The sequence below is a fragment of the Brassica napus genome, chromosome C5 (assembly GCF_020379485.1).
Source record: "Brassica napus cultivar Da-Ae chromosome C5, Da-Ae, whole genome shotgun sequence".
Lineage (NCBI taxonomy): Eukaryota > Viridiplantae > Streptophyta > Magnoliopsida > Brassicales > Brassicaceae > Brassica > Brassica napus.
Genome location: NC_063448.1, coordinates 55,569,060 through 55,628,503, shown reverse-complemented (window position 1 = coordinate 55,628,503; position 59,444 = coordinate 55,569,060). Strand labels below are relative to the sequence as shown.

Here is a 59,444-nt window from a genome sequence, read left to right as displayed (position 1 = left end):
AATGTTTTAAAATCTTTATTATCATTTATACATTGTTTTAAATTGATATAAGCCTTTAAAACTAATTTATAAATTTTAATAAATTCCTTTGTAACCAATCAATAAAGCTATATAAATATTTTAATACATTAACATATGATTAATACTATTTCACAACGATTTTATAAGTTTTTACAATTTCTGCTATTTGTTAGGATAAAATAATCTAACATTATTCGTAATACTACTTAAACATAAAGTAATGCAATAAATCAAGAATAATATATCAAATATATTATTTTATTGATCAAGAAAACCAAAATATAACGTATTTTTTCAGAAATAAATGAGAATAAAAAATAATCATATATTATTTTTGGAGAATAGGGAGAAAGTATGAGCCAAAGGACGGAAATCATAAAAATAGGAAAAAATGCGTCGTACTCTAAATAGAAAGATTGACTTTATAGATAAATTATCCTTGACACTACTTAAGACTTAATATAATTTAGAAACTTTAATTTATTTGATATTTGACAATGACGATGTAAACACACAAATCTTCTTATATCACTATTGTCAAATATCAGATAATTTAATATTTTTAAGTTGTAAATCGTGCTGAAAATTATTAATTTAGAATGTATAATTTAATTTCATAATAAATTAATGTATTAAAATTTATAAATTATTTTAAGGGCTTATAAATCAATCTAAAACAAGGGAACAATGTATAAATGATAATAAAGACTTTAAAATATTTAATGATTTTTAGTGATAAAACCCTTCGACTATTTTTGAATCGTAAAAAAATCTCTCAACTAAATTTTCAACATTATAAACCGTTGTGAAATAGTATTAATCATATGTTAATGTATTAAAATATTTATATAGCTTTATTGATTGGTTACAAAGGAATTTATTAAAATTTATAAATTAGTTTTAAAGGCTTATATCAATCTAAAACAATGTATAAATGATAATAAAATACTTTAAAATATTTTATGATTTTTAGTGATAAAACCCTTCGACTATTTTTGAATCGTAAAAAACTTTCAACTAAATTTTCAACATTATAAACCGTTAACGTATGTCACCATTTTTTAGATGGAGCGTAACATATGTTAACAGAATTAAAACTGAGAGTTTTTTTTAATTGAGAGTTTTTTCTTACTAAATTGAGAGTTTCTTTCATATGATTTTTAGTTGGGATTTTTTTACGATTCATCTTTAGTTGAAGGATTTAATTACTAAAAACCATATATTAAAATGATTTATTATTTATTATTGTGTTCAGTTTTTTCATTCATCTAATGATCACCAATTAAAGTCGAAGAGTACAAATTAGGTAAAATCATAAATTAGTTAGCTAAAATGATTCATTTATTTCAACCAACTGAGAACGAACGAAAAATTTATTAGCCTTTTGCGAAGCATTACAGTTTGTAGAAAAAAGGAAAAAAAAAACATATGTAACATTTTCTTTGACAAACATAACATACAATATATGATGCATAGGAAACATCTACTATAGTAGTAAAATTACTCGAATCTCAAGAGAGTGGTCTTGAAATCATATGGGAATGGAACGGGTGACTTTGGGATAGACGTGGGTGGCCGGATGACCCATGATGCGTCAACCTTTGGCGTGTTTAAAGATATAAACCAATGCTCCCACCAGCCATTCTACTACTACGGCTGCTGCAAACGCTACCACTTTGCATCTACATGGGTTTCTCATTCACGAAACATGAAAAACATCAACACTTTAAAAAATATTCCCATTCACGAATCTAAATATTATCAAACATAATTAGTGGGGGGAAATGTCTTTCACACTTTATCAAAATGGTTTTAACTTCTAAGCGAGTGAAAATAAGATAATTCAGCAAAGTGCCACAAAGACTCTGGTGTTGACTTTTGTATAATTGACATTAGGCATGCAAATTCTCCCTCCACTACCAAATTAACAAGTCATATAAACTATGTTTAAGTTTCTAATCTTTTCATTTTCTTATATAAACAAAGTCCAAATATAACAATTGGAGGAATCCGTCCGAGGAGGGGCTCGTATAGATTTAAATATTAGCATGCTGATTGGTTAAAATTGAAGGAAACATAAATATATCATTTAAATTTTATGTAAGAAATATAAAACTATCATGAAAGGCAAGATTATCATCATCAGATTTCATTTCCTCCAATTCTTTGACATCTTTTAGAGAGAAACTAAAATCAATTACTCATAACAAACAATGAGGCTTTGTTTAACCAAATCAAACTTGATCAACCAGCTTTACAGAATCCACTTCTCGAAAACCATATGTTTCAAGTATTTAAAGGGATCCTGACTGATGCCAAGGCGTTTCAATACCATCCCAAACCTACCATATCGACTCTACTCACGGACATTAGGTATTTAGTAAAACTTCATTATATAATCAAATGAAATATAAGTTTAAACCTTATTATATAATTACATGAAATATAAGTTTATTGTAAAACTATATTTTATAATTTTATCATTATAGACTTAAATAAAACAAACATAATAATAACAAGATAAATAAACTTTTATATTAAGTGTTATGAACTACTTGCATAACTTACATTAGATTGTTGCTTTTTATTTTATATTTTTCTTATGCTTTACTCATTTTTAATTTGTATTTTGCTTATAATTTTTTGTTAATAATATTAAAATGGAAAAATCAATGTTATATCAAAAGTAAGTAATATAACTTTGAATTTAACTTGTATATAATTTTGAATATCTAACATTTTTTCAATCAACATTTTAGTTTTAAATACGTTTTACTAAATTTGATTTGGTTTAACAAAATATCACCTGTTTGTTACGAGTAATCCACTGGAAAAATGTTTTCACACTTTATCAAAATAGTTTTAACTTTTAAGCGGAGTGAAAAAAAAAATTCAGCAAAGTTCCATAAACTCCAAAGTCTTGTTTATTTAAAATAAAACAAAGACTCTGGTGTTGACTTTTGTGTAATTGGCATTAGACATGCAAATTCTCCACTACCAAATTAACGAGTCATATAAACTATGTTTAAGTTTCTAATCTTTCCATTTTCTCATAGATACAAAGTTAAAATATAACAATTAGATTTTTAAGCCTTCAAAAAAAATTAATAATTAGAGATTTAAATGTTAGCACGCTGATTGGTTAAAAAATGAAAACCTTAGATATATAATTTAAATTCTATGTAAGAAACATAAGGAAAGATTATCATCATCAGATTTCATTTCCTCCAAACTCTTTGACATCCTTAAGAGAGAAGAGAACCGATCCGAAAACCCTAAACCCATTCCCGCTGAGCTAACACGCAGCCCCCAAATGGGAGATTCGCTGGAGATGTTGGGATCAGAGGCATCAATGGCGACGGAAACTGGCATCAAATCCGACTTCTGCTTAGAGATCGATCCTCCCTTGAGAGAAACCGTCGCCACCGCCGAAGACTGGCGCCGCGCTCTCGACAAAGTAGTTCCCGCCGTCGTCGTGCTCCGCACAACGGCCTGCCGCGCTTTCGACACCGAATCCGCCAGTGCTAGCTACGCCACTGGGTTTATCGTCGATAAGAGGCGTGGGATCATCCTCACCAATCGCCACGTGGTTAAGCCAGGTGCGCTCTTAATCTATTTCCGTTGATTTGTTTATCGAAATATCTTCGAGAGATGAGCTTAGGTGGCAGCTAATTTAGCGGCGATGATGGTTCTTCGAAATTGGCTTTAGGATTTTGCGATGATTAGATCGTCGCTTAGAGAGGCAATGTTCTGATTCTATATTCTAGGTCGATCCTTTTGTGTTGAAGAAGTATACTGAGAATCTATTTAGTATCCAGTGATTAACCTTTATATCGATTAACCTCTGTTTTGTATTGGCTTTAGGGTATTGCGATTCCGTAGCTATTACCTGTTTGATTAGGTCGTCGCTTACGAAGACAATGTTCTGATTCTATATTCTAGGCCAATGCTTCTGTGTTGAAGAAGTATACTGAGAATCAATTTAGTATCCAGTGATTAACTTTTGTATCCTTATCTTCTTGTTCAGGCCCGGTAGTTGCTGAGGCAACGTTTGTAAACCGAGAAGAAATCCCGATCTATCCTGTTTATAGGGATCCGGTAAGTGTCTCTCTCATTCAAATCCCTAGATTAGATTTCAGTTTTCCTTTTTTAAGTATGAGCGAAATGGTTTCACTTTGTGCATCTTTTTTCTGTTACGAATTCATATGCGAAGACGGCGCTATGATGATTATCTTCTAATATACTTTGCTCTGTAATCTTTGCTGACACTGTGTTTTTTTTTTCAGGTCCATGACTTTGGCTTCTTTTCTTATGATCCAAGTGCAGTACAGTTTCTGAGTTATGAAGAAATCCCCCTTGCCCCAGAGGCGGCTTCTGTTGGACTCGAGATTAGGGTTGTTGGCAATGACAGCGGAGAAAAGGTAACGTAAATAGGTTCCTCTTTATTAATCATGGTACGCCTGCATTATCTGTAGTGTTTTTGTTTAGTGTTTAGACGGAGGAGGTAATGCTTCTGGTTAATGGTGTGGATTTGCAGGTTTCTATACTGGCTGGTACTATTGCTCGGTTGGATAGGGATGCTCCACATTATAAAAAGTATTATCTGTTTCGCCGTCATGCTTTTATAGTTCTGCTTATTTCTTAACATAAATGTTAGGCTACTTGTTCTCTAAAAATTATTTGTTTTTTTTTGATGCAGAGATGGTTATAACGACTTCAACACGTTTTACATGCAAGTAAGTGATTATCCGTCTTTACTCTTAAGTATTTATTACTTTCATTTAGTCACCAACTTATTGGAACATCATTGCATGTTATCTCTCTTTTGTGGAACCTTGTTTTCATCTTTTTCTAATCTTGTCGTGCTTGTGATTATTTCCCATCTCCACTACAAATGCACTCATATTTTCATTTATACACACCTACTAGGGTTAAAACTTCTTCTTTGTAGCTTATCATGCAATGCTCAACTATTTTATGCTACTGTTATTTGAGCGTAACCCTATCACATATGCCGATGCTAGTGTTTGCTAATATGTTCACTTCTGTGTTTATAGGCAGCGTCAGGTACTAAAGGTGGATCAAGTGGTTCTCCAGTCATTGATTGGCAAGGCAGGGCGGTAGCCTTGAATGCAGGCAGCAAGACCTCTAGTGCATCAGCCTTCTTCCTACCACTTCAACGAGTAAGCAATCTATTTTTCATACTCATATTCATGGTTCAGCTAAGACTAAAAACCTCCATCTAAAGGTTGTTCAGTGTGCTTGTTCTTCTGAAAATGGTTCATATTATGAACTGGAAGTTAGTACAATTTTACAAATAAACTGCACGTATATTTGAGTTCCCTTCTTTTCCAGTATGGCCCTGAGTATCCAGTAGGAGACAATGAGAGAGTTAGACATGATTCCTGGTCTCATGTTTAGTGTTGCTTGCTTCATATCATTTCATAACTTATAATCAAGTATGGTTTTATTTTTGCAAGGTTGTCAGGGCGTTGAGTTTCCTTCAGAAAAGTATCGACTTGTGCACAGATAAGCCAAAAGCAGTTCATATTCCCCGTGGTACGCTTCAGGTTTGTTTTCCACCTGTCTGAATTTGAGACTCTTCATAGTGAAGTTAAGAACATTCCCATGAATATCAGTCTTGACTTTTTTTAAAGTGGCTGGGTTCAACTTGTCCGGAAAATTATCCATACTATTACATGGTCTGTCAATTGAATGCATATGTGATTCCACGACTTATATGCCTGGAGAACATTTAGACTACTGTTTTAGTTTGGTTCTGATAATCATAATTTATGTATGATCGATTTCAACAAATGTTATGCTCAAATCATAGAGAGAATTGCGTTCCTTTTAAATCCTATAAGGATTTCTGTCATGCTAGATATATGAATGGAACTTTGATACCGTGACTGACACTTGAAACGTTATCCTTGGGATGTGATTTAGTTAGGGCTTTTGTTAGGAATACGTCTCCTGTTAAATTTCTATCCATTTTCCCACGACTGCCAGATTCTTGGAGATACAGAGGAAGCTCAATCTCTATAGTCCGATGTGAGCTCTGGGGTTACTTATGTAAGGTTTCATCTGTTTGCTTTTGTATTTAGATGACATTTGTTCACAAAGGCTTCGACGAGATACGGCGACTTGGTCTCAGAACCGGAACTGAACAGGTACAAGATTTTCCTTCTTACCATCGTGGATGGATCAGCCTTCCTTGTGCTACACAGTAACACCTTAAGCTTGCTATATCTTGGCCATGCAGGTGGTTCGGCATGCATCTCCACCTGGGGAAACCGGAATGCTTGTTGTCGACTCTGTTGTGAGTGCTTCGGTTCATTATAACATACAGTACAATAATTATTTTTAAAGAAAATGGATACTGTTTAAGCGGTGCCTAAACTTGAAATTTTCATTTTATATAATATGTCTTGACTTGTGTAGGTGCCAAGAGGCCCTGCTGATAAACAGTTAGAGTCGGGAGATGTTCTTGTTCGTGTGAACGGCACAGTAAGTCATCTCGATTACATCAAGTGAAGTTTTTTTTTGGTTTTCCTCAAGCAATCTAGAATTGTGATATTTTTGTTGCCACATGAGTATGAAACACACTTTTTAAAGATGAGTTATTTCATGACCATATAACCTATTAATCAGTGTACTTTCAGTCTCTAGTTCTTTATGTTCCTCGTTTTGCTAAATCTCTCTCTCTCTCTCTCTCTCTCTCTCTCTCTCTCTCTCTCTCTCTCTCTCTCTGTGCATTTCATTATCATCACAGGTACTTACACAATTTCTAAACTTGGAGAATCTGATTGATGACGGTGTTGGCCAGATAGTTGAATTAGAAATCGAAAGGGGTGGACAGCCACTAACTGTTAATGTGTCGGTGAGTTCCATTCTTCTATTTCTAACTTCGATTTTTGTATGCACGCGGCAGTCTTCTAGGATTTTTTTACCGGCTAAAAAAAGTAGTAGCAAAGAGTAGATGTAAGATGCACATGTAGCCGTCTATTCTCTTTTCTGTTGAACATTAAATTCGTTCTTGCCGACCTTTTCCTTTTCCCTGAGAAATCCTGGATAAATTAGATGTAGGATTTCATAATCAGCTTAAATGTGATTGATACTTACTGTCTTTCATAAAGATCTTAATCCTTGTGTTAATGTATTTCCTGACACAGGTTCAGGATCTACACTCAATCACTCCAGATCATTTCCTGGAAGTAAGTGGTGCTATAATTCATCCGTTGTCTTATCAGCAGGTAACTATGACGAAAATATATATCTGATTCTTTTTTGCTTCTGTGCATGTATGCATGATATTCTTGTGTCCTATAGGTGAATTGTTGTCTTTTTGGGTTAGTCTTTAGGTTAGGGTCTATCTGTCATGAATTTGCATATTGATATACCGAATTGATGATTTAAAGCACTTTCTTGTTTCCAAAGTAAGATATTAAGCTGAAATGTTAGTTGGTTCATAATATATATCTTCAGAGGTGATGCTCTTTGTGAATATAGTAATTCTAACTGTATAATCCTGGAATTTGTCAATGTGCTATCAGTTGGAAATTGTTCCAGATTGCTACTTATTCTATTCGTAACCTGTGTTATACTTACTGACTCTCTCATGGGCATAAGCTGATCTTAAATTTTTTTGATCTATCAGGCTCGTAACTTTCGTTTTCCTTGTGGCTTGGCGTACGTCGCGGATCCTGGGTAAGACTCTCAAGTTCCTTCATTAAAAGTTTCACATTTTCTTGATCCATGTGCAATTCGCTCATAGAGCGAGTCCAACAGAAAATAATCTTTCCTTATATGTTCTTTTAATTCTAAAAATTATTTATCTGCATACTCGGTACAAGTGGTCAGCTGTAACTTCTTCTTAGACCCCATTTAGTCTTGAAAATGCACTTTTTTTCTCTTCATCAGAGATCTTAAGATAGTTCACGTTTCAGCATCTAGTCTGTCTGTTACCTTATTCGTAAATTTTCGTTACTGACGTATCAATATTTTTACATGTGAGCTATTGTGAATGCAAATGATTGCACTTTCAGAAATTATATTTACTTGGATGAACTATTTTATGCAGATACATGCTGTTTAGAGCTGGGGTCCCACGACATGCTATCATAAAGAAGGTTGCTAACGAGGATATTTCATGTCTAGCGGATTTAGTATCCGTCCTTTCAAAGCTCTCTAGGGGTGCTCGTGTTCCCTTGGAATATATGTCTCACACCGACCGTCATCGCAAGAAGGTGATATACGTTGTTTAAAAATTATTCTAGTTAGACGTCCTAACTCACTATAACTTTATGCTTGTTAAACATTGATGGTAGCATTTATATATGATAATTTGTTAGTCTACTCTCGTTTGGCATCTGAATTCTTGCATGCAATCTGTTGATTCTGTGACAATATTACCTCTCTTCTCTATTTTTTTTTTTTTGCTATTGTGATACTGATAGATCACTATGATCACTGTCTATAGAAAATATATATCTCTAAAGTTATGATTCCGCAATGGGTCGTTTTGTCTTAACAGTGTTCTTGTCATTAGCATGGTTATTTATGTTTCTTATTGATTTTTATAATATTTACTCAAATGAGAAAGTACTTATTTTCGGGTTTCATTTCCTGCAGTCTGTGTTAGTCACAATCGACCGTCATGAATGGTACGCTCCTCCACAGTTGTATACCCGTAATGACAGTACTGGCTTATGGGATGGGAAACCTGCTATCGAACTTGCTGCTGTTTCACCACCTATTGGTATTAATGGTTTGCCTATAAGCCAAAATATTCCTCTCTGCCATCACGATACAGACCCCATGCATGAATTTCGTGGGGTTACTGATACTGCGGCTACTATGGGAGCCTCTACTGGCGATGGTTATCAGAATGATTTTGGCTCAGAAGCAAAGAAACAAAGAGTGGAAGATGATTCTTCAGATGGAACTGTTGCAAACGCTTCCTTATATGGGAGTGAATTAAAATCTGATGATGCAATGGAGACAGATAATACGGTATTAAGAGACTACGAAGGTGCAACAGCATTTTCTGCTAATGCTTCATTGGCTGAACGTGCTATTGAGCCTGCTCTTGTCATGTTTGAGGTAAATATTAAGAACTTTCTCAAATTTGGGTGTCGCAGTGGATTCTGGCTTTGTGGCTGAACTTGAATGAAATAGTATACAAAACTGAATTCAAGGTTCGGAGTTCCTACTCTCCAAAGCTATGAAGTATTACTTTAAATTATGTCACCAGAACATGTTAGATTTGGTAACGATTTCTACAAGTCTTAAAAATGATAATCTATGGATGCTAAACCATTGAAGTACAACCTGGTGATTGAAATTACTGTCTGGGCTAAATATGTTTCTGGTATTTGTGATTGTAGTTCTTGTTGTGATTAAAGGCAACTTGCATCTGCTGAAACTATGTTCTCTTATACAGGTTCATGTGCCACCATCGTGCAGTCTTGATGGTGTACATTCCCAACATTTCTTTGGTACCGGCATCATTATTTATCATTCTTCGAGCATGGGACTTGCTGTGGTGGACAAAAACACTGTTGCCATTTCTGCATCTGATGTTATGTTGTCCTTTGCTGCTTTTCCAGTCGAGATTCCTGGAGAGGTTAGATTTCACTGAGACTCTTATAGTTCATGGAAGGAAGCTTAGTATTGATCTTACTTAACTGAAATGCAGGTGGTATTTCTTCATCCTGTTCACAACTATGCTCTGATAGCCTATAATCCATTAGCAATGGGTCCTGCCGCTGCTTCAGCCATTCGTGCAGCTGAGCTACTACCTGGTATGTCGATACGAATCTGTACAAAAGCACCTTTGGGTTCAAATTATATGCTGGTTGGATGATGGGGCTAGCATTGGGCTATTGCTTTGTTGTTGTTAAACCTTTTGGAAGTTTCACAATTGCTGTGTTTGGTATCGCTATATAACATATGATTGTCCTTTTGTTAAAAGGTGGCTTGTTAAATTGATGTGTATGTTTTATATAGCTTTCAATTGCATGTCGTTTAACCTTTCCTTTTTCTAGTCAAATTAATGGGACGAGTTCATGTTGCAATGTCTTTTTCTAAACAGAACCTGCACTGCAACGTGGAGATTCAGTCTATCTTGTTGGATTGAGTAGAAACCTTCAAGCCACGTCAAGAAAATCTATTGTAACCAATCCATGTGCAGCGTTAAACATTGGGTCTGCTGATTCTCCCCGCTATAGAGCTACTAATATGGAAGTAATCGAGCTTGATACTGGTAAGGAATTTAGAACCTCTGGTATTAAATATAGTTACTTTAGACTTGTTCAAATACCATATCTTTTTCTTTCTTTGCAGATTTTGGTAGCTCATTTTCAGGAGCGCTGACTGATGAGCAGGGGAGGATTCGGGCCATTTGGGGAAGCTTTTCGACTCAGGTTCATCTTCCCACTTTGCAATTTACACATTTTTTTTGGTGTGTGTGTGTGTTTTTCTAACATGATGCTTTCATGTGAATTGATCACAGATTAAATATAGTTCCACTACGTCAGAAGACCATCAGTTTGTCAGAGGTATCCCGGTATATGCGATCAGTCAAGTCCTTGAAAAAATCATAACCGGTGGAAATGGACCAGCTCTTCTCATAAATGGTATCAAAAGGCCAATGCCACTTGTTCGAATTTTGGAAGTTGAGTTGTATCCTACTTTGCTCTCAAAAGCCCGGAGTTTTGGTCTGAGTGATGAATGGGTCCAAGTAAGCCTTTTCTTGTTTATATCTTATGTAGAATTTATACCTTATGTATTCTCAAATCCATATACTACATTGATTGTTCTTACAGATCCTAGTCAAGAAGGATCCTGTTAGACGACAAGTTCTACGTGTTAAAGGCTGCCTGGCAGGGTCAAAAGCTGAAAATCTTCTAGAACAAGGCGACATGGTTCTGGCAGTCGATAAGATGCCAGTTACATGCTACAATGACATTGAAGCCGCTTGCCTAACATTGGATAAGGGTACCCACAGCGATGAGAATCTCAATCTAACAATCCTTCGACAGGTGACACCATTAACTCCTGGCTCTCGAGACTTCTTACTATACATTTGTTTCTCCGTTATCATCTTAGTCCTTGTGTCGATTGATCACACTACCTGTTACAATAGTTCCTATCATTTTCCTGAGTTTACAAACAATCGTAATTTAAGTGAAGAAAAAAAGGTTCACTAGTTGATACTCAAGACTCTTGGTTGTTTGTCAGGGCCGAGAAATGGAGCTCGTAGTTGGAACTGATAAAAGAGATGGAAATGGAACTACAAGAGTGATAAACTGGTGCGGGTGCGTTGTTCAAGATCCTCACCCTGCGGTTCGCTCTCTTGGATTCCTTCCTGAGGAAGGTCATGGTGTCTATGTTACAAGGTACTAGTTCTGACATTTGGTTCAACAAAGAACCTGGTTCTTCTTAACCGACTAGAAATCATTTCATCAGTTGCTTGGATTTGATCTGAAAAAAATTGTTCTCAGATGGTGTCACGGGAGTCCCGCAAACCGATATGGCCTCTATGCACTTCAATGGATCGTGGAAGTTAACGGGAAGAAGACTCCTGATCTAAACGCATTTGCAGATGCCACCAAGGTTTTGACTCACTCCTTACAGAACTCACATTTACAATTTTTACTTTGGCCCTGAAGCGATTATGTCGTTTGAAGTTTAATCTTAGATTGTTTCTTTGCGAACAGGAGCTAGAACACGGGCAGTTTGTGCGTATAAGGACCGTTCATCTTAACGGCAAGCCACGAGTGTTGACTCTAAAACAAGATCTCCATTATTGGCCAACTTGGGAGCTGAGGTTCGACCCAGAGACTGCTCTTTGGCGGAGAAACATATTGCAAGCCTTGAAATAAAAGACCTTTTAGGTGCCATATCATATTTGCATGATCCAACTGTTGTATTTCTATCGATATTTTAATTCAAAATATTCATTGTAACATTACTCGAAGAACTGTCACTACAATTTACAGGGAGAAAAAAATTAAGAAGGATGTTACATCCAATAAAAATTGATCAAATTAAAAAAAAAAAGATCATCTCGTAATTTATGTCTATGATTTTACTATCATTTTTGTTTTGAAATTAAAAAGTTTTTATTGATCGTGTAAATTTAGCATAGAATACTGAGCCATCAAACTAGGTCTCTTCTTCTTTTAGAGCCCTGGTTATAAACTAAGCAAGGAAGAAACATCAAACTATATAACTAATAGCTCTTTTAGATATTCGAAGCAAATTTAGCGTAAATTACTGAGTGTAGATTACTAAGAGCATCTCCAATGGAGTAAAAATGCTCTAACCATACTTACTTTTACTCTAAAATGGAAAAAAAAAATAGTGTTGAATTGGAGATACCCTAATAATTACAAATTAGGCCTCTTCTTCCTTTTCTTCCTTTAGATATTTGAAAATTTGAATCATACATATTCAGTGATAGAACTAAGAAAAAACATCAAACTATATTACTTCCACAACTGAATATATCATTTGTAAGCCCACCCTTCTTACATAATATAATAGATAACATAGATTATAGATATATGCTTAATTATCACTCTTTCTTAGAAGTCACTAAACAACAAAGCCTTAAACTCTTCATAATTCAAACAACCATCACTATCTGTATCAGCAATTCGAATCTGCTCGGCACAGACTTCGTTGGTGTGTGGTTTTCCGATAATAGTCTTCATCACCAAATGCAACTCTCCGGCCGTTATCTTTCCGTCACCATCAACGTCACATACATCAAACGATATCTTCAATATCTTCTCAAACCACAAAACAAACTCATTGGCATTGATTTGACCATTACCATTAATATCAATTTCTTTAAATCGCCTTTCGATATCCTCTTGAGAAAATCCGGGAAAAAATTTAAGAACGGCATTAGAAAACTCACCCAACGAAATTGTACCATCATTGTTCTTGTCAAAACGCTTGAAGATCTTCTCTAGAGACATTTTTATTATAGGTATATATATGATTTATTTTTATATTCCTGAGACTTGTGGGAAATATGACACATTATGTTCTTGTATTTATAGGATTTTAAAATCCTACATAAAATCTAATAAGTTGATAGCCCAATTAATGATTAACCAAACAGAAATGTATTAAGTAAGTGATCTGAATATAAAGGATTTACATTTGCACACAAAAAAAAGAATACAAAGGATTTACATTTGATGTTATCTTGTGATTTGGATATGTTTAAATGCATTGTTAATGTATTGAGCATTGGATGACATAATTAACATATACTAATATTTACAAGAAAAGAAGAAAATATTTTACTTTAACACATGTTAAGCATATAAAATATAAAATATTAAAAAATGAAACATTAATAAATAGTTTCAGGAGAAAGATAACATAGCAAAAATGTAGATTGTCAATTTAAAAAATGTAAAATAAATTTTATAAAAAATAAATAATTCCTTCCAAAATTTCTAGAATTTATTAAATTTTTCTGCATTTACTCTATGATTTGAATATGAGAAAAATAAGGAAACATATGATGAAAAATCTCTTTCCATATTTTCTACATATATACTAATTATTATTTTGATGAAAAACTCATAATTATTTGGGTATATATGTATACAACTTTATATTCAGCTAAAAATAGGATTATCAGTTGTTCACTGTGTTGGGTTTGGATCAGCACGGCCCTTTAGCTGTGAACCCTCTTTAAAATACTCATAGCCCATTATCAGCTTAATCTTTTTAAACCGGATCATGTCCGGTCTGATACGGTGGTTTTGCAAACCGAATCAAATAAAACTGTCGACAGGTATCCCCATTTAACTGTGCAGTGACTGATGCTAATGTAATTTACACATATACCCTTCTTCTCCTTCCTTCTCTCCGTCTGTCCATCGATCTCAAGCCGCCACGACTCTCCGGCTCCGAGGAACTCTACCGCCGATTAAGCAGAAATGGAAGATGCAGCCTCTCCTAATTCAGGTTCCGATTTGAACCTCGGAGGGAACCGCGGTAGATCCATCGAAGAATGCCAGGGCATGATTCAACGAAGCTTTCGAAGTATATAAGCCTCTCGTTCTCGTTTCAGCTTCTCAAAATCTTAGATCCATTGGTTGTTTGATTAGATCAATCTTAGGGTTTAGGGTTTTAGAATCACTCAAGAGTCTAAAGGCTCTATGAACATCTTCATTTGATGATGATAATGATAATGATGATGATGCATTGAAATAGATCCGATCGTGAAGTTTCTGATGGAGCAGATGGAGAAGTCTGGGTGCAGAGTTGGTGATAACTTCGTCAAGGCGGTTGTGTGTACTGGTCCTGTAGCTGGTGGCTACACCAAAGGCAGAGGGGTAGTAAAGACTTTCTTTGTTTTTTTTTTTTAATGTTTTTTTTGATTCTCAGTTTTTTTTGTTTATCTATGTTTGTTTGAAGATCACTGTGTGCAGTAACTACCTGACTATTCAAGATGAAGTGAACCAAGTGGTTATACATGAGTTGATCCATGCTTATGACGAGTGCCGCGCCAAGAATCTGGATTGGACTAATTGCGCTCACCATGCTTGCAGCGAGGTTGTTACGCTGTTACCTAAAAGCTTTTTAAACGTGTACTTTTTGTTTGAGGTTGTTAATGTGTGTTCTTTAAAACAGATACGTGCAGGTCATCTAAGTGGAGATTGCCATTTCAAGAGAGAACTTTTGAGGGGTTTCATTAAATTAAGAGGGCATGAACAAGTAAGTCACTATTAGTTAGTTAGTTCATTACAAACGCTTGTGGATGGTTCTTGTTGATATGAACCTGGTTGTTGTTTTTTTTTTTTCCGAAAGGAATGTATAAAAAGAAGAGTGCTGAAATCTCTTCGTGGCAACCCGTATTGCTCTGAAGTAGCAGCGAAAGATGCTATGGAAGCAGTGTGGGATACTTGTTACAAGGACACTAAGCCTTTCGACAGAGCTCCTTGAAGGTTATACATCTCTTTATACTCCCTAGAGACTTTTGTTTCTATGACTTCACTTTGAAGATGGAGATAAAGCCAAAAAAAAACTGTGGATCAGTCATTCATTTTGGTTTTTTCCCTATTTATTTCTCACTATGGATGAATAGTTTGCTATGATACTAACATTACGAAATAAAGCTTAAAATGACAGAAGATTTGTCTAAATTGTTGTGTTTTTAACAAAATAAAACTGTTTTGAAATGACTGTTAATTGAGGACCGAGTCACATTCTAATTTTAGTAACTTCAGTTTCCTCCCTAGACTTGCCTAACTTAAAGCATAGCCTCAGCTTATTCACATTCAAATCTCTTTATATAACTTTTATGTTCTCATCTAATTCCTTTGATACCAAAAGAAGAAAACTGATTAACAATGGCTGACGCAACCGAGAAAGCAGAGCACGACCGTGTTTTCAAGAAGTTTGATGCCAACGGAGATGGAAAAATCTCTGCCACCGAGCTTGGAGATGCTCTCAAGAACCTTGGCTCGGCCACACACGATGACATTAAGCGTATGATGGCCGAGATTGATACCGATGGTGATGGATACATATCGTACCAAGAGTTTTCTGATTTCGCAAGTGCTAATCGTGGTCTCATGAAAGATGTTGCCAAGATTTTCTAAGTGGAGTTTCAAAATCTATAATTCACTTGAAAATGATTTGAGAATTAATCATGTTTAATTTGTTTTTGTAACTTAGTGATATATTAATAATAAATCCCCTGTTTTCAAAATAGAAATGTTGCTTTTAATATTTCAAAATTATAACTGTAAGTTCTTATATATTTTCATTATTTAATGATGATAAGTTGTAAACTTTAGAAAGGTAGTTGAATGTATTGAATTATTATTTGATTTTGAAAATAGTGAATCATAGAAAATGATGTATTCAATTATTCATAATCAAATTTTAATTTGTCTTTTTATTGTGAAAATCTGAATATATATTATCAATTGTGCTAAATGAATGCTGTGGGTGTTAAATATCCTCAAACATATTTTTTCTTGTTAAAAAAATGCTATAAAACCAGTCAAATATAAATGAGGCTCCCCTACTTTATGTACTTTTCAACCTTTAGCCCAAATATGTCTATGCATAAGATAAAGACAATGTAACAAAGAATGGTTGCCAACTGATCTTTAACATTGAGGACCAACAAACATATATACTTTATTCAAAACATATATTAGAATAAAATCTCTCAGCTAGCTTTGGCCCATAAACATCATTGTTCAAAATATCTCTTTTTTTACAAATTAAAACTAAAAGATACAAAAAAAAACTTAAAGAAAAATAGTAGCCATCCCTTAAAAGTCTTTCTCTATAATTTGGAATTTAATGTTTCTTATATTAAAAACAAATTTAATTCCCAGAAATTAAAATATTTGACTATAATTTTTTTTTTTTTTTTTGCAATTGGTGTAGTATATATATGTACACGTACTATGTAACCGTTGGCCAACGCACTTACTCATATACCTCTCTCTCTCTCTCTTTCTCAAACAGATCTTTCCGCCTCTCTCTCTCTCTGAAATGGACCTCGCCGGAGCAACCTCCACCGTTGATTCTTCTTCTTCCTCTTCCTCCGTATCATCAACCGCTACGAGCCACGACTGCGACTCGCCACGTGGCGGAGATGTAGACCACGAATTGCTCCGCACCACGTCCGTTTCCGTTTCCGTTTCCCTTTCTTCGTCGTCTTCCGCCTCAATCCAGCGAGTTCTCAGCTTAATCCGATCGGAGGATCCCGACTCGAGGCTGTTCGCGGCCAAAGAGATCCGTCGGCTGACCAAGACGTCGCACAGATGCCGCCGACACTTTTCCCAGGCCGTCGAGCCGCTCGTTTCCATGCTCCGATTCGAATCGCCCGAGTCGCACCACGAGGCGGCTGTCCTCGCTCTCCTCAACCTCGCCGTCAAAGACGAGAAGTACGTTACGTTCTTCTTCTTTCCTTGATTCTGTTTTCGTTACGCTGATCTGATTAGTGACTTACGTAGACGATTGGATAGAGGTTATATCCAATAGCTCCATGATTGGACAATCTGCATAATCTCTCGATCTTAGCGAACTATGCTTTGTTTTCTTTAAGCAGTTTCTATCATCAGGTTGGGTGGATCCAACAACTTTACTGCATCTTATCCAAATGCTTGGAGTGTACTCTATCCTTCCTCCTTTAAGCTCCCTTTGTGTGTGTGTTCCTCTTTTTTTTTTTTTTTTTTTTTTGTTACTGGGAATTGAGAATTATCTAGGGTTCATCCATTTTTTTTTGGGAACAGGATATTTCGTAGATACTCTTTTCTTTATTCCTTCTCTCACTTTTTTAAATTGTTCTTTGGTTTTATGCGGTTTCTGGAGAATTCTGACTATTCCTTTTTATCGTTACTAATCGCGAGGTTTGATTGGTTTCTTCTACTTGCGGATGATAGCTAGAGAGAGTCATGTTACCTTACCTGTTTTACTTTCTTTTTTTCTCCCTAGTCTTGACATTCCATAAGAAAGCAACGAATCAAGTTGCTAGATAAGACCAAAACACACAAGAATCTTTTTTTTTTTTATCTCCCTAAAACACATAGAGAAGAATATCATGACACTAGTTATGCCGCCGCAAATTCCCTTCCTCTTTAGTTACATCAAAGTGATGACATCTCACGGATCTTGATCCAGTTAGGTTTTTTTTTATCATTTGAGGTATGTGGCAAACCAAGAAAATAACAGAGGATGGTTTTAAGTCAAGTAGTAGTTTAGATGGAAATCAACTGAAGCTTAACTAACTCTTTTGCTTTACGGGGGCAGGTATGAATAAGTTTTGCCTAACTTAAATTTAATTTGTTCATCCGTAGTAGGGCCTTGCTTTACCAGACTTTAGTATTTTATACATTTTTTCACTTGCTTGCTGAATCTTTCCTTAATTTGTACGCAAACGACCGTGTATTGTAGTCAATTTCTTCTTTGGTCTACTATCATCACTTTTCTTTTATTAAGTGGAGAAAAGAGGTGCAAACAAAGCAGAGAAGCTAAACCTCAAAGCCTTTCTTTATCTTCACTTTTTCCTCTCCTTCATTAAATATCCTTTCCCTACTTAAATTTTCGTGTCTATTAACATTATTTAATACAATCCGTACCTTTAGGTCGGCTTGGTTTGTCCTAAGAGGTTAGGTAGATGGGCTACAACTCTATTCCCCTTGATTACAATTCATATGACTAAGAAACTGAATGCACTAAAGTCTATTTGTTAAGTTGTCATTGTCTTTAAGACTATTCTGAGTTTTGATGTTGATTTTTCAAATTTCAGGAACAAGGTGAGCATTATTGAAGCAGGTGCATTAGAGCCAATCATCAACTTCTTGCAATGTAATAGCACAACACTTCAAGAATATGCCTCTGCGTCTTTGCTCACACTCTCAGCCTCCGCTACCAACAAACCCATCATTGGAGCTAATGGAGTGATTCCTCTATTAGTGAAAGTCATTCAACACGGAAGCCCACAAGCTAAAGTCGATGCAGTCATGGCACTTTCCAACCTCTCTACGCTCTCCACCAACCTGAGCATGATCATAGCCACCAAACCACTCTTACCGATACTGAGTCTTCTCAAATCAAGTAAAAAATCATCGAAAACATCTGAGAAATGCTGTTCCCTCATAGAGTCCTTAATAGTTTCTGGCGAGGAGGCGAGAACAGGTTTAGTTTCATACGAAGGAGGAGTTTTTGCGGTGGTGGAGGTTCTTGAAAACGGGTCGCTACAAGCTAGGGAACACGCGGTTGGCGTTCTCTTAACACTGTGCCAAAGCGATAGGAGTAAATACAGAGAGCCGATTCTCAGAGAAGGTGTAATACCGGGACTGCTTGAGCTCACGGTTCAAGGAACATCGAAGTCTCGGACCAAAGCTCAAAGACTTCTCTCTTTACTAAGGAACTCAAAAAGTCCAAGATCAGAGGTTCAACCGGATACAATAGAGAACATAGTGTCGAGCTTGATCTCTCACATAGACGGAGATGATCAGTCAGGTAAGGCGAAGAAGATGCTAGCTGAAATGGTGCAAGTCAGCATGGAGAAGAGCTTGAGACATCTACAAGAACGTGCTTCCACTCTTGTCCGTCCCTAAAACAGCATTTCCTGAGGTTTGATTCTGCATAAAGGGTGATGAAGATTGAAGGATTGATATCTATATATATGCCAGTCCAGTGCCGGCATTCTGGTTCTCAGTGACTTGGTTTCTTTTATTACTCAAAAAGTTGTTCATAATAAAAGGTCTTTGGTGTGTGTACATATACATCTCTATAGAAACGTTTTTAATTTTAAATAAAAGGTTTCAATCATGTTGTTACGGCATTGAAGTTTAGACATCAACATCAAGCTTTCACTACTAGACTACTAGTTAGATATTTCTCTTTTGAAATAACATTTTTTATTCAAGATCACATGCATCACGTTTAAGAATGATAATCATCCAGCTTTAGATCCAAACTAGTCTTTTGTTGAAGGAGCCCATTTAATTTGAGGTACATCGATTTTCATCACCGCACTCACTTTTAAAACTTGAATACGTACGTGAAGATCAATTTGACTATCTATTACATCATCAGCCCCATACTACAGAGAGAGAACAGAACAATTTGTTTGCTCTTTTAATGTTTCAAAACAAAAAAAAACGTACCAAAAGATATTTTGATAAGAAAATCTTGCAACACAAAGGCTGACATCAGTCCTCGAAACTGAAAGTACGTTTTGGATCCGCCTTTTCAGAAACGCTCACGTTCACCACCACCACCCCCACCCCCCACCCCCATGTTATCAAAACGAAACAGTCCAAATACTGATAAATATCACACAAATGATTTTAATATAAAACATATACACTGGGTGAAATTATAAACATATAAAAAAAAACGTTATCCTTCCATTTATTGAAAAGCTTTGAAAAGAAGAACTACTAGCTCGAGCTACGATACAAGGTTTTACTCGTTTCTCTCCAGTTTCTACGCACAAGGTCCAAAACGATAAAGATGTAAAAACATTTAGGCAAAAACATTTAAAACACACAAAAAGATTGGGTTAAAACAGTAAAACATAGCTAAAAGTTACGGTCCCTACTTTTAAACATTTATTTTCTCTTTCATCTCTACGCTCCGGCAAGTTTCCACGCCGACGTGGCAATAAGTGGCCTCGTCTGCCACCCTAGCATCAAACACCCGTCGTTCTCCTCAACTCTGTATCCATCTCCCCCGGCGAAAACCGATAAGAGCATACTCGCTTGCTTAAACGCGCTGGATCCGAGAGGAACCGGGTCAAACCCGACGGATCCCATCCGGACTTTCCACTGCGCCAGCGTCTCGTGCCTCTCGACCCGATAGGTTCCTTCCGCCGCCACCACGTTAACTATCTGTCTCCCTAAGTAAACCTCCGACATGACTCGGTCTTGGCTCGGTAAGGTGTAACTGTCTTCCAGCGAGTCGAACAAGCTCGAGTAGTAGTGAAGCGCTTCGTTGAACCTATCGAGAAAAACGACGCCGTTGTGGTTCGCTTCTTGCTCCACCGTAGTAACAATACTCGGCTTCACGGTCTTTACGGTGGTTAGAAGCTTCTCGACCGAACCGGACCGGTTTAATAGCTTGTGGAGCTCGAAAACCGAGTTAACCACTAATGTTTCCGATTCGGGCCGGGTCTCGAACATCTCCGGCTCGAGATCCGATAAACTCTCCGCCGCTAAGCCTTTGAACTCGAACTCGACGCCGATCGCCTGAGCGAACTGAGCTAACTTCCAGCCTAGCTGCTGAAGCGAGTCCGAGCTCTCCGTCTGCGGCGGTCCGACTCCGGTGAGACGAAACGACGGAGGTCCGCCGGGTCTAACCGCTAAGGCCTGCATCAACGCCGGCCATTGCATCCCTTGGTTGAGCCCGAGGTCGATCACGTGGACTCTACGCGCCGTCGTAACGGTTTCGAGGATGGCTTGGTTCGCCGTGAAGTGAGCGAACTTTAAGTAAGGGCAAGACTCGTAGAAGTGCATCTGCAAAGCCTCTTCGAACGAGGGGCCCACAGAGGAACCGCCCGAGAGGTCTGCTGCGTAAATCCGACGCGCCAAGCCTTGGGCGAAGTAAGTAGCGACTTTCCCCATGGCTCCAGCTTGAGAAGCCGCGAGTGTCCCCACGCTTTTTACGAGCGCGTCCGCTAAGTTAAGATCTTGTTGCTGAATCGCCTCCGCGCACGCCACCAGCGCGTGAACTAGTCTAACTCCGGTTTCTTGAGAGTCAACGACCACAACAGGGCGAGTCAACTCTCCCCAGGATCCGACTGATTCGAGTCGGATCCTTTTGCTGCTAGCTTCCTCGTCAGCACCTTCCTCCGCCTTAGGAAACGCCGAGAGACCCGGAATGGCGCTCAGACCGTACTCCGACCTATCCTCGCAAATCCGGGTCGGGTCAAGATCCGAGGATTCCGGGTTGTTGAGCTCGGAGAGCATGGTCTCGACCCAGTTAGAGAGATCAGAAGGGTTATAGTGAACGGTGTCGTTTAAGACAGTGGAACCAACGTCATCGTTAGACAACACCATCTCAAGCTGCTCAAGCTTCTGCGCTACTTCAGCCATTTCGGAAGACCGAACCTTGTAGCCAAGAACTTCGAGAAGCTCGTCCATGTTGCTGTCATCAGCCATCTTGCCCTTGATGTTATCCGCCATTGAAGAACCTTCACAGGAGCCAGACGGTTGTTGGGATTGTGGTGCTGGGTCCCACGTTTCTCCATGTCCTCTCTTCATCTTTCCTTCTTTGGTGATGAGAGACTGATGAAATTTATGTGAGAAAATGAGTTTTGTGGATATAAGAAAGGAGGGTTACTTTACTTCATGGGTAGGTAAGGTTTTAATGAGGATTTTTTTAAAAAGAAAATAATTAAGGGATTGGTTACAGACAATTTGTGGAAACAAAGGAGAGATTCTGAGAAGAACAATATATAAACACGAGAGTGAAAGAGAGAGGTCCAATGAGAAAAGTGAATACTCTAAGTGTGTGTTTAAGAGATGAGGAGAGCGCAGAGTAGTTGCCAGTATAGTTTGGCACCTGTTTCCCTCTTACTTCATGTTCCTAACTCCAAGAGTTTTTACTCTTTTCACTTCCCTCAAGATATTTCTTTCTTGTAATATAATAAGAGTCCATATAATAATGGTTTTAATTAAACTAAAATATTTAAACGATCGGATTGTTTGTGAGAGTCATGATAAAAAAAATCGTTTCAAATATTTGACAGTTGAATAATAAGTAGTTTGGCTTGGTGAATTATATGAGTAGCAACTGATAGTAATTTTTTGTACTTGACTGGGTGTTTAAGTTGAAAAATTGATATATGTGTCGAAAATGTCACATAAGCCGGTTAAGCTTATGAATCATATGGTTTACATATTTGGCTGACTGTTTTTTTGGGGAAAATCGTTTTTTTGTTTTGTTTTACCAATCAAACTTTATAACTTACAAAGTTTTAGGTTATGGTGTGCTTTCGTGAGATTTGTTGGTATGATTTTCAAAGGTGTGTAGTGTAAAGTTGTCTTTAATGGACTGTCATAGTCTTATATACGATTATGACTTAATTGTTCTTAAAAGGCATTGAATATTGTCATATTCTTGTATACGACTTCCTTGTTCCTAATCCAAGACGGCACCAAATGCGTGTTAAGAAAATGGATTTTGTTAATGACCTTTTTACAATTAGTAGAACTCAAAAACAATATTTTCATTGAAACATGCTGTTATATTTTGCTACTAACAAAAATAATAGTTTTATCCATTTTCCTATAGATGTATGGTTCTAATTTCTACTCATTCTCTGATCTTAATCGTCAAATTGAATATCTTAATCAATTATCAAATATAAAATTATATGAAATCGTAAAATCATCTGAACTTATGATCTACACACTGCAAGTCAGCAAAGCTTTAAAATCGAAGCCAACATGATGGTGTCATTAAGTTCCACTATACACTGAAGTAAGAATCCTATGTTGTTTGGATTTAAAGAAAACATCCATAGCAACAAAAAAAAAAGAAGAGAAAACGAGTTTTTGTTTTCAGCAGGTTTCATGTCATAACATTGATTTTTAAGGATCTAACCAAACTCGTATAGTCATATTTCAGTAGATAATCAATTATAAACTGGTCTCTATAAGACGAGTGTGCGAAAGATAGTATCCTCCCATTTTTTATGACGATGAGAATCTTTATTCGAATCATAATGGCGAGATATAGTTGTTTTCTGTATTAGTTTGTTCATTGAGATAAAACTACAGCTTGTGAGGTGGACACATGAGCAACATGTTATGTGCCACGTAGAGAAAAACAGCCTACGAGACGTGGACAACATAAGGGTTACTTTCACTGATTAGATTCATATTATTTTCTTTCTGCCGTTTATATACATATGTAATATAGACACATCAGCAGACAGCAGACAGCATGCATAATTGATAAAGGTTTTTTTTGGTACAGTGGTATCGTTTTGAAACCGAAAAGATCCTTTTGGAATATAAGAATCACTACAAGAAAATATGAGATTAACGACGGTGGTATTCCTCGTGAGTTCGTCGTAAAAGAGGTTTTATGAGGAATTAGCGAAGAACACATTTCGTCGTTACTCATTCGTCGTAACGCATATTTCCTCGCCGCGAGAAAAACATTTCGTCATAAAGACGAAGTACATCATTTCGTCGTAAAGATCACGTAATCATTCCACGTAAGGAGGTCACTATATTTTCTCGTAAATACCTCGAAAGAAGTTCCTTGTAAATTACACGTAAATATCTCGAAAGCGTTTCCTCGTAAAATACACGTAAATACCTCGCTTAACCTTCCTCGTCATTTCCTCGTAAACTTTCCACGTAAATAAGTCGTAATTTAGCTACTAATTTACTTCGTTATTTTATATATAAATAAGTTTTGAATTTATAATGCAGCAAACGAAAAAAAAAGAACTAAGGGTCGTTCATCGCTTGGTAGAATTCTTCACTCCTTCTCGCAACATCCGCTTCGTTATGTGTGCCGGATGACTCGCCTGGAATGGGATGTTGTTGTCGCATGTTCCTCAACATGGACTCTCATTCCGGATTTGTGGCCGCTATAACGTCCAAGAAGCCCTCGACTCCACCCATACGAGCTGTGAACGCAGTTTTTGTCGATGCCAACTCGTTACGCAGCTCAGTGACTTCCTCATCCCGTCTCTGACCATAAGACGATGTCGTTCTCGGAACATCGTTGACGGAATCAATCCCTAATGTACGTCCCTTTTTCTTAGGAACAACCTTAAAAATAAAAAAATAAATATTGTTCGTAAAAATTTAAAGTTAAATTAAATGAATAATAAAAAAAATAAAAATTTATAAAAATTTATCTCCTCGTAAATCCTATCCACTTCAAGTGTGGATAAGGTGGCGGGTAATCCGTCGGTGGACTGCTGGGTCAGCTGGGTCTGCGGTCGTCAACCCGAGCAACCAAGTCGTTGAAGATTTGCTCGGACTTGCCATCTAGAAATTGGTCCGCCTTGTTCTTGTGGGTCCTCTCGTAAAGTTGCAAAAGAGAAGGGAGTTGTCTCGTCTCTTTGGCCTAAAAAACATTTAAGAAAGTTAGAATATATATTAAAAAAATAAGTAAATAAAATATTTAATTACCATTTCCAAACGGACACCGGCGTGGAGTTTTTGGCCCGTAGAGTGAAGCATCGGCCCGTGGCCGTGCTCATCTACCGTGTTACGGGAGGCAGAGCAAGACTGGGCGATTCTAATGGCGTCAGGACCCCACCAATAACAGATGAGGCCATCCCACACATCCGTAGTGAGCTCAGCGGGTTTGCCACGCTCCTACCCCTTCACGATCCTGTCACCCTTCCAGTTGGAGACCGTGTCTAACAAGCGAACTTTCGCCTTCGCGTAAAACACTTTCCTCACCCTTTCATTGACCCCCATGGACCAATGATATTTTTGCTGTAAAAAAAAAATTAAATTAATAATTAGTTTTAAAAAAAATATATAAATCATGAAAAAATTAAAGTATATATAATTAATTAATAGTAACTTACATCGTAAATTTTGAACCACGTTTTTCTGATGTAGATCGGCGTCTTTTTTTCAGTTCGGATGTGGCATGGAGAAGTAACTTTTGATCGTGTCGGTTACGTCCGATGCAAGACATCCGTCAACCCCAAACCTGAAAAAAAAACAAATTTAAAGTATAAATTATTTATTAATGTTATAAAAGAATTTTAAAAGAATTAAAAAAAATAATTAATATAACATACCACAAAGTTTCGTCCGGTCGGTCGGGGTCTATGACTGATAAACCTTCTCTGCCTGGCTGACCGAGAAGGTCCTCGACAGTGTACTGCGAGTAAAGAGTACTCGGAGGCACCATCAAATCGGGATGAATCTCGGCGGACATCGGAGGTGCCATCGGAGGAGGCACAGGAGGAGGCATCGTCGGAGGAGCCATCGGAGGAGGCACATGAAGAACCGATGGTGCACTAGAAGAAGGCGACCTAGAGACTCTCTGAGAAGACTGAGTCTCGGGGACAGTCTCCGGACCCGAAGAACCGGGAGCTGAAGAAGAACCAGGAGCCAAAGAAGACGGGTCTAAACGACTACCAGGCTCACCGAACAACTCTCTGTAATGGGGAGTAAGCATGTTCTTTCAAAGGCCCTGCAAAAAAATTTAATCTTTGAAGTTAACATCAACAGTATTAACAAATTCTATAATTAACAATTTTTATAAATCTAGCTAAATTCCCTACATTATTAACCACCTAATCAACACTAATTAACATAAAATCCGTAAACCTATCTAAATTCCTAGCACTAATCACCTAATATATCCTAAACTAATCAAATTAGAGAGAAATTAGAGAGAGTTACCATTGCTACGAAATGGAGAGGAAGTTGAGACGAAATGAAAGTGTGAGCTCTCGCGAGTATATATAAGAGATTAGATATCCTCGTAATTTCTTCGTAAATTTACGAGGAATTACAAAGCCCCGCGTTTTGTTTCCTCGTAAAGCCCACGTTAAATTACGAGGAAATAGTAAGGCCCGCGTTTTCCGGTTACGAGGTCTTTACGACGATTTATGCTTATGTGGAATTAACGAGTCTCGCGTTTTTTATTTTTTAATTTTGTCGTTATTTCCTCGTTATTTTACGAGGAAATTACGAGGATTATGTTTAAATCCCTAAAATCCGAAGCCCCAAACCCCAAACCCTATCTTCCTTAGCTTCTACTTCATATATTCCAAATCCCAAACTCATCTTCCCTTTAACGAGGAACTTGCGAGGCCCGTGTTTGGTTTCCTCGTAACGTCCTCGTCCATTTACGAGGAATTAGCGAGGTCCACTTTTTTATTTACGAGGAATGAGACGAAGCTAATTGGTCGTAAAACCTTTCGAAATTTCCTATAAATACTCACCAGTTTGCTTCTCAAATCAAAGATAAACTCACCAATTTGCTTCTCAAATCAGAGATAATTACTCACCAGTTTCCTTCTCAAATTAGAAAGTTTTGAAAAAAAGAAGGAGAAGAAAGATATTGGAACACATGTGGGCGGAGACAAGGCTAGACTTACGTAGGTCTCGCCTTGTTTCTTCCCACCTGTGATTCCAGTATCTTTTTTCTTTTCTTTTTTTCAAATATTACAACGGTAGTCCCTAATTGGTCATTAAGAGAGGAAATAGATTCCAGTATCTAAATTCCCTACACTAACCACCTAATCTACCCTAAGCTAATCAAATTAGAGAGGAAATAGAGAGGCCCGTTTTTTTATTTACGGGGAATGAGCGAGACCCGCGTTTTCTTATTACGAGTTTTTTACGACGAATACGGCTTACGTGGAATTAACGACTCCCGCGTTCTTTATTTTTTAAGTTCGTCGTTATTTTACGAGGAAATTACGAGGATTATGTTTAAATCCCTAAAATCCGAAACCCCAAACCCATCTTCCTTATCTTCTACTTCATATATTCCAAACCCCAAACCCATCTTCCCTTTAACCTCAATCTATTCTTTCCATTCCAAACCCCAAATTCTAAAACCACAATTCCTTAACTTATAATCTCAATCTCTTATTTCTAATACAAATTCCCATTCCTTACGCAAAACAAATTATATAAATAGTTTTTCATGATTAAATCCATCAAATCACATGCATTAAGTCTGAAAATCAATCTTATTAAAAACAAATACATCAATCGGATATATCGACATTCTCGTCATCACTAGAAACATCATCATTTTCATTAAACTCGTCTTCAACAGCTTCGTCCTTGGCATCGTCGGTAAGATTTTCGTACTCATGATTATGCAGATCAATGAGAAAGATGTCATCAATTTCTTGTTCAGGTTCCTCGGCTTCATTTATCTGTTCTTCTTGCAATGGTGGTTCTTCTCCACTGATAATTCGTCTTCGAGGTGTAACTTTGATCACGGCTAACCAATTTATTCTCGATTCTCTCATCCGAGGGTATGGAAGGAAGCTAACTTGGTCTGCTTGTTACAACTAGAAAGTTGGTGGATTCAAAATTTCTTCGCTAAGTAGACGTAAAATATTTCCTCGTAAAGTACACGCTACATTTACGTCGAGTTTATGAGGAAAGCGTATTTCCTCGTAAAAACTACGTGACATTACATCGACTTTACGACGAAATGATTTCGTCATTATTTTATGAGGAAATAACGTTGATTTTATATTTCCTTGTAAGTTCCTCGTAAAGTCGACGTAAATTTACGAGGATTAGTTTTCCTCGTTAAGTTTCCTCGCTAAACTTGTGTTTTCTTGTAATGAAGAGAAAAGAGTGTTGGGCATTGTTGTATGGTCCCAGTCGCAGCTTGATAGAAAATGACAGTAGGTTGATGTGTTTGAAGTCACATGGTGCGTTTGATGTAACTTAGTATCTAAATTTATTGGTTTTGGTTTGTGGTTTATATTATTTTGTTACTTTGATTTTTTTTTAAGTTGCAAGAGAACTGAAACTCAACTAGTGTTGATTTGACATGTAATTTGCAAGATATAATACTAACACTCGGTTATCTTCCAATCATCCTCAAGAAGTTGAAATTTTAGGGTCCATGTTTTGTTAGAAAATAGAGAAAAGAAGAGTAAAGCTTTGATTTCGTGTCCAAGTTAAAACGATGTGTTAAGAGACAAAACAACGTAGTTTGACTTAACAAATTAAACTTTTTTTTTTTGAATTGAATATTAAATTTTATTCAATCAAAAAACTTCTTTGTGTTACATTTACAATGTTTCATATAAAAGAATAAGTTTTAACTTTTTATAAACTATACTTTCTATGATCTAGAATCTGGTCCTGTTGAAAACTAGAAACTGAGGTCATCTCTTAACCTTGTACTACCTGTTCTTTGTACTGAGGCAAATCTATTCTCCATGGCTTTGATCAATGTTGCTGTAGTCAAAGGCTTATTTCCATGCCTTCTCCCCTTTCTCTCCATCCAACCATCATGAATAATCGACTGAAAAATGTACTTGAGCGTGAATATCCGAGTGGTGTTTTGATCAGTGGAAATCAAATCCACTATTTCCCTCCAAACATTCATATATTCATTACCCATCATTCTTCTTGCAAGATTTTCCCATACAGCAGCTGAGAAACTACATTCAAAGAACATGTGATTCTTTGTTTCCAACGGTTCAGCACACAAAGAACAGGCAGAGTTAACAAGACCTCCCCACTTCATCATCCTATCTCTTGTAGATAACCTATTATGCATAGCTATCCATGTGAGAAAGGCAAACCTTGGAGTCGCATACATGAACCAAACCCCCTTACTCTAAGTGCATAAGTACAGTTTGTCCCCTGTGGTCTAAGAAATTTCCAAGTTGATTTAGTTGAGAAATTGCTTTTGAAACTTTCATGACTTGTTTTCCACATACCAATATCCTCCTCAACCGACGCCTCCTCTCTCCACTTAGTGATCTCATCTTCCACCAAGTTTAGCAATGATATTCTACGTCTCCTTCTCTGATGATTTACTGCATCTTCGACTGTGGCGTTCTTCCCATGCCCATATCAAGATAACCTCTCGTACCAATAACATCCAGAAGACACACCAAAGATGACCATTTATCATGCCAAAACGAAATGGATTTGCCATTCTTCACTTGAACTTGATAAAATTGTTTCGCCATGTCTCGATATTTTAATATTTTACCTCACATCCAAGAACCAGCCTGAGTATTCTCCTCTGTACAAAAAGAACCCTTACGAATCAAGTAGACTTGAACTCACTTAACCCATAGTGAACTCCTTGTAAAAAATACCCTCCATATTAGCTTCAGACAACAAATCAAACTTATCTCGATTTACCGGTTGATTAACAATGTTTAGTCAAAATAGTTTATCGTGTTATACTAACGAATTCATATAGAAAATAGGAATTATAACCAGATTAGAGTCGTAGTTAAAACAGATCAATTGTCTGGAGAACCGGTATGAATAATGTCTAGCCCACATACTAAGATAGTTGATGATGGAAAAATATTGGGTGAATTAAGAGAAGCGTTACAAAAGACAATAAAGTTTGATTGATCCTATGCAATTACTTTGTTAAATATGCGACAAGCAAATATAAACAAAATTTGATGTGGCAATTTTATTATGCATGGCATAGGCATACTAATGATAACGTTACTGAGAATGTATATCGACTTATCAGCTTTCGTTTGCAAAGACATAAAAGACAATAAACTTCCGGATGCATGTTTTGTTAGAATGAGAGAATTATTGAGAGTTTATTTATGGAGAATGAAGAACATGAAGAACATAGAGAGAGAAAGTATATTTCAAGATGTAAGAAAAAGAAGGAGAGAATAGTTTCCTTAATTTAATTGTGGATCTGGGTACAAGCATTTAAAGACAAGTGACCTCAGTACACAATATAATAAAATATATTTTTTTCTCTTTTTCTTCTCTTCAATAAAATCGAGCTTATAAAACCTTTATAAAGCCTTATAAAACCTTATAAAGTCTGACAGCTTAATTCTCAAGTCTACCTACTTAATTCTGCTCCATGTCAACATGTTTGATACGGCCGCACAAGCAACACACCCATAACGGGCCCAACCATTAAAACCTAAGTATCTTATTTCGTTTTATAATTTAAGACCCATTAAACTGTTATTTATTTTATTTGTTTTGAACTGACAACTTTAGAGGAGAAAAGAAAGACTGTTATTTCTTTAAAATTTAGATTTCAAGACAAATGTCCTTTTGGACCTAGCAAAGGATCCAGTCATGAACACACCGTTGAGCTCTTCTACGAACTTCTCCATCGCTAGCGCAGGCAAGCTAATTGCGACAACAGTTCCATTCTCGCCTTTTTTATTCTTAAATGGCACGTAGAAGCTCACTCCTGGAAACGTGGCGATACCGGCCTTAGCAGTTCCACCGTACACGGGTTTACCCCAAGGCCCAAAATCAACTTTTCCTATATCAAAACGTCTCAAATCCGACACTATGTAGTTTTCAGCTGTCACAAACTTAGGCCGGCCTCTAGTTGCCATTAGCGCCGTCACTGACCGTATGTAGTCCTCTGTCACGCTAGACTTCGCCTCTTGTATCAACCTCAGAGGAAACTCGAGCGGTTTTTCCATCAGATCTTTTGCGGTGGCTATCGCCACAGGAATGGCAAAAACATTTCCATAGTAACCCGACGGTATGGGTGGGTTTCTAAGTTTGGAACGAGAATTGACGATGCATGTCATTCGCATCTCGGTGTTGGGGTCAGGACTCATTGAAACCGTCCGACAACGCCACAAAAACGATGTCAGCGCATCAAAAGTGGTGCTGTGGAGACCGTGCGGGAGGAGTCTCCCTATAGCGGCTATCTCGTCCGGACCAAAAAAGAAAGACTTAGTAACTAAAACGTCTCCGACAACCACCGCTTCAGGCTCCACGTTATCGTCATACTCGCGGTGAGCATGTGTCACACGGGCATATGCACTCGCGATCAGCAACTGTCGTCCCCACACAGGTGGAACTGAAGGCGCGTGTAACCCACACGCCAACTCGCATAGTGATTTCAGAAAGAGGGACAGACCGGCTCCGTCGGTCATGGTGTGGTTGATACGGAGGGCGAAGATGAATCCACCGCACTTGAGCCGCGTGACCTACACTCACGTGAACATTCTTAGAGTCGAGCTTACTTGTGAAAGAATTTAAAAGAAAAAAAATACTATCACGTTTGATATACCTGTACAAGAAGCAACGGAGTGTTTAGCAACTCACTAGAACCTTCTACATCAAAGAGAAGCTCTTCTAAGCAAGGGAAAGGAGGAAGAAGAGCATCAGCTTCCTCCAACTCAGCAAACGTAACGTCAGCGTCTGCTTCAATGAACAAAACGCCTTCTCCAGTACAGTCCACCGCAAGTTTCTGGTTTGGACCTTCCCAGAGCCTACCAGCGAACGGGTAATAGTAAACCAGCGTCTGTCCGAGAGCTCTCCTGATCACTTGGACCGGATCAAGAGTACATGTAAGGTTAGGTCTATAGAAAAAGATAAAGGGAATTTGGAATCTCAGTCCTTGTTGGTCGTCTATGTCGGAGAGAGGCTTGAGCTCTAGTGGCGTTGGCTTAGCCGGAGTAACCAGCTCAGGCTTCCGGCGATGCACCTTGAACGAGAGACGTGGTGTGGTGGTGGATAGTGGCAAAGACAGTTGATAGGCCATTATTTGAGATTTTTTGAGCACAGACTTAACATAAGATACTGTTTTAGCCATCTTATATACAAACGCACAATCATAACATCGCACATTTTAAACGTATGTTAGTTAGGGTTCTTTTGGAAAAAAATTGGTTAGCGATAATGTTTCGACTTAGAAAGCTAGTTGATTAACTTTCTTTGGAAAAACGTGTTTTCTGTTTGAAATAAGGCGTATAATTGTCTGTATTCATTCATTTATAGATTAGATATCGACACTTGTTTGTGTGGGTGAAACTGATTGGCTGTCACCAAAAGGATAATGGTACATGTTTGTGTGGGTGAAATTGTAAATCACATCAAGAGGTCCGTGAAGCTATTTGGTTCCTTGATTACATCACAGTCAGTATACCACAATTTGGTGAGGACTCGAGCATCTCTGGAGGAGATATGTGGGTAATATAACATGAAACATTGGTTCACTTATTTTCAAGATCAGAAATCGTTGTGCCCATTAATCATCTGTAGTACAGTACCTACTTGTCTCATGTCTGTTAAAACAAGTTGGATCTTTACTGGGCTTTCATATAAATATCACTAAACGTGGGCCGGCTCTGCATATGTTATTTCGGATCATTAGAAAACGAGGTGGGCTCGGCGGGAATGTTCAAGATTGAGAAGGAGAAAGCGATGATGATGATGATGTTGATGATCACAGATCACCATTGTTGCTTTCAAACTAATGCATAAAAAGGGAAAGAGTATAATACTTCTATAAATTTTTCTAAATATGCATAGAGATTCGATTCGATGTGTTTTTCATGTGACTGAAATTTTATGAATAGAAACAAGTACTCCCCCAGTAGCGGCCCTGAGTACAAGCGGTGGAAGCATGTGCTTCCGGTCCTGGTTTTAATATGTACCACTTGGGCCGTACAGTCTTTGAAATCTCCGATAGCTTAGTTGGTTAACGGTTGGATTAAGTTAGTAGAATGTTCGAACTGTGACATAAACATTTTGTTTTCTATAACTAAATAATAGGCCGAAATTATTTTTGTTGCTTCCAGCCCTATATTTATCCGGCCGCCCCCCCCCCAACCCCAACCCGAGGGTGGGTCATGGCCAGACAACGGTCTTCGGTCTCGGGCGCCAGAGCAAGTCCGCATGTAAATTTTCTAGTGGTCAGTGCGAGTCGAACCCGGGACCGTACTTGGAGCCGCAAGCCGTTTACCACCAGACTAACTCGTCCTGGTTAAAAAAGGTATTTTCACCTCTTTGCCGGGAACCCAAACATTGTAAATAGTCTTTCCTAACGCGAATCGAACCCGGGTGGCGGAAGTTAGCGCGAATCGAACCCGGGCCAACTCGACGTTGGTCTGATAATTATAACAACTAGTCGAATAGAAGTGGAAGGGAACTGGACAAGTGGCATTAATGTGAATGGTAACGTGAACACTTCTGCATATGGTCTTTCGTTATTTGGAATCTGCCTGTAATAATTCCTGGGCTTCAGCATTTTCAGATATTTTGAAAGTTTGTAGCTTAAGTGTCTTCATTCAATTCGCTGGCTTCCTTTGTCATTAAATTGTTTCCCATTTGTTATATTTATAATTATTTATCATAGTAATCGTTGAAAAGAATGTTTCAAACTTTGGTTTAGATATGCCAACAGTGGATTGTCCCACAAGTCGGATATTTTCATAATGAGTCATGAGCATATTTATTATCAAGATCCAAGACAAAAAACAAACAAACTGGGAGGTCTATTTCGAATGGAAACTTTTTTTGAGCGTCACGTACGGACTGACGACCCTGTCTTTTGAGCGTCACAGGCTCACGATCCCGTCCCCATGAGATCAGGAACCAATAGGAGCCGCTATGAATAATGTCTTGCCCACATACCAAAATAATTGGTAATGAATAATTCTCGGTTGAATTCGTTAAGATAAGCGTTAGAACTTGGGAGATACTTCTCCTCCAATATAATAAACCGATAACTGAAGAATGGTATTACTATTATGTTCTGGCCTATATCAGTATATATAGTGTTCTTGAACTTTTTCTTGGGTTCACCCCCTAGGTGAACCTAAAGGTTCACCAACCAATAGAAAGTTGTCATTTTAGATTTAGTATCTTTTAATTAAGGAAACAAAATAACTTGTCAAATTATATTATGTTTTTAAAATAAAAAAATAAAAAATTAAATAAATAAAAATAACAATAGTTCTAAAAAAAGATTATTTAAAAAAATATATATTTATTTTTAAGATTTAGAGTTTAGTGTTTAAGATTTATAATTTAGAATTTATCCAAATGTTTAGTGTTTTTCCAAGGGTTTAGGGTTTACCTAAGGGTTTAGGGTTTACCCAAGGGTTTAAGGTTTTCCCAAGGGTTTAGGGTTTAGGATTAGAGTTTAGGGTTTAGTGTTTTGTTGACAACATGTTTAGTATTTTTCCAAGGGTTTAGGGGTTTATCCAAGGATTTAGGGTTTACCCAAGGATTTAGGGTTTAGGATTTGAGTTTAGGGTTTAGTATTAGAGTTTAGGGTTTAGTGTTTTGTTGACAACATTATTTTTTTTAATTCGTTTTTTATATATTATTTTTATTTATTTTTAAATTTTATTTTGAAAAGATAATATAATTTGCCAAGTTATTTGGTTTACTTAATTAAAAGATACTAGATTTAAAATGACAATTTTCTATTGGTTGGTGAACCTAAAGGTTCACACTAGGGGGTGAACCCAAGAATAACTCGTGTTCTTGCATGTATTGGTCTCTAGATGATGTGACAATTTTATTATGCAAGACATACAAATAAATACATTACTGATAATACTGATCAGCTTTAAGAGCGAAGACCTTCTAATGATAGTAATGCATGTTTTCTACATCCGTTAGGTCACATGCAACACACCATCAAGCTCTTCTACGAACTTCTCCATCGCTTGCACCGGCAAGCTAATTGCCACAACGGTTCCGCTCACACCTTTTCTACTCTTAAATGGCACGTAGAAGCTCACTCCTGGAAACACTGCGATACCGGCCTTAGCGGTTCCACCGTACACAGGTTTACCCCACGGCCCGAAATCAACTTTTCCTAAATCAAAATGTCTCAAATCCGACACTATATAGTTTCCAGCTGCCACAAACATAGGCCTCCCTCTAGTTGCCATTAATGCCGTCATCGACCGTATGTAGTCCTCTGTCACGCTCTTCTTTGCCTCTTGTATCAACCTCAGAGGAAACTCGAGCGGTTTCTCCATCAGATCTTTTGCGGTAGCTATCGCCACAGGGATGGCAAAAACGTTACCGTAGTAACCGGATGGTATGGGCGGGTTGCTAAGTTTGGAACGAGAATTGACGATGCATGTCATTCGCATCTCGGTGTTGGGGTCAGGACTCAGTGCAATCGTCCGACAACGCCACAAAAACGATGTCATCGCTTCAAAAGTGGTGTTGTGGAGATCGGCCGGGAGGAGTCCCCGTATAGCGGAAATCTCCTCCGGACCAAAAAAGAAAGACCTACTAACTAAAAAGTCTCCAACAACAACTGCTTCAGGTTCCATTTTATCATCATACTCGCGGTGCGTATGTGTCACACGCGCAGATTCACTCGCAATCAGCAACTGTCGTTCCCAAGCTGGTGGAAGGGACGGCGCGTGTAACCCACATGCCAACTCGCATAGTGATTTCAGAAAGAGGGACAGGCCGGCTCCATCGGTCATGGTGTGGTTGAAACGGAGGGCGAAGATGAATCCGCTACACTTGAGACGCGTGACCTACACTCATGGAAACGTTTTTAGAATCCATTTGCTTGTGAAAACAATAGAAATTTCTCAACACACCAATTATATTAATATTTAATTAAAATTTTCTAAAAAAATATTCATGAGACTTTCACAAAGTCTATGGTGAAAAATTCTCCAATAAGGATGATCTAATAACTGTAAAGATAAAAAAAAAAAATTATCACGTTTGATATACCTGAACGAGAAGCAAAGGAGTGTTAAGAAGCTCGCTGGAACCTTCTACGTCAAAGAGAAGCTCTTCTAAGCAAGGGAAAGGGGGAAGAAGAGCATCAGCTTCTTCCAACTTAGCCAACGTAACGTCAGCGTCTGCTTCAATGAACAAAACGCCTTCTCCGGTACAGTCCACCGAAAGTTTTCGGTTAAGACCTTCCCGGAGCCTACCAGCGAACGGGTAGTAGTAAACCAGCGTCTGAGCCAGAGCTCTCCTGACCACTTGAACCGGATCAAGATTACTAGTAAGGTTAGGTCTATAGAAAAAGATAACAGGAATTTGAAATCTCAGTCCTTGTTGGTCGTCTATGTCGGAGAGAGGTTTGAGCTCTCGTGGCGTTGGCTTAGCCGGAGTGACAAGCTCAGGCTGCCGGCGATGCACCTTAAAGGAGAGACATGTGGTGGTGGATGGTGGCAAAGATACTGGATAGTCCATGGTTTGAGACTTTTTTGAGGATAGACTTAAACACAAGACAGTGTATTAACCACATAATATACGAACATATAAACATAATAATTCACATTTTAAAAACATATGTTGGTTTGGTACTTTTTTGTTTGCTACTGTATAAGGTTAGGTACTGGTACTATGCCATGTTATTACCGATAATGTTTGTTGATTGACTTTTTAGAAAAATGTGTTTTCTATTTATTTTTATTTCCTAGTTGGGAAAGAATGATTTCTTTCATCTTTTTAGCATGTTTTGTGCTATTTTATAATCGTAAGTGCGTGTTCAATTCGGATATTGGTTCGGTTTAGGTTCGATTTTTTTCGGTTTTTGGTATTTCGGTTAGTAAAATATAACTACCATTCTAAATCCATATTTACTTCGGTTCGGTTCGGTTTATATACCGTCGGTTTTTGGTTTATTCGGTTTTATACCAAAAAACATAATTATTTAGTTTGAGATCATATTATATGAATTTTAGAGTCATGTTGTCTAACACAGTCATTTATTAAAAATATATTACATGTTCAAATAAATAAACAAAAAAATAAAAATGCTTCTACCATCAAATAAAATAATCAAATCTATAACTAAAATCAAAGCTTGAAATTTTGAAAATAAAAATATGAAACAAAACTGAAACACGAAAGAAAAGTTTTTCCACTTCCATATTTAGTGTTCATTAAAGTCATGTTTTTTCAATTGAACACGAAACTCTGTATGTTTACAGATAAGAAAAAAGTTGTGAAATTTTTTCATTAATTATTGTCTATCAAATTTATAATCTTCATATTAATTTAGTGAAGACTAAAATAAAGCAAAAAGATCAAAAGAAGACTTAGAAAATAAGATGTCTGAATTGCGATTAATTGTTATTTAATTATAGTTCAAGTGTTGTACAAATTAAGGATCTTTATTATTATAAAATTATGGTAATAGTTATTAACACAAATTTAACTTATGTAACAAATAGATTTTCATGTATTGTTATAAAATAGATACATATTTAATTACATGTTTCTACTTTTAATCGGTTTTGTTCGGTTTATTCGGTTTAATCGGTTATATACCAAACTATATCTAAATCCTACGGTTTTTATAAAATTATATCCATTCGGTTTATATGGTATATACCAAAACCAAACCATATTGTCTATTTTGGTTCGGTCCGGTTCGGTTTTACCATATTGAACAGCCACACAAAAGTAAGTGATAATTTCTATCCAAATGAAAACAATATATATCACTGATCAACTACCTTTTAACGTCTAAACGTAATACATATGCACATGATTGACTGTATTCATTCATCTATAAAAGGATAATGAGCCGATACTTTATACTTGTTTTTTTTTGAACTATTTCTTGCATTAAATTAAAAATAAGAAGAGTAGCAAAAGTGGCTCTCAACCCACTTTATACTTGTTTGTGTGGGTGAATCTGCAAATCATAAAGAGGTTCTTGAAAGCTAATTGGTTCCATAATTACATTTCATTTCTTTTTAAGGTCAGGAAGATCCAATTAACAAATGATTTGTCTTTCTAAAGTACAACGTGTCAGAGTGAAACTATAAAGCATGATATAAGGAAAAAGAAAGAAACTCATTAAGAAAAATACTATTAATAAAGATTAAATCACATATTTGAACAGAAATATCGGTAAAGGAATAAAACAGCTTACTAGGAGTTAACGTTTTTCACTTGAGAAAATCCCACAATATCATAACAATACTTCCTACATCTCAGCATGAACCACATTTTTCTTCTAACGTCACTTTTTTTTCTTTCTTCTATAGCTTTTGACTTGATCTTCAGTATTGAAGAATTGATTTTCTCTTCCTATTCTCTGTTTTTCTCCATGGTTACATAACTACGTGAGCCGCCAGCTTCTGTTCCTTGGACCACAAGTTACATTCACAATCTCTCGATTTAACAGAAAGGCTACCACAAAAATGTCAGATAGATACTCGAAGAACACAATGACCCGGTAAGACTCTTATAATTAAGTCTCTTTGTTTCAGGTTAGTTTTACAATCAACTCTAGAAATATTATTAGCCCTAATGTTAATCGTCTGTAGAAACTCGAAGCCACCAGATCTTGAACTCTACGTGAAAGGAGTCCCATTTCATCTTCACAGTGTAAGCTTTCTGCACTCAATTTCTTCTGATTTATAGGGTTTTTGACTTTGGTTTTGGTATTTTTTAGGAAACTTTGGCTAAAAAGTCTGCCAAAGTGACAACACTACTCGAGTGTAACAAGATCGATGAACTGCGGTGGATCCTCAAAGACATTGACGTGGAACCGACAACCTTCTTCCTCGTGGTTAGCTTCTACTATGGCTACAAGATCCATTTATCATCTGAAAACATCCTCTCTGTTCTCTGCACCGCTTATTACCTAGAGATGAACGATGATCACAGCTCTAATAACTTGCTGAACAAGGCAGTAACGTTCTTGGAACAACGAGTTCTTATGAGCTGGAACGAGACAGTGAAAGCTCTTAGCGTCTGCAGCGACAAGATTCTTGAAAATATCTCTGATGTTGGACTCACTGAAGTCTTCTTAGACTCTCTTCTCGAAAAGGCTCTCAAAGATCCTAGTTTACTCGAAGATCTTACTACGTTACCTCTTAGGTTATATGAACCATTGATCCAAGAAGCTAGTAAGCACAATGTCTCGATAGAAAACCTCGTGGCATCGGTCTGTAACTACGCGAAAAAATACGTTTTCGAGATAGATTCTGGAGATGAAAGCGTTTCAAGAAACAAGAGACAAGTTCTTGAAGCTATCGAGAGGCTTCTGCCTCACCAAAGAGGAACTATCTCCTGTGGATTCTTGTTCAAATCTCTTAAAGAATCGATGTTTCTCGATGCTTCTCCTGACTGTCGAAAAGGGTTTGAAGATAGGATAAGCAAACAGCTAGATATGGCCGCATCAAAAGATCTTATGATTCTATTACCAAACAAAGCAGGAGGAGCATATGACACCAACCTCTTGAAAACCATTCTCAAGAGCTTCTACAGTAACTACAACGTCTCTGACGTTTCAAGGTTTGTGAGTGTAGCAAGAATGCTTGAAGAGTTCCTATTTGAGGCTGCAGCGAGTGATGCTGGTTTAAGTGTAGAAACGTTCAAGGCGTTTGGAGAAATAACGGTTGCTGCGTCTTGCGATGTTTTGAGATACTCTGATGGAATCTACAGAGCGGTTGATGTGTTCTTGGAGAGGCATAGAGATGATCTGACTGAAACTGAGAAGATGGAAGCTTGTAGAGTTCTTGACTGCAAGAAGCTTTCGCCTGAGGCTTGTGAGCATGCTTCGAAGAATGAGAAGCTTCCGCTGAGGATTGTTGTGCAGGTTTTCTTCTTTGCTCAGAAGCAGATTCAGGATAAGGTGGCTAGAGAAATGGAAAGTGTAGAGGAGAAAGATGATGATGATGACATTGAGGATATGAATAAGAAGTTGCTGAGGCTTGACATTGAATCTGATTACAGTGAGAAAAGAGAGATTGAGAATCTTGAATGTGCTGTTCATTGCGTGAAGGAGAAGAAAGAAGAGAGGAAGATAAGTGTGTGGAGAGAAGTGAAGAGGAAGTTTGGTTGTATGACTTCTTTGACTGTGGATGCTTGCAATTGTCACATCAAGAAGAGAAAGAAGACTTATCATAACTACAAATAACAACTTTATTCTTGTTCTGTTACAATTTTACTTTTGTTCTGTTTTTTTCTATGTTTTGGCAAAGTCTCCTGTTTCTGACTTTTGCTCTATTTAATTTTCCTCCTATTTTGGCTGTCTCTATATGCTGAAAGCTGGGGGGAACGGGCCGAGCTCGCCATATCAGCGGTGTTCGATCTAGTAAAACCGAACCTACTAAAGCAGAACTAAAGTAAAAGTAGTTTGAATTGGGTAAATATTGTATAAATCGAATGGATATTAGTTTTAAGAAACCACAATAAATAAATATGATTTGGTATACAAACCGAAATCATATAAAAACTGAACTAAACTAAAGTATATATGATATAGATAACTTTTATAAACGTAAATAACTTTTATAAACGTAAATACTGGAAAAACCATTTTAGGTGGACTAACCACAATAAAATCGCTATTTTCTAGAGAAACGGAGACAACAAAAGTTCCAAACCTCTTTGACATTCATAATATGTTAGTGAATGATGCAACTATGCATTAAAACAATATTTTCATATTTTTGAATTTTTCTCAAAATCTATGTGTTAACCCCTACGAAAATATTGAGTTTTTTCGGTAGATGCTCTATATACTAAAGCCTATGATCTTTCGTGTTGTTTTAAAATTTCTAAACACATTCTATATTTGTATTAATCTTTATTAAACTCTCTTTCATGGTACATGGACATCTTTTTAATTTTTTGTAAATTAATTTAGTAAAACTTCATAATACTCCCTAAATTGGTTGACTAACCACTATAAAATCGCTATTCTCTAGAAAAAACGGAGACAACAAAGGTTCCAAACCTCTTTGACCTTCATCATATGTTAGTGAAAGATGCAACTATGCGTTAAAACAGTATTTTCGTATTTTTGAATTTTTCTCAAAATCTATGTGTTAACCAACCCCCTACGAAAATATTGAAATTTTCGGTAAATGCTCTATATACTGAAGCCTATGATCTTTAGTGTTGTTTTAAGATTTCTAAACACATTCTACATTTGTATTAAAAATTAAACTCTCTTTCATGGTACATGGGTTTCGTTTTAATTTTTTGTCAATTAATTTAGTAAAACATCATAATACTCCCTAAATTGGTGGACTCGCTATTCTCTAGAAAAACGGAGACAACAAAGATTCCAAACCTCTTTGACCTTCATCACATGTTAGTTAAGAATGCAACTATGCATTAAAACAATATTTTCATATTTTTGATTTTTTCTCAAAATCTATGTGTTAAACCCCCTACGAAAATATTGAGTTTTCGGTAAATGTTCTATATACTGAAGCCTATGATCTTTAGTGTTGTTTTAAAAATTCTAAACACATTCTACATTTTTATTAATGTCTCTCTTTCATGGTACATGGAGATCGTTTTAATTTTTTGTCAATTAATTTGGTAAAACTTCATAATACTCTCTAAAATTGTGGACCACTATAAAATCATTATTTTCTAGAGAAACGGAGAAAACAAAAGTTCCAAACCTCTTTAACCCTCATCATATGTTAGTGAAGGATGCAACTATGCATTAAAAAAATATTTTTCATATTTTTGAATTTTTCTCAAAATCTATGTGTTAACCCCCATACGAAAATATTGATTTTTTCGGTAAATGCTTTATATACTGAAGCTTCTTTAGTGATGTTATAAAATTTCTAAACACATTTTACATTTGTATTAATGTATATTAAACTCTCTTTCATGGTACATGGACATCGTTTTAAATTTTTGTCAATTAATTTATTAAAACTCCATAATACTCCCTAAATTGCTCGACTAACCATTATAAAATCATTATTTTCTAGAATAACGGAGAAAACAAAGGTTCCAAACCTCTTTAACCTTCATCATATGTTAGTTAAGGATGCAACTATGCATTAAAACAATATTTTTGTATGTTTGATTTTTTCTCAAAATCTATGTGTTAAGCCCTAAGAAAATATTGAATTTCTCGGTAAATGTTCTATATATTGAAGCCTATGATCTTTAGTGTTGTTTTAAAATTTCTAAACACATTCTAAATTTGTATTAATATATACTAAACTCTCTTTCATGGTACATGAGCATCGTTTTAATTTTTGTTCAATTAATTTAGTAAAACTTCATAATACTTCATCAATTGGTGGACTAACCATTATAAAATCACTATTTCCTGAGAAACAGAGACAACAAAAGTACCAAAACTCTTTGAACTTCATCACATGTCAGTGAATGATGCAACTACGCATTAAAACAATATTTTCATCTTTTTGATTTTTTCTCAAAATCTCTGTGTAAACCCCTACAAAAATATTGTTTTTTTCATTAAATGCTCTATATACTGAGCCTATGATCTTTAGTGTTGTTTTAAAATTTCTAAACACATTCTACAATTGTATTAATGTATATTAAACTCTCTTTCATGGTACTTGGGCATCTTTTAAATTTTTTGTCAATTAATTTAGTAAAACTTCATAATACTCTCTAAATTGGTAGACCAACCACTATAAAATCGCTATTCTCTAGAAAAACAGAGACACCAAAGGTTCCAAACCTCTTTGACCTTCATAATATGTTAGTGAAGGATGCAAATATGCACTGAAACAATATTTTCAAATTTTCAAATTTTTCTCAAAATCTATGTGTTAACCTCTACGAATATATTGAGTTTTTCAGTAAATGTTCTATATACTAAAGCCTATGATCTTTAGTGTTATTTTAAAATTTCAAAACATATTTTAAATATGTATTAATATATATTAAACTCTCTTTCATGGTACATGGACATCGTTTAAATTTTTTGTCAATTAATTAAGTAAAACTTCATAATAGTCTCTAAATTGGTGGACTAACCACTATAAACTCACTATTATTTAGAGAAACAGAGACAACAAAAGTTACAATCCTCTTTGACCTTCATTTCATCATTTGTTAGTGAAGGATGCACAATGCAAAAAAAAAACAATATTTTCATATTTTTGAATTTTTCTCAAAATCTATGTGTTAACCCCTCCGAAAATATTGAATTTTTCGTTAAATGCTCTATATACTGAGCCTATGATCTTTAGTGTTGTTTTAAAATTTCTAAACACATTCTGCTTTTTTATTAATGTATATTAAATTCTCTTTCATGGTACTTGGGCATCATTTTAATTTTTTGTCAATTAATTTAGTAAAACTTCATAATACTCCCAAAAGTTGTGGACCACTATAAAATCGCTATTTTCAAGAGAAACGGTGCTAACAAAAGTTTCAAACCTCTTTGACCTTATTATATGTTAGTGAAGGATGCAACTATGCATTAAAACAGTATTTTCATATTTTTGAATTTTTCTCAAAATCTATGTGTTAACCTCTACGAAAATATTGATTTTTTCTGTAAATGCTCTATATACTTAAACCTATGATCTTTAGTGTTGTTTTAAAATTTCTAAACACATTCTACATTTGAATTAATGTATATTAAACTCTCTTTCATGGTACGTGGACATCTTTTTAAAATTTTGTCAATTAATTTAGTAAAACTTCATAATACTCCTTAAATTGGTGGACCCACCACTATAAAATCACTATTTTCTAGAGAAACGGTGCCAACAAAAGTTTCAAACCTCTTTGACCTTCATCATATGTTAGTGAATGATGCAACTATGCATTAAAACAGTATTTTCATATTTTTGAATTTTGCTCAAAATCTATGTGTTAACCCCTACGAAAATATTGAATTTTTCGGTAAATGCTCTATATACTTAAACCTATGATCTTTAATGTTGTTTTATAATTTCTAAACACATTCTACATTTGAATTAATGTATATTAAACTCACTTTCATGGTACGTGGACATCGTTTTAATTTTTTGTCAATTAATTTAGTAAAACTTCATAATACTCCTTAAATTGGTAGACTCACCACTATAAAATCGCTATTTTCTAGAGAAACGGTGCCAAAAAAGTTTCAAACCTCTTTGACATTCATTATATGTTACTGAAGGATGCAACTATGCATTTAAACAATATTTTCTTATTTTTGATTTTTTCTCAAAATTTATGTGTTACCCCCTACGAAAATATTGACTTTTTCGGTAAATGTTCTATATACTTAAGCAAATGATCTTTCGTGTTGTTTTAAAATTTCTAAACACATTCTACATTTGTATTAGCCTTTAGTAAACTCTCTTTCATGGTACATGGACATCATTTTAATTTTGTGTAAATTAATTTAGTAAAACTTCATAATACTCCCTAAATTGGTGGACTAACCACTATAAAATTGCTATTCTCTAGAAAAACGGAGACAACAAAAGTTCCAAACCTCCTTTTACCTTCATCATATGTTAGTGAATGATACAACTCTGCATTAAAACATTATTCTCATATTTTTTAATTTTTCTCAAAATATATGTGTTAACCCCTACGAAAATATTGAATTTTTCGGTAAATGCTCTATATACTGAAGCCTATGATCTTTAGTGTTGTTTTAAAATTTCTAAACACATTATAAATTTGTATAATGTATATTAAACTCTCTTTCATGGTACATGAGCATCGTTTTAATTTTTTTGTCAATTAATTTAGTAAAACTTCATAAAACTCCCTAAAATTGTGGACCATTATAAAATCGTTATTTTCTAGAGAAACAGAGAAAAAGAAAGTTTCAAACCTCTTTTGATTTTCATCATATTTTAGTGAAGGCTGCAACTATGCATTAAAATAGTATTTTCATATTTTTGTATTTTTCTCAATGTGTTAACCAACCCCCTACAAAAATATTGAATTTTCTGTAAATGCTCTATATACTTAAGCCAATGATCTTTTGTGTTGTTTAAAAATTTCTAAACACATTCTACATTTGTATTAATGTATATTAAGTTATCTTTCATGGTACATGAGCATCGTTTTAATTTTTTGTAAATTAATTTTGTTAAACTTCATAATACTCCCTAAATTGGTGGACTAACCATTATAAAATCGCTATTCTCTAGAAAAACGGAGACAACAAAGGTTCCAAACCTCTTTGACCTTCATCATATGTTAGTGAAAGATGCAACTATGCGTTAAAACAATAATTTCATATTTTTGATTTTTTCTCAAAATATATGTGTTACGAAAATATTGAATTTTTCGGTAAATGCTCTATATACTGAAGCCTATGATCTTAAGTGTTGTTTTATGATTTATAAACGAAATCTAAATTTGTATTATTAAAAATTAAACTCTCTTTCATGGTACATGAGTTTCGTTTTAATTTTTTGTCAATTAATTTAGTAAAACATCATAATACTCCCTAAATTGGTGGACTCGCTATTCTCTAGAAAAACTGAGACAACAAAGATTCCAAATATCTTTGACATTCATCATATGGTAGTGAAGAATGCAACTATGCATTAAAACAATATTTTCATATTTTTGATTTTTTCTCAAAATCTATGTGTTAAACCCCCTACGAAAATATTGAGTTTTCGGTAAATGTTCTGTATACTGAAGCCTATGATCTTTAGTGTTGTTTTAAAAATTCTAAACACATTCTACATTTATATTAATGTCTCTCTTTCATGGTACATGGACATCGTTTTAAATTTTTGTCAATTAATTTAGTAAAACTTCATAATACTCTCTAAAATTGTGGACCACTATAAAATCGTTATTTTCTAGAGAAACAGAGAAAACAAAAGTTCCAAACCTCTTCGACCCTCATCATATGTTAGTGAATGATGCAACTATGCATTAAAACAGTATTTTCATATTTTTGAATTTTTCTCAAAATCTATGTGTTAACCCCCTAAGAAAATATTAATTTTTTCGGTAAATGCTCTATATACTGAAGCCTATGATCTTTAGTGATGTTATAAAATTTCTAAACACATTCTACACTTGTATTAATGTATATTAAACCCTCTTTCATGGTACATGGGCATCGTTTTAAATTTTTGTCAATTAATTTATTAAAACTTCATAACACTCCCTAAATTGCTCAACTAACCATTATAAAATCATTATTTTCTAGAATAGCGGATAAAAAAAGGTTCCAAAACTCTTTAACCTTCATCATATGTTAGTTAAGGATGCAACTATGCATTAAAACTATATTTTTGTATGTTTGAATTTTTCTCAAAATCTATTTGTTAAGCCCTACGAAAATTTTGTTTTTTTCGGTAAATGCTCTATATACTGAAGCCTATGATCTTTAGTGTTGTTTTAAAATTTTTAAACACATTCTAAATTTGTATTAATGTATATTAAACTCTCTTTCAGGGTAAATGAGCATCGTTTTAATTTTTTGTCACTTAATTTAGTAAAACTTCATAATACTTCTTCAATTGGTGGACTAACAACTATAAAATCGCTATTTTCTTGAGAAACGGAGACAACAAAAGTACCAAAACTCTTTGAACTTCATCACATGTTAGTGAAGGATGCAACTATGCATTAAAACAGTATTTTCATAATTTTTAATTTTTCTCAAAATCTATTTGTTAACCCTTACGAAAATATTAAATTTTTTGGTAAATGATCTATATACTTAAGCCTATGATCTTTGGTGTTGTTTTAAATTTTTTAAACACATTCTACAATTACATTAATGTATATTAAACTCTCTTTCATGGTACATGGACATCGTTTTAATTTTTTGTAAATAAATTTAGTAAAACTTCATAATACTCTTTAAATTGGTGGACTAACCACTCTATAATCGCTATTTTCTAGAGAAACGGTGCTAACAAAAGTTTCAAACCTCTTTGACCTGCATTAAAACAGTATTTTCATATTTTTGATTTTTTCTCAAAATTTATGTGTTATATATTGAATTTTTCGTTAAATGATCTATATACTGAAACCTATGATCTTTAGTGTTGTTTTAAATTTGTAAACACATTCTAAAGTTTTATTAATGTATATTTAACTCTCTTTCATGGTACATGTGTATCCTTTAAATTTTTTGTCAATTAATTTAGTTAAACTTCATAATACTCGTTAAATTGGTGGACTAACCACAATAAAATCGTTATTTTCAAGAGAAACGGTGCCAAAAAAGTTCCAAACCTCTTTGACCTTCATCATATGTTAGTGAAGGATGCAAATATGTATTAAAACAGTATTTTCATATTTTTGAATTTTTCTCAAAATATATGTGTTAACCTAAGAAAATATTTAATTTTTCGGTAAATACTCTATATACTTAACCCTATGATTATTAGTGTTGTTTTAAAATTTCTAAACACATTCTACATTTGTTATAATGTATATTAAACTCTATTTCATGATACGTGGACATCATTTTATTTTTTTTTTAATTAATTTACTAAAACTTCATAATGCCCCTTATTTTGGTGGAATAACCATTATAAAATCGCTATTTCTAGAGAAACGGTGCCAACAAAAGTTCCAAACCTCTTTGAACTTCATCATATGTTAGTGAAAGATGAAACTATGCATTAAAAAAATATTTTCATATTTTTGAATTTTTCTTAAAATCTATGTGGTTAACAAACCCCAACGAAAATATTAAATTTTTCGGTAAATGCTCTATATACTAAAGTCTATGATCTTTAGTGTTGTTTTAAAATTTATAAATACATTCTACATTTGTATTAATGTATATTAAACTCTCTTTCATGGTACATGCGCATCGTTTTAATTTTTTTCAATTAACTTAGTAAAACTTCATAATACTTCCTAAATTGGTGGACTAACCACTGTAAAATCACTATTTTCTAGAGAAATATAGACAACAAAAGTTCCAAACCTCTTTGACCTTCATCATATGTTAGTGAAGGATGAAACTATGCATTAAAACAGTATTTTCATATTTTTGATTTTTCTCAAAATCTGTGTTAACCTACGAAAATATTGAATTTTTCGGTAAATGCTCTATATATTGAAGCCTATGATCTTTAGTGTTGTTTTAAAATTTTTAAACACATTCTACATTTGTATTAATGTATATTAAACTCTCTTTCATGGTACGTGGACATCGTTTTAATATTTTGTTAATTAATTTAGTAAACTTCATAATACTCCTTAATTTGGTGGACTAACCACTATAAAATCACTATTTTCTAGAGGAGCGGTGCCAAAAAAAGTTCCAAACCTCTTTGACATTCATTATATGTTACTTAAGGATGGATGCAACTATGCATTAAAACAGGATTTTCATATTTTTGTTTTTTTTCTCAAAATCTATGTGTTAACCCCTACGAAAATAATGGTTTTTTCGGTAAATGCTCTATATACTTAAGCATATGATCTTTAGTGTTGTTTTAAAATTTTGAAAGAAGTTCTACATTTGTATTAATATATATTAAACTGTCTTTCATGGTACATGGACATCGTTTTTATTTTTTTGTCAATTAATTTAGTAAAACTTCATAATACTCTCTAAATTGGTGGACTAGCCACTATAAAATCGCTATTTTCTAGAGAAAAGAAGACAACAAAAGTTTCAAACCTCTTTGACCTTCATCATATGTTAGTAAATGATGCAACTAAGCATTATAACAGTATTTTCATATTTTTGAATTTTTCTCAAAATCTATGTGTTAAACCCTACGAAAATATTGATTTTTTCGGTAAATGCTCTGTATACTTAAGCCTATGATCTTTAGTGTTGTTTTAAAATTTCTAAACATATTCTACATTTGAATTAATTTATATTAAACTCTCTTTTATGGTACGTGGACATCGTTTTAAGTTTTTGTCAATTAATTTAGTAAAACTTCACAATACTCCTTAAATTGGTGGACTAATCACTATAAAATCACTATTTTCTAGAGAAACGGTGCCAAAAAAAGTTCCAAACCTCTTTGACATTCATTATATGTTACTGAAGGATGCAACTATGCATTAAAACAGTATTTTCAAATTTTTAATTTTTTTCAAAATCTATGTGTTAACCCCTACGAAAATATTGAATTTTTCGGTAAATGCTCTATATACTTAAGCCAATGATCTTTAGTGTCGTTTTAAAATTTCTAAACACATTCTACATTTGAATTATTGTATATTAAACTCTCTTTCATGGTACGTGGACATCGTTTTAATTTTTTGTCAATTAATTTAGTAAAACTTCATAATACTCCGTAAATTGGTGGACTAACCACTATAAAATCGTTATTTTCTATAGAAAAGAAGACAACAAAAGCTCCAAACCTCTTTGACCTTCATCATATGTTATTGAAGGATGCAAATATGCATTAAAACAGTATTTTAATATTTTTGAATTATTCTCAAAATCTATGTGTTAAAACCCTACGAAAATATTGAATTTTTCGGTAAATGCTCTGTATACTTAAGCCTATGAACATTAGTGTTGTTTTAAAATTTCTAAACACATTCTACATTTGAATTAATGTATATTAAACTCTCTTTCATGGTACGTAGACATCATTTTAAGTTTTTGCCAATTAATTTAGTAAAACTTCATAATACTCCTTAAATTGGTGGACTAACCACTATAAAATCGTTATTTTCTAGAGAAAAGAAGACAACAAAAAGTTCCAAACCTCTTTGACCTTCATCATATGTTATTGAAGGATGCAACTATGCATTAAAACAATATTTTCATATTTTTGAATTTTTCTCAAAATCTATGTGTTAAAACCTACGAAAATATTGAATTTTTCGGTAAATGCTTTATATACTTAAGCATATGATATTTAGTGTTGTTTTAAAATTTCTAAACACATTCTACATTTGAATTAATGTATATTAAACTCTCTTTCATGGTACGTGGACATCGTTTTAAGTTTTTGCCAATTAATTTAGTAAAACTTCATAATACTTCTTAAATTGATGGACTAACCACTATAAAATCACTATTTTCTAGAGAAACGGTGCCAACAAAAGTTCCAAACCTCTTTGACATTCATTATATGTTACTGAAAGATGCAACTATGCATTAAAACAATATTTTCATATTTTTAATTTTTTCAAAATCTATGTGTTAACCTCTACGAAAATATTGATTTTTTCAGTAAATGCTCTATATACTTAAGCCAATGATCTTTAGTGTTGTTTTAAAATTCTTATCACATTCTACATTTGAATTAATGTATATTAAACTCTCTTTCATGGTACATGGACATCGTTTAATTTTTTGTCAATTAATTTAGTAAAACTTCATAATACTCCTTAAATTGGTGGACTAACCACTATAAAATCGTTATTTTCTAGAGAAAAGAAGACAACAAAAGTTTCAAACCTCTTTGAACTTCATCATATGTTATTGAAGAATGCAACTATGCACTAAAACAATATTTTCATATTTTTGAATTTTTTTTCAAAATCTATGTGTTAACAACCCCTACGAAAATAATTATATTTTCGGTAAATGCTCTATATACTTAAGCATATGATATTTAGTGTTGTTTTAAAATTTCTAAACACATTCTACATTTGAATTAATGTATATTAAACTCTCTTTCATGGTACGTGAACATCGTTTTAATTTTTTGGCAATTAATTTAGTAAAACTTCATAATACTCCTTAAATTAGTGGACTAAGCACTATAAAATCACTATTTTCAAGAGAAACTGTGCCAACAAAAGTTTCAAACCTCTTTGACATTCATTATATGTTACTGAAGGATGCAACTATGCATTAAAACATTATTTTTGAATTTTTCTCAAAATCTATGTGTTATAACCCCTACGAAAATAATGATTTTTCGGTAAATTCTCTATATACTTAAGAATATGATCTTTAGTGTTGTTTTAAAATTTCTAAACTCATTCTACATTTGAATTAATGTATATTAAACTCTCTTTCATGGTACGTGGACATCATTTTAATTTTTGCCAATTAATTTAGTAAAACTTCATAACACTCCTTAAATTGGTGGACCAACCACTATAAAATCGTTATTTTCTAGAGAAACGGTGACAACAAAAGTTCCAAACCTCTTTGACATTCATTATATGTTACTGAAGGATGCAACTATGCATTAAAACAATATTTTCATATTTTTGAATTTTTTCAAAATCTATGTGTTAGTGTTGTTTTAAAATTTCTAAACACATTCTACATATGAATTAATTTATATTAAACTCTCTTTCATGGTACGTGGACATCGTTTTAAGTTTTTGCCAATTAATTTAGTAAAACTTCATAATACTCCTTAAATTGGTGGACTAACCACTATAAAATCGTTATTTTCTAGAGAAAAGAAGACAACAAAAGTTCCAAACCTCTTTGACCTTCATCATATGATACTGAAGGATGCAACTATGCATTAAAACAGTATTTTAATATTTTTGAATTTTTCTCAAAATCTATGTGTTAACCCCTACGAAAATATTGATTTTTCGGTGTAAATGCTCTTTATACTTAAGCATATGATATTTAGTGTTGTTTTAAAATTTATAAACACATTCTAGATTTGAATTAATGTATATTAAACTCTCTTTCTTGGTACTTGAACATCGTTTTAATTTTTTGGCAATTAATTTAGTAAAACTTCATAATACTCTTTAAATTGGTGGACTAACCACTATAAAATCACTATTTTCTAGAGAAACAGTGCCAACAAAAGTTCCAAACCTCTTTGACATTCATTATATGTTACTGAAAGATGCAAATATGCATTATAACAATATTTTCCTATTTTTAATTTTTTTCAAAATCTATGTGTTAACCTCCACGAAAATATTGAATTTTTCGGTAAATGCTCTATATACTTAAGCCAATGATCTTTAGTGTTGTTTTAAAATTTCTAAATACATTCTACATTTGAATTAATGTATATTAAACTCTCTTTCATGGTACATGGATATCGTTTTAACTTTTTGTCAATTAATTTAGTAAAACTTCATAATACTCCTTAAATTGGTGGACTAACAACTATAAAATCGTTATTTCTTGAGAAAAGAAGACAACAAAAGTTACAAACCTCTCTGAACTTCATCATATGTTATTGAAGGATGCAACTATGCATTAAAACAATATTTTAATATTTTTGAATTTTTCTCAAAATCTGTGTTAACCCCTACGAAAATATTGATTTTTTCGGTAAATGCTCTATTTACTTAAGAATATGATATTTAGTGTTGTTTTAAAATTTCTAAACACATTCTACATTTGAATTAATGTATATTAAACTCTCTTTCATGGTACGTGAACATCGTTTTAATTTTTTGGCAATTAATTTAGTAAAACTTCATAATACTCCTTAAATTGGTGGACTAACCACTATAAAATCACTATTTTCAAGAGAAAGTGTGCTAACAAAAGTTTCAAACATCTTTGACATTCATTATATGTTACTGAAGGATCCAACTATGCATTAAAACAATATTTTTTAATTTTTAATTTTTTCTCAAAATCTATGTGTGATAACCCCTACGAAAATAATGATTGTTTGGTAAATTCTCTATATACTTAAGAATATGATCTTTAGTGTTGTTTTAAAATTTCTAAACTCATTCTACATTTGAATTAATGTATATTAAACTCTCTTTCATGGTACGTGGACATCATTTTAATTTTTGTCAATTAATTTAGTAAAACTTCATAATACTACTTAAATTGGTGGACCAACCATTATAAAATCGTTATTTTCTAGAGAAACGGTGCCAACAAAAGTTCCAAACCTCTTTGATATTCATTATATGTTACTGAAGGATGCAACTATGCATTAAAACAGTATTTTCATATTTTTGATTTTTTTCAAAATCTATGTGTTATATATTGAATTTTTCGGTAAATGCTCTATATACTTAAGCCAATGATCTTTAGTGTTGTTTTAAAATTTCTAAACACATTCTACATTTGAATTAATTTATATTAAACTCTCTTTCATGGTACGTGGACATCGTTTTAAGTTTTTGCCAATTAATTTACTAAAACTTCATAATACTCCTTAAATTGGTGGACTAACCACTATAAATTCGTTATTTTCTAGAGAAAAGAAGACAACAAAAGTTCCAAACCTCTTTGACCTTCATCATATGATACTGAAGGATGCAACTATGCATTAAAACAGTATTTTAATATTTTTGAATTTTTCTCAAAATCTATGTGTTAGCCCCTACGAAAATATTGATTTTTTTCGGTAAATGCTCTTTATACTTAAGCATATGATATTTAGTGTTGTTTTAAAATTTATAAACACATTCTAGATTTGAATTAATGTATATTAAACTCTCTTTCTTGGTACTTGAACATCGTTTTAATTTTTTGGCAATTAATTTAGTAAAACTTCATAATACTCTTTAAATTGGTGGACTAACCACTATAAAATCACTATTTTCTAGAGAAACGGTGCCAACAAAAGTTCCAAACCTCTTTGACATTCATTATATGTTACTGAAAGATGCAAATATGCATTAAAACAATATTTTCCTATTTTTAATTTTTTTCAAAATCTATGTGTTAACTTCCACGAAAATATTGAATTTTTCGGTAAATGCTCTATATACTTAAGCCAATGATCTTTAGTGTTGTTTTAAAATTTCTAAATACATTCTACATTTGAATTAATGTATATTAAACTCTCTTTCATGGTACATGGATATCGTTTTAACTTATTGTCAATTAATTTAGTAAAACTTCGTAATACTCCTTAAATTGGTGGACTAACAACTATAAAATCGTTATTTCTTGAGAAAAGAAGACAACAAAAGTTACAAAACTCTTTGAACTTCATCATATGTTATTGAAGGATGCAACTATGCATTAAAATAATATTTTAATATTTTTGAATTTTTCTCAAAATCTGTGTTAACCCCTACGAAAATATTGATTTTTTCGGTAAATGCTCTATTTACTTAAGAATATGATATTTAGTGTTGTTTTAAAATTTCTAAACACATTCTACATTTGAATTAATGTATATTAAACTCTCTTTCATGGTACGTGAACATCGTTTTAATTTTTTGGCAATTAATTTAGTAAAACTTCATAATACTCCTTAAATTGGTGGACTAACCACTATAAAATCACAACAAAAGTTTCAAACCTCTTTGACATTCATTATATGTTACTGAAGGATGCAACTATGCATTAAAACAATATTTTTTAATTTTTAATTTTTTCTCAAAATCTATGTGTGATAACCCCTACGAAAATAATGATTTTTTGGTAAATTCTCTATATACTTAAGAATATGATCTTTAGTGTTGTTTTAAAATTTCTAAACTCATTCTACATTTGAATTAATGTATATTAAACTCTCTTTCATGGTACGTGGACATCATTTTAATTTTTGTCAATTAATTTAGTAAAACTTCATAATGCTACTTAAATTGGTGGACCAACCATTATAAAATCGTTATTTTCTAGAGAAACGGTGCCAACAAAAGTTCCAAACCTCTTTGATATTCATTATATGTTACTGAAGGATGCAACTATGCATTAAAATAGTATTTTCATATTTTTGATTTTTTTCAAAATCTATGTGTTATATATTGAATTTTTCGGTAAATGCTCTATATACTTAAGCCAATGATCTTTAGTGTTGTTTTAAAATTTCTAAACACATTCTACATTTGAATTAATTTATATTAAACTCTATTTCATGGTACGTGGACATCGTTTTAAGTTTTTGCCAATTAATTTAGTAAAACTTCATAATACTCCTTAAATTGGTGGACTAACCACTATAAAATCGTTATTTTCTAGAGAAAAGAAGACAACAAAAGTTCCAAACCTCTTTGACCTTCATCATATGATACTGAAGGATGCAACTATGCATTAAAACAGTATTTTAATATTTTTGAATTTTTCTCAAAATCTATGTGTTAACCCCTAGGAAAATATTGATTTTTTTCGGTAAATGCTCTTTATACTTAAGTATATGATATTTAGTGTTGTTTTAAAATTTATAAACACATTCTAGATTTGAATTAATGTATATTAAACTCTCTTTCATCGTACGTGAACATCGTTTTAATTTTTTGGCAATTAATTTAGTAAAACTTCATAATACTCCTTAAATTGGTGGACCAACCACTATAAAATCGTTATTTTCTAGAGAAACGGTGCCAACAAAAGTTCCAAACCCCTTTGACATTCATTATATGTTACTGAAGGATGCAACTATGCATTAAAACAGTATTTTCATATTTTTGATTTTTTTCAAAATCTATGTGTTAACCCCTACGAAAATATTGAATTTTCTAAATTCGTAAATGGCTCTATATATACTTAAGGCAATGATCTTTAGTGTGTTTTAAATTTCTTTCTAAACACATTCTACATTTGAATTAATGTATATTAAACTCTCTTTCATGGTAAGTGGACATCGTTTAAGTTTTTGCCAATTAATTTAGTAAAACTTCTAATACTACAATACTTAAATTGGTAACTAACCAATATAAAATAACCTAAAATGTCCTTTCTAGAGAAACGGTTGCAACAAAAGTTCCAAACCTCTTTGACATTCATTATATGTTACTGAAGGATACAACTATGCATTAAAACAGTATTTTCATATTTTTAATTTTTTACAAAATCTATGTGTTAACCCCTACGAAAATATTGATTTTTTCGGTAAATGCTCTATATACTTAAGCCTATGATATTTAGTGTTGTTTTAAAATTTCTAAACACATTCTACATTTGAATTAATGTATATTAAACTCTCTTTCATGGTACGTGGATATCGTTTTAATTTTGTGTTAATTAATTTAGTAAAACTCATAATAGTCCTTAAATTGGTGGACTGACCACTATAAAATCGTTATTTTCTAGAGAAAATAAGACAACAAAAGTTCCAAACCTCTTTGACCTTCATCATATGTTATTGAAGGATGCAATTATGCATTAAAACAGTATTTTAATATTTTTGAATTTTTCTCAAAATCTATGTGTTAAACCCTATGAAAATATTGAATTTTTCAGTAAATGCTCTATATACTTAAGCCTATAATCTTTAGTGTTGTTTTAAAATTTCTAAACACATTTTACATTTGAATTAATGTATATTAAAATCTCTTTCATGGTACGTGGACATCATTTTAAGTTTTTGTCAATTAATTTAGTAAAACTTCATAACACTTCTTAATTTGGTGGACTAACCACTATAAAATCGTTATTTTCTAGAGAAAAGAAGACAACAAAAAGTTTCAAACCTCTTTCACCTTCATCATATGTAATTGAAGGATGCAACTATGCATTAAAACAATATTTTAATATTTTTGAATTTTTCTCAAAATCTATGTGTTAAACCCTATGAAAATATTGAATTTTTCGGTAAATGCTCTGTATACTTAAGCCTATGATCTTTAGTGTTGTTTTAAAATTTCTAAACACATTCTACATTTGAATTAATGTATATTAAACTCTCTTTCATGGTACATGGATATCGTTTTAATTTTTTGTCAATTAATTTAGTAAAACTTCATAATACTCCTTAAATTGGTGGACTAACCACTATAAAATCTTTATTTTCTAGAGAAAAGAAGACAACCAAAGTTTCAAACCTCTTTGACCGTCATTATATGTTATTGAAGGATGCAACTATGCATTAAAACAATATTTTAATATTTTTGAATTTTTCTCAAAATCTATGTGTCTCTACGAAAATATTGATTTTTTTCAGTAAATGCTATATATACTTAAGCATATTATATTTAGTGTTGTTTTAAAATTTTTAAACACATTCTACATTTGAATTAATGTATATTAAACTCTCTTTCATGGTACGTGGACATCGTTTTAATTTTTTTGTCAATTAATTTAGTAAAACTTCATAATACTCCTTAACTTGGTGGACTAACCACTATAAAATAACTATTTTCTAGAGAAACGGTGCCAACAAAAGTTCCAAACCTCTTTGACATTCATTATATGTTACTGAAGGATGCAACTATGCATTAATACAATATTTTCAAATTTTTAATTTTTTTCAAAATCCCTACGAAAATATTGAATTTTTCTGTAAATGCTCTATATACTTAAGCCAATGATCTTTAGTGTTGTTTTAAAATTTCTAAACACATTCTACATTTGAATTAATTTATATTTAACTCTCTTTCATGGTACGTGGACATCGTTTTAATTTTTGCCAATTAATTTAGTAAAACTTCATAATACTCCTTAAATTGGTGGACTAACCACTATAAAATCGTTATTTTCTAGAGAAAAGAAGACAACAAAAGTTCCAAACCTTTTTGACCTTCATCATATGATACTGAAGAATGCAACTATGTATTAAAACAGTATTTTAATATTTTTAAAATTTTCTCAAAATCTATGTGTTAACCCTTATGAAAATATTGATTTTTTCGGTAAATACTCTATATACTTAAGCATATGATATTTAGTGTTGTTTTAAAATTTATAAACACATTCTACATTTGAATTAATGTATATTAAACTCTTTTTCATGGTACGTGAACATCGTTTTAATTTTTTTGCAATTAATGTAGTAAAACTTCATAATACTCCTTAAATTGGTGGACTAACCACTATAAAATCACTATTTTCTAGAGAAACGGTGTCAACAAAAGTTCCAAACCTCTTTGACATTCATTATATGTTACTGAAAGATGCAACTATGTATTAAAACAATATTTTCATATTTTTAATTTTTTCAAAATCTATGTGTTAACCTCCACGAAAATATTGATTTTTTCGGTAAATGCTCTATATACTTAAGCATATGATATTAGTGTGTTTTTTTTAAATTTATAAACACATTCTACATTTGAATTAATGTATATTAAACTCTATTTCATGGTACGTGAACATCGTTTTAATATTTTTGCAATTAATGTAGTAAAACTTCATAATACTCCTTAAATTGGTGGACTAACCACTATACAATCACTATTTTCTAGAGAAACGGTGCCAACAAAAGTTCGAAGCCTCTTTGACATTCATTATATGTTACTGAAGGATGCAACTATCCATTAAAACAGTATTTTCATATCTTTAATTTTTTTCAAAATCTATGTGTTAACCCCTACGAAAATATTGATTTTTTCGGTAAATGCTCTATATACTTAAGCCTATGATATTTTGTGTTGTTTTAAAATTTCTAAACACATTCTACATTTGAATTAATTTATATTAAACTCTCTTTCATGGTACGTGGACATCGTTTTAATTTTTTGTCAATTAATTTAGTAAAACTTCATAATATTCCTTAAATTGGTGGACTAACCACTATAAAATCGTTATTTTCTAGAGAAAAGAAGACAAAAAAAGTTCCAAACCTCTTTGACCTTCATCATATGTTATTGAAGGATGCAACTATGCATTAAAACAGTATTTTAATATTTTTGAATTTTTCTCAAAATCTATGTGTTAAACCCTATGAAAATATTGAATTTTTCGGTAAATGCTCTATATACTTAAGCCAATGATCTTTAGTGTTGTTTTAAAATTTCTAAACACATTCTACATTTGAATTAATATATATTAAACTCTCTTTCATGGTACATGAACATCGTTTTAATTTTTGTCAATTAATTATTTTTAAAACTAAACTTCATAATACTCCTTAAATTGGTGGACTAACCACTATAAAATCGTTATTTTTCTAGAGAAAAGAAGACAACAAAAGTTCCAAACCTCTTTGACCTTCATCATATGTTATTGAAAAATGTAACTATGCATTAAAACAGTATTTTAATATTTTTGATTTTTTCTTAAAATCTATGTGTTAAAACCCTACGAAAATATTGAATTTTTCGGTAAATGCTCTGTATACTTAAGCCTATGATCTCTAGTGGTGTTTTAAAATTTCTAAACACATTCTACATTTGAATTAATGTATATTAAAATCTCTTTCATGGTACGTGGACATCGTTTTAAGTTTTTGCCAATTAATTTTGTAAAACTTCGTAATACTCCTTAAATTGGGGATCATAACCACTATAAAATCACTATTTCTAGAAAAACGGGTGCCAACAAAGTTCCAAAACCTCTTTGACATTCATTATATGTTACTGAAAGATGCAACTATGCATTAAAACAGTATTTTTATATTTTTAATGTTTTTTCAAAATCTATGTGTTAACCCCTACGAAAATATTGATTTTTTCGGTAAATGCTCTATATACTTAAGCCAATGATCTTTAGTGTTGCTTGAAAATTTCTAAACTCATTCTACATTTGAATTAATGTATCTTAAACTCTCTTTCATGGGTACGTGGACATCATTTTTTTTGTCAATTAATTTAGTAAAACTAAACTTCATAATACTCCTTAAATTGGTGGACCAACCACTATAAAATCGTTATTTTCTAGAGAAACGGTGCCAACAAAAGTTTCAAACCTCTTTTACATTCATTATATGTTAATGAAGGATGCAACTATGCATTAAAACAGTATTTTCATATTTTTGATTTTTTTCAAAATCTATGTGTTAGTGTTGTTTTAAAAATTTCTAAACAACATTATACATTTGAATTAATGTATATTAACCTCTTTCATGGTATGTGGACATCGTTTTATTTTTTTGTCAATTAATTTAGTAAAACTTCATAATACTTCTTAATTTGGTGGACTAACCACTATAAAATCGTTATTTTCTAGAGAAAAGAAGAGAACAAAAGTTCTAAACCTCTTTGACCTTCATCATATGTTATTGAAGGATGCAACTATGCATTAAAACAGTATTTTAATATTTTTGAAATTTTCTCAAATCAGATGTG

General features: G+C 33.7%; 8 protein-coding genes across 8 annotated transcripts; 5 read left to right on the top strand and 3 right to left on the bottom strand.

Annotated features, from left to right (window-relative positions):
- The first annotated feature begins 3,215 nt into the window (after nucleotides 1-3,215).
- Nucleotides 3,216-12,100, top strand: LOC106453352 (protease Do-like 7). The gene is made up of 24 exons (XM_048759078.1): nucleotides 3,216-3,620; nucleotides 4,049-4,119; nucleotides 4,308-4,442; nucleotides 4,559-4,617; nucleotides 4,721-4,757; nucleotides 5,079-5,204; nucleotides 5,502-5,591; nucleotides 6,129-6,194; nucleotides 6,287-6,343; nucleotides 6,466-6,531; nucleotides 6,797-6,904; nucleotides 7,197-7,277; nucleotides 7,682-7,731; nucleotides 8,105-8,270; nucleotides 8,656-9,126; nucleotides 9,467-9,649; nucleotides 9,722-9,827; nucleotides 10,118-10,288; nucleotides 10,369-10,448; nucleotides 10,538-10,765; nucleotides 10,851-11,066; nucleotides 11,266-11,423; nucleotides 11,529-11,640; nucleotides 11,745-12,100. The coding sequence occupies exons 1-24, from the start codon at nucleotides 3,335-3,337 to the stop codon at nucleotides 11,907-11,909; spliced, it is 3,288 nt and encodes a 1,095-aa protein (XP_048615035.1). The 5' UTR covers nucleotides 3,216-3,334; the 3' UTR covers nucleotides 11,910-12,100.
- A 1,685-nt stretch (nucleotides 12,101-13,785) lies between these two features.
- Nucleotides 13,786-15,239, top strand: LOC106454439 (mitochondrial inner membrane protease ATP23). The gene is made up of 5 exons (XM_013896557.3): nucleotides 13,786-14,097; nucleotides 14,269-14,390; nucleotides 14,473-14,610; nucleotides 14,689-14,772; nucleotides 14,866-15,239. The coding sequence occupies exons 1-5, from the start codon at nucleotides 13,992-13,994 to the stop codon at nucleotides 14,998-15,000; spliced, it is 585 nt and encodes a 194-aa protein (XP_013752011.2). The 5' UTR covers nucleotides 13,786-13,991; the 3' UTR covers nucleotides 15,001-15,239.
- LOC106454440 (polcalcin Bra n 2) lies at nucleotides 14,866-15,961 on the top strand. Its single transcript, XM_048759080.1, has 2 exons — nucleotides 14,866-15,002; nucleotides 15,391-15,961. The coding sequence occupies exon 2, from the start codon at nucleotides 15,408-15,410 to the stop codon at nucleotides 15,657-15,659; it is 252 nt and encodes an 83-aa protein (XP_048615037.1). The 5' UTR covers nucleotides 14,866-15,002; nucleotides 15,391-15,407; the 3' UTR covers nucleotides 15,660-15,961.
- A 226-nt stretch (nucleotides 15,962-16,187) lies between these two features.
- LOC106450538 (U-box domain-containing protein 7) lies at nucleotides 16,188-19,356 on the top strand. The gene is made up of 2 exons (XM_013892219.3): nucleotides 16,188-16,964; nucleotides 18,329-19,356. Exons 1-2 carry the CDS (start codon nucleotides 16,570-16,572, stop codon nucleotides 19,140-19,142), a joined length of 1,209 nt encoding a protein of 402 aa, XP_013747673.2. The 5' UTR covers nucleotides 16,188-16,569; the 3' UTR covers nucleotides 19,143-19,356.
- Nucleotides 19,357-19,917: 561 nt separating this feature from the next.
- On the bottom strand, nucleotides 19,918-22,068 carry LOC125587833 (DELLA protein RGL2-like). The gene has a single exon (XM_048759079.1). It carries the CDS (start codon nucleotides 21,789-21,791, stop codon nucleotides 20,160-20,162), a length of 1,632 nt encoding a protein of 543 aa, XP_048615036.1. The 5' UTR covers nucleotides 21,792-22,068; the 3' UTR covers nucleotides 19,918-20,159.
- Nucleotides 22,069-30,229: 8,161 nt separating this feature from the next.
- Nucleotides 30,230-31,797, bottom strand: LOC125587832 ((Z)-3-hexen-1-ol acetyltransferase-like). Its single transcript, XM_048759076.1, has 2 exons — nucleotides 31,267-31,797; nucleotides 30,230-31,183 (listed from the first exon to the last, which is right to left on the bottom strand). Exons 1-2 carry the CDS (start codon nucleotides 31,789-31,791, stop codon nucleotides 30,254-30,256), a joined length of 1,455 nt encoding a protein of 484 aa, XP_048615033.1. The 5' UTR covers nucleotides 31,792-31,797; the 3' UTR covers nucleotides 30,230-30,253.
- Nucleotides 31,798-34,481: 2,684 nt separating this feature from the next.
- On the bottom strand, nucleotides 34,482-36,241 carry LOC125587831 ((Z)-3-hexen-1-ol acetyltransferase-like). The gene is made up of 2 exons (XM_048759075.1): nucleotides 35,697-36,241; nucleotides 34,482-35,491 (listed from the first exon to the last, which is right to left on the bottom strand). The coding sequence occupies exons 1-2, from the start codon at nucleotides 36,165-36,167 to the stop codon at nucleotides 34,607-34,609; spliced, it is 1,356 nt and encodes a 451-aa protein (XP_048615032.1). The 5' UTR covers nucleotides 36,168-36,241; the 3' UTR covers nucleotides 34,482-34,606.
- A 1,500-nt stretch (nucleotides 36,242-37,741) lies between these two features.
- Nucleotides 37,742-40,305, top strand: LOC125587778 (BTB/POZ domain-containing protein At3g03510-like). Its single transcript, XM_048758909.1, has 2 exons — nucleotides 37,742-38,318; nucleotides 38,386-40,305. The coding sequence occupies exons 1-2, from the start codon at nucleotides 38,241-38,243 to the stop codon at nucleotides 39,853-39,855; spliced, it is 1,548 nt and encodes a 515-aa protein (XP_048614866.1). The 5' UTR covers nucleotides 37,742-38,240; the 3' UTR covers nucleotides 39,856-40,305.
- The last annotated feature ends 19,139 nt before the right edge of the window (nucleotides 40,306-59,444 follow it).

What these genes read in the sequence shown, in the direction of transcription:
- LOC106453352 (XM_048759078.1), top strand. Translation starts at nt 3,335, where the DNA reads ATGGGAGATTCGCTGGAGATGTTGGGATCAGAGGCATCAATGGCGACG. An exon ending in CTGCTCTTGTCATGTTTGAG is followed by an intron (nt 9,127 to 9,466) that starts GTAAATATTAAG and finishes TCTCTTATACAG; the next exon opens with GTTCATGTGCCACCATCGTG. An exon ending in TGCAGCTGAGCTACTACCTG is followed by an intron (nt 9,828 to 10,117) that starts GTATGTCGATAC and finishes TTTTCTAAACAG; the next exon opens with AACCTGCACTGCAACGTGGA.
- LOC106454439 (XM_013896557.3), top strand. Translation starts at nt 13,992, where the DNA reads ATGGAAGATGCAGCCTCTCCTAATTCAGGTTCCGATTTGAACCTCGGA. An exon ending in GATTCAACGAAGCTTTCGAA is followed by an intron (nt 14,098 to 14,268) that starts GTATATAAGCCT and finishes GCATTGAAATAG; the next exon opens with ATCCGATCGTGAAGTTTCTG. An exon ending in GCTACACCAAAGGCAGAGGG is followed by an intron (nt 14,391 to 14,472) that starts GTAGTAAAGACT and finishes GTTTGTTTGAAG; the next exon opens with ATCACTGTGTGCAGTAACTA.
- LOC106454440 (XM_048759080.1), top strand. Translation starts at nt 15,408, where the DNA reads ATGGCTGACGCAACCGAGAAAGCAGAGCACGACCGTGTTTTCAAGAAG.
- LOC106450538 (XM_013892219.3), top strand. Translation starts at nt 16,570, where the DNA reads ATGGACCTCGCCGGAGCAACCTCCACCGTTGATTCTTCTTCTTCCTCT. An exon ending in CTCGCCGTCAAAGACGAGAA is followed by an intron (nt 16,965 to 18,328) that starts GTACGTTACGTT and finishes TTCAAATTTCAG; the next exon opens with GAACAAGGTGAGCATTATTG.
- LOC125587833 (XM_048759079.1), bottom strand. Translation starts at nt 21,791, where the DNA reads ATGAAGAGAGGACATGGAGAAACGTGGGACCCAGCACCACAATCCCAA.
- LOC125587832 (XM_048759076.1), bottom strand. Translation starts at nt 31,791, where the DNA reads ATGGCTAAAACAGTATCTTATGTTAAGTCTGTGCTCAAAAAATCTCAA. An exon ending in CTCCGTTGCTTCTTGTACAG is followed by an intron (nt 31,184 to 31,266) that starts GTATATCAAACG and finishes ACGTGAGTGTAG; the next exon opens with GTCACGCGGCTCAAGTGCGG.
- LOC125587831 (XM_048759075.1), bottom strand. Translation starts at nt 36,167, where the DNA reads ATGGACTATCCAGTATCTTTGCCACCATCCACCACCACATGTCTCTCC. An exon ending in CTCCTTTGCTTCTCGTTCAG is followed by an intron (nt 35,492 to 35,696) that starts GTATATCAAACG and finishes CCATGAGTGTAG; the next exon opens with GTCACGCGTCTCAAGTGTAG.
- LOC125587778 (XM_048758909.1), top strand. Translation starts at nt 38,241, where the DNA reads ATGTTAATCGTCTGTAGAAACTCGAAGCCACCAGATCTTGAACTCTAC. An exon ending in TCCCATTTCATCTTCACAGT is followed by an intron (nt 38,319 to 38,385) that starts GTAAGCTTTCTG and finishes GGTATTTTTTAG; the next exon opens with GAAACTTTGGCTAAAAAGTC.